This window comes from Monodelphis domestica, chromosome 1 (assembly GCF_027887165.1).
Source record: "Monodelphis domestica isolate mMonDom1 chromosome 1, mMonDom1.pri, whole genome shotgun sequence".
Classification (NCBI taxonomy): domain Eukaryota; kingdom Metazoa; phylum Chordata; class Mammalia; order Didelphimorphia; family Didelphidae; genus Monodelphis; species Monodelphis domestica.
This window is the reverse complement of record NC_077227.1, coordinates 275,447,219-275,519,307: the sequence shown is the minus strand read 5'-3', so window position 1 is coordinate 275,519,307 and position 72,089 is coordinate 275,447,219. Positions and strand designations below refer to the sequence as shown.

Genomic DNA, 72,089 nt, shown 5'->3' with positions numbered 1-72,089 from the left:
ATTTGGGGATAAAAGCTAGAGAATGGGAAGCTGGAGATTCCCAACCATTTCTCTCCCTTTACAGAATAAGGGCAATCCCAAGGAATAGAGTACTATGAGAAGAGTAGGATAGGTCTTCTAAAAGGGGCCCTGCTTGCTAATAGCTGCACAGTCTTCTTAGATTAAGAGGACAGGGATGGAAAGCCCTTTAGTGAATGATAGCTAGAGTATTAGTAATTATAACTTCTAGGGTTAGAATACATGGGGTACAAATTCATTTTGAAGTAAGAGATTCTGATTCTATAAATTGAGTTTACTGATCCTTGGTCAGGGATAAACCATAGTCTTGGTCTTGATGATTATTCCTTTCTCTTAGATCCTGTTCTTACTATTTCCAATCCATTTTCTTTCAATCATAACTAAGACTTTTTTTAAACTGGGGCAAAAACTGTTGGGGGATCAGAGTATGGTGTTTTCATAGATGGCTGATCACAGGTACAGTCAAGGCCAAGAGAGGGCATGGCCCATCTCCCAGATGCTTTCTTTCTCAAGGTAGACTTTAGGAAAAGGGTCCTATGAAGAGATTCTGGGAGTGGCAGTTTGGATATGGTTGATCTATACCAGGAGAGAACTGTAAGAAATGTAAGAGGGGTGATCATTGTGGTAAGGAATTATTTCCCATCCCCAATGTTGATTCCTAGAGGCAAATCTTTGATTACCACCCCCACTCCCCACCCGCATATATACATATATAATTATAATTAGTAATTATGGCTTTTTTTTTTGCTTTAAACCACCAAAGTTTGAACAGAGACTTATAATTCCTTCATTAACATTTACTAAAACACTTCTTCCCCATGGATAAAATGGGGTGCAGCCAATTCATTCCATTTTGTGATATAATGGTTTCTTATATTAGCTATATTCCTTCACTCCAGTGTACTGAACCTGAGTGAGCAAAAGTCAGGAACTACAAGCTACTAATATACTTTTTGAAAGACTATAATCTACATAGTCATATGACAAATTGGTCATTTTGCTTTGGGATGGCTCAGTTGTAGATTTTTTTTTGTTCCTTTTCTTTCTACTTTTCTCATTCTTCTGACCACTATATTTATTTCTCTCTCTGTTCCTGCCTGGCTATACAAAACATTCCCATGTCAAATACAAGGTGCTTAATTCTGTTTTCCTGACTATTAATGCATTTGAATATTTAATATGTGTGTGTGTATAAAAGGATCAGAATCAAATGAGTCAATAAATTATCCCCTTCATTCTAGAATTAGGATGCTATGACCTGATACCTTTGTCTGGTAAGGAAAAACAAATCATTAATTCATTTAAAGGAATGGACAGGGTAGAGACATCAACCAATCAATCACAGACTTTAGTCTAAGTGCAGAAAAATCTTTGATCAATTTAGATGTCCTTGAAAGCCATGACATGAATTGGAATGATGTTACACAGGAATCGTGTTCAGATTGGTTGAGGAAATTTGACCACTTCTTGTTGGTTTTGTATAAATAGCAGAACACTTTGGAACCTAGGACTTTGAGTAACTAGCAGCTTGGTGGTAGAAGATTCTAGCTACGTTCCTGAGAAGGAATTTCTTGAGGTGGAGGGGAAAATGGGGAGGAGAGCAGAAGAGTCTTGATCTTGGACCCTGACTCTTCCCCTGCCCCTTGCCAGGAGAGAATACCTCACCTCATGAATTTCAGAGGGCTGGAGAATTTAAACTTTTTTCATTGACTTATTAAGAGAGGAGAGGATACCCAACATACTGAGGAAAGGCAGTTTCAAGATTCTACAAGGAGTCCAGCAGAAATCTACCACCATATCTAAGAAAAATGTGTTGAGGACTCGTATGAAAAGACCTCCAGGATCTGTGAGTTGTAACATTTGCACATGGAGCACACATGTTCCATGCTCTACTCCATTTTCCTTAGACTCTATAAATATCCTAATAGGAGAATATGATATAGACATGGGGGGGTATTTCTTTTTACCAATTATACCTCCATAATAAATATCCCATTCTAAAAACTAATTATGTCTAGGTGATTGATATCATGGATAATCATGGAAAACATATCAGTCAAGTCTTATGACATAGCATTAGAAAACTATTTTGAAACCTCCAGGGCTATGCCTAGATCCTGAAGGGAAATGTAGCAGTTGAGCCAGCTTTCAGGGTTGGATTAGTAACTCCAGAGTCACCCCCTTTTTGTGCATGTATATTAATATGTATATACACACCCATATATGCATATGTGTGTACACTTGTGTATATATAACCAATGCTATATGCATTCTATTCTTTGAATGATGATAACAATAATGATGATGGCAGCGTTCCCCACCTGGAGTCCTCTTTTGAAGATGATGAGAGAACAAGTGACAATTTGGGTGCCGAAGATTGGCTTCCCCAATTCATTAGAAGTTCCCAATAAGGAGAAACAGATTGGTGCAAAAAGAAGGAAGTTGTGGGACTTGGGCAATGGCCAAGTCCCATTATACAGTATCCTAGAATTCCTCTAGTTTCTTTTCTTTGACTTTGGGTCTGCTGCTGCTTTGGGGATAAGGACTCCAAAGAGATGCTGCCTACTTTTTTGCTGGTTTGCTTTTACAATGAAAACCTACAGAAAGCAGGTGGGTGATGGCCACTGATGGCTGTCACTGTGAAGCTATGGAGAAGCCGAGGTCAGACTGGGGATTCACAGCAGCCAGTCAAGGACAAGAATGTGAACATAATGGAGAGGTAAGTCTAGACCAGGTGGTAGGCTGGGACTGCTTCCACAATCCTCAGTAAATGGTGAGGTCAGAAAACTGATCTGACCCTGAAAATTCCCTCTGATTTTCCCCTTAACTTCACTGTTCCAGTCCATAACCTAGAGTCGTATCCTAGGCACCAGCATCAATCCCCTTCTTCTCTTTCCACAATCTATGAGAAGAATCTGATAGAAGATCAGACAAAGGGTCCCGATAGGAACACAGGCTACTTGTTTTTCATTTTCTTCTGTTAAATAAACTAGGTATCTAAAGAAAGCTGAGTGCCTATGTACCAGCCAGAGGCTCACACCTAGCTCAAATTAAGCTAGCAAATTTCCCAGATGTGAAGATGAGGGCTCTAGAGCTACAGATACTCCTATCATTTTTTATCTCAAGTAATATTTTATATCAGCCCACAGGCTAGAATTGATAACACTGTCAATGAGAGTTTCTTTCTTTCCTGTCCACTTAAACCTGTTTGATCTGTTTAGGGTAGAAGGCTTCTGAATACATACTGGAAGGCATCTCTTGTACATACATGTCCAGTCAAATCACCTGACATTTATTAAGCTCCTACTATGTGAAGAAAGACAAAAAACCTAACACAAAACCCAGTCCTTGCTCTCAAGGAATTCACAGTCTAGCAGGAGAGACAACATTCAGACAATGATTCATATACAAGGCATAAATATGAAAGGCAGCTAGGTAGCAGAGTAAGGAGAGTGATAGGCTTTGAGACAGGAAGTTCTGGATTCTAATCTGCCCTCAGACACTTCCTAGCTGTGTGACCCTGAGCAAGTCACTTAACCTCTATTGTCTAGCCCTTACCCCTCTTGTGCTTTGGAATAGATATTTAGTATCAATTGTAAGAGAGAAGATAAGGTTTTAATTTTTTTTAAGACATATAATTCACTTTGGTGACAGTAGTAATATGTCTTTCCAGAAGTTCTTCACTACAAGGTGTGGATCTCTAGGCTTCCTGCCTTGGAAATCATGCAGAAGACAACAGGGAATTGTGAAGAATTTCCCCCAAAATAACTCCTCCAAACCCCACTAGTTCACAGACTTCTCTTCTTGTAAAAATAATACAAAACACACTGTTCTGGAAGTGGCCAGGTTTGGCTCTAAGGTGAAGAAGAAATAAGTGGGCAAGACAGACACTATTGTGGAAATGCTCCACCATGATCTTCATAGGCATCATGGGCTACAGATGCACTTTAGAGTCTCCATACATTCAAAACCATTCTTCCTAGCAGTGATTAGTTTGGAAGTGGTGGATGTACAAGAATTAGCACAAATTCTTCACCAGATACTGTAAGAAATGGCAGGACAGGGGCAGCAAGATGGACTTGGATTCAAATCTGGTTTCATACCTTCTAGCTGTGTGACCCTGGGAAAGTCACTTAACCCCAATTGCCTAGTTCTTACTACTCTTCTGCCTTTGAATAGATACTTCTATCGATTCTAAGACGGATTTTTTTTTTAAATGTTAGCATATTGATAGCAAGAAACAGCTAGACAAAAACTTCAGGTTGCCAAGTTATTCCCTGTACTCAGAGGTGCCTCCTCCCCCTCAAGGAAGAATTCTTACTTAATGAAAATCCAGGTAAATGGTTGACAACATGGCAGAGAAACCGAAGCATCAAGTACAAGTATTTTTTTTGGGCAGGATGAAATGATTGATGTCACCGGGGTGACCAAGCACAAGGGTAACAAAGTCATCACCAGCTGCTGGCACACCAAGAGACTGCTCCATTAAACCCACCCAGTCCTGCAAAAAATGGCTTGGATTTGGAGTTTGGTACCTGCCTATGTGGTATCCTTTGTGGACTGTGTTGGTCAGAAGTATCTTTACCACACTGACATCAACAAGATCTACAGGATTGGCCAAGGCTAATATTGGGGATGGTAAACCGATTAAAAAAAATAATAAGGCACCTACCAAATCTATTCTTTCTGATAAGAGCATTGATTCTCTGGGAAAATTTGTTCACTATGATAAAGAGACTTTATCATGCTGAAAGGCCTGGGGTCAAGAAGTTTGTTCTCATCTAATAGAAATTCCTGCTAATACAGAAAAAATGTCATGCCCTAGAGATGTTCATTTTTTTTTTAGTTACATATAGAAATAATTTTTGACAACTTTTTTCCTGACATTAAATGATTCAGATTTTCTCCCTCCCTTCCTCTGCCTCCCTGAGGTGGTAAATAGTCTGATAAAGGTTATACTGGTTGTTGTTGGTTGTCTCTCGAACTGAGGAAGACAGTTGTCTTTGTGCGTTTTTGTGCACAAAGACACTTGTGCTTGAAGATTTAAGTGGAAAAGTCGATGCACAGAGACAGTCCCACTCTCTCGGTGTTGGAAGCCTGGGTCCAGTGGCACAAAAAGTCGTTACACCTGGAGAATTCCTCAGCTGCACTGGATGGCCGTGTTGTCCTTTGTGCTCCAACACGCCCTAAGCACTCCACAGTGCTTTGCTGCATCGCCATCTCAGCCGTTGAACCTTCTTGTTGGTTTCTTCTGCCTGTTCAGCCGAAGCAGTCTTCACATCCTGGGTGAGCAAAGCCCTGGTTCACCAGGGGTCCACGACGACCCGATGGCTACCCTCACAAGGTTTAGCGGGCCTGTTGTAGCCGTTGCCCGGGGTGTGGCCGCTGCCGCATGCTAGCAGCTACTGGGAGCCACAAGTGAGAGCTGGGTGTCAGGTGAGGGTCAGAAGTTGGAGAGCTGCCCTAGGAGGGCACAACAAGCCCTCCCTACCAGAGATATACTGGTACTTTCATGCAATACATATTAGTGTATTGCTCATGTTGTGATACAAGACACATATTATACATACAATAAAAATCTCATGAAGGAAATAAAGTGGGGGATGCATGCCCTAGAGATTTGACTTGAAGTGCATTGATACCACTTCCAAATTTGGCCATGGCTGCTTACATATCATAGTGAAGAGGGAAGAATTAATGGGACTATTCAAGGACTGAGCTGTTTGTTTCCAGGCTAACTTGGAGCTAGTGAACTCTCAATAAAATTTGAATTTTTTTCTTTAAAGGAAGAGAAAAAGGGTACTGGAGGTTAAGTGATTTGCCCATGATTACACAGCTACCATGTATTAGAGGTTTAATTTTACAGCTGAGGAAACTTTCCAAGAGAGTTCACCTCTCTGTGCTTTGCTCAAGGGCATACAACCAATTTAATGCCATTTCTCCTAACATCCATTTTCATGGAATCAATTAACTTTGTGAAGGGGAGTATCCTTGCATATTTTATTGTATGCTTTGATTTATTCAAGAACAATTTGAGGACATTTTGGAACTTATAGGATATTTTGATGATTTATAAGGACCATGGGGTAGAATATTTGACATTGGAAGTTATACTGCTTTTCCACTTAAAAGTGACAGAGAAGGGGGCAGCTGGATAGCTCAGTGGATTGAGAGCCAGGCCTAGAGATGGGAGGTCCTATGTTCAAATCTGGCCTCAGACACTTCCCAGCTGTGTGACCCTGGGCAAGTCACTTGACCCCCATTGCCTAGCCCTTACCACTCTTCTGCCTTGGAACCAATACACAGTACTGATTCCAAGATGGAAGGTAAGGGTTTTAAATTTTAAAAAAAGTGATAGAGTAGCTTAGTAGATAGAGTGTGGAGCTAAAAAGATCTAAGTTCTATTCCAGCCTCAGACACCTGGCAAGCTGAATGACCTTGGGCAAGTCACTTAACCTCTTTTTGTATCAGTTTCCTCAACAGTGAAGATAATAATAATGGCTGCATCCCAGGATTGGCATGAGTATCAAATGAGATAATATTTGTAAAGTGGTTAATAAATACTTATTTCCTTTCCTTCTAAAGTCTAAGTCCAACATCTAATACCACACAGAGCCCCCTTGATTCCTAAAGGCTCTGACAGCTGTACATTAGGTCTGGTGAATAACCAAACTAGAAAGGCTCAGTGATCTAGATATGAATGGACAAAGCCCGTAGATTTGTGAACTTTGGAGCCTCAGAAATTCTCGGTTATAAAATGGTCTCATTTTGCATTGGCTAAGGGAGTACCAATTCAGTGGTAATAGCTGATCTTGGCAGTAAAGCAGGTTTCTGGTGAATATCACTACGCTGTGATGGGCTCTCCATGAATGTCCTTGGAAATCGTGGTGCCCGGCTAAGACAGGTAGGAGCCAGCGCTTCTGCAGTGCCCTCCCTTTCATCCCTCCTTCTTCCCCATTCGACCTCAGGGGCTCTGGTTTCCCAAGGCAGGGCAGAACCTGAATTATTCACGTAGACCGAGAGATAACAAATCCACCCAGGCCAGGTTGCCAAGCAGGGCGGGGTGGGGCAGGTGCTTTGTTTAGAGGCTATAAATAGCTGGCACTTACTCAGATTACTCCTACAGGTATAAGATTATTTGTGCTAAGTCATTCTGAGAACATTCGGAACCTCAAACCGACCGACTCTCCCTTTTTTCTTGCTCCTCCTCCTCTCCTGCCTTTCTTTCCTCCCAAGCCTCCCCAGGCCCTTAAGTAGGCTCCACACCCACCCCGGAGCCATTCTGCTCGCTCACCATGGCTCACATCGCCAAATCTTTCTATGACCTCAGTGCTACCAGCCTGGAAGGGGAGAGGATTGATTTCAACACTTTCCGGGGTCGGGCAGTGCTTATCGAGAATGTGGCATCCCTCTGAGGCACGACCACCCGGGACTACACGCAGCTCAATGAGTTGCAGTGCCGCTTCCCGAGGCGCCTGGTGATACTCGGCTTCCCCTGCAACCAGTTTGGGCATCAGGTGAGGGCTACCTGGCAGGATGCCGCCCACGAAGCGGGACTCGCCTCCTGCTCGCTTTCTCCAGGGAGATGATATGGGGGTGGCTGGGGAGGGGGTCAGGCAGCTTGGGGCGGGAGGATTGAGATGAATTAGTGACTGGCGAGGCACGCGTCTGGGTATCTGGGTGAGCGTACCACAAAGGCAAGTTTAGGGAGTCATTGGCTATGCCTTCAATGACTACTCAATGGATGACTGAAGATGGGAAGAAAACGGAATGGGACTGATCGGTTTCTGGAATTTTACGTTAGATTTACCTTTATCTAGCTGTGTGACATTGAACGCGGTCACAAGCTTTTTGAGCCTCCATTTCTTCATCTAGAAAACGGGAAATAATAACAATAACACCGGAGTTTTTATGATAATGTCTGTGAACTCAGTTTGAAAACTATCAAGTACTATCCAAAAGCCAGTTACTATCATTCATTCTGAATGCTTGTCAGTGGCCAAGTCTACAGTGGGTAGTGTACAAACTCATCTAAGGACCATTGCATTCTAGGTCTCTGTTTGCAAGTGAGCCAGCTGGAGATCTGGCCTCAGGGTTCTGGCTGTCCTTGAAGAGTTTCTAGTCTTTTTATGCTTGTTTCTCAGACGGAGAGCCGCCAAGGTCTTCAGCAATTCCAGATGTAGTGATGTAAAGGCAGGGAAGCCAGGGGGGCAAGTCCAAGAGGATTGGCTCAGGCCAACAGCCAACATCAATGCCATGTTAACAACTGTAGCTTTCCTCTTCAGACTGACCACTGCAGTAGGAATAAGCCAGAGCTAAATGCTGCTGCTTCCTTCAGTGCCTCTCCATCATTTCTCTGGAGTGAGCAGCTAGAAGGAGCCCATGACCAGTTAGCAATTAATTAGACATTAACATAAGAGATAAGAGGTCTCCTGATAATTAACTTGGGATAAATGATGGGGATATGGTTCTGATCTGGCTTACTAATTGGCTCTAGTGGGGCAGAGAGAAGGGCTTTTTCTAGTAGCTTGGCTCCTAGGCTAATGGGAAGGAGAAACAAGATGTTTATGTTTTGATGGGAAGAATACATCCTAAGGTTCCATAGCATCATTGACTCAGGGTTTCATAAAATTGGCTGAGGAGGGAGGATGATGTCTGTGAGGGCATAGGCATGCCAAGATACATCTGCAGCTAAACTCAGGGGTGATGAACCCTACCTAGCTGGCTGCTATTCTCTAAAGCCGGGGACAGAGCCAACATTTAATCAGAAAGGTCATACAATATCCCTATTATTTCATTTCCTATTTTCTCTCTCCACCCAACACACATTTAGCACCTTCTGTTCCATTTAACCCATCCTATCTCTCTCTCTCTCTCTTTTAAACCCTTACCTTCCATCTTGGAATCAATTGGTTCCAAGGCAGAAGAGTAGTAAGGGCTAGGCAATGGGGGTTAAGTGACTTGCCAAGGGTCACACAGCTAGGGAGTGTCTGAGGCCAGATTTGAACCTAGGTCTGGCTCTCAATCCACTGAGCTACCCAGCTGTTCCCCCCCACCCACCCACCTCTATCCCATCTCTTGTGGGAAATAAATGAATCAATTTAGAGGTGACTCATTCATTCCCTTTGACCTGCTGTTAGTTTGTTGAGAGTAAGACATGAGAAAAGTCCTTTCAAGTAAGATTTTCCTCCATCAGAGTTTTCTCTTCTCAGTTCAGTTTTAGGTCAGAAGATTGGAGCAAGAAACTAGAAATCCCATTTCTTGAAAATCCTTTTCCTGTCAGCATGTGGAGATTATTGGGGTACAGGAAGAGCCTACATTCAATGATTACAAATGAAAGGCCACAGTAGTAGGAGGGGATGGGGAAGGCAGTATCAAGATCTTTTGAGTAGTTCCTGAGTCACAGACTGATCTGAGCCCTCCTTTCCCTCTTCTCCCCTCTTTCTCTTCAGCATAAAGTCCCAGCAGCTGCTCAGGGTAGGCTATACACCCAGGAATAGCTAAAGAGTTGCCTCATTCCGTGAAGGGTCAATCAAGGCAGAAATTGTAAAAGTTCAAACGATTAAAAAAAAAAATGGATTTAAGGAAAGGCATAAGACAGACAGGGAGCCAAGAGGAAGTATAATGTGAGGCAAAAATCCCAAATTAAAGGTAGGAAGAAGGGAGAAGATAGGGAGGATGAAAATACAAAGGGAGGGGCAAAGACGAGAGAAGGAAGGGAGGTCAAAGGAGAAGAGAGAATATGGTTGGTGAGAACAAGATTTGAAATGTTGACATGGTCTATTTCCTCCATTCCTACTTTCCATTTCCACCTTTTTCTTTTTCCTTCCCCTAGGAAAATTGTCAGAATGAAGAGATCCTGAACAGTCTCAAGTATGTCCGTCCTGGGGCTGGCTTCCAGCCCAACTTTGTCCTTGTCCAGAAGTGTGAGGTGAATGGACAAAATGAGCATCCTGTCTTTGCCTACCTGAAGGATAAACTCCCCTACCCTGATGATGACCCATTCTCCCTCATGACAGACCCCAAGCACATCATATGGAGTCCTGTGCGGCGCTCAGATATCGCCTGGAACTTTGAGAAGTTCCTCGTGGGCCCAGAGGGTGAACCCTTTCGCCGATATAGCCGATCTTTCCAAACCATCAATATCGAACCCGACATCAAACGTCTCCTCAAAGTTGCCATATAGATGAGCTTTCCAGTAGGCACCCCCAGGTCCCAGTTATTCCGGTCTTAGGAGTTCCTTTTTTTCCAGGGTCTAGTGCAACCTACCCAAGATCTGCTAGACTCAGGAGATGCCCAAGATCAATACCATTCATTGAACATTCTTTTCTTATCCACCTGTCCCCTTATGACTCCCCAACACTCCTGGTGCTGATGTGAGTCAGGACTCCAAAATCTGGGTTGGCTCTTCACAGGATGATAGCATCTTCTTAAACCCTTGAGGGGGAATGAGATGCTTGAGAGTCGTGAAGAGCTTAATTCTAGCCTTTGTGAATCCAATAAAGGTCAGGTGTGAAAAATGTTGATTTCCTGTCTTTTTCCTTAATAGCAAGGAAAAGCCATAGGGAAATTGCAAGTAAGGTAGAAAACCTAGTGGTCCTGATAAGGACTTTTCCTTGAAGTACAACCCTCTGGTTTAAGAGGTGAGCACTGGTTATGGGTTTGATTTGATACTGGAGGAATGCCAACAGCTTAATCACTTTACAACTCTTCCTCAGAACTGGGAAGGAGGAAACAAAGGGACAAAGAGAAGATACCTTTGAGTCACTAGGCCAAGGTCACCAGAGCTATATAGTCAGGAACACATCTTTATAGTAACAATTAGCTACTCTTAATCTCCAGAGACATACCTAGGAAGTAATTCAAGTTAACTATTACTAATTTTTTTTAAAGTAGCAGGGAGGACAAGGTGTCTGAGAAAACAAAAAGCCTTTTATCCTCTTAATCGCCTGAGAGAAAAGCTGGTGGCTGTCTCTTTGCCAGGCTTCTCCTTAGAATACTAAATTCACATTCCAGCCTCAAACTCATGATAATCTAGTAGTTTTAAGTTTGAATGACCTACTAGTTTTCAGTTTGAATGACTACGCCATCATTTCTTCCATTAGGGTGGAAGAGGGAGGTTCCCATGATTAGGATCATCTGTATAAGGCTTGCCAACTAAATGGTTTATCCTATGAGCTAGAGCAAGTCAGACTCCTCTTTAAGTCTCATTTGGGAAATTCCACACAGCATCAAAGTCACAGCCCCATTACACTGTGGGCTAGATGGTTAGAGTTCGATGCTACAAGGCACCATTTTGTTTTTCTCTCTATTGATTACTCACTTTTAATGTACTAATTCCCTTTTTTTACCAAGTTAGTTTCTGGCAAACTACATTTTCATTCTTTCCTAATTGGGAAGTCGATATCTTTCCCAGTGTAGTTATCACCATTTGAATGGACATAATAACTTAGACTTCTGTGTTATAAAGTCAAGTCCATGCCTTCTACATTTTCTAGTAGTATGGGGCTAGTAATAGTACTATTTTTACCCTTTTAATGTGAAGATTAAAGGAAACATTTGTAAAATGCTTTGATGCAGGGTATATAAATATTAGTTACTTCCATCAGTGATAATTGATCTGGAGTAAGTAAAGCTGAGGAAGTAAACACCCACCTCAGCCTTATGGGGTGGGAAAATGAAGCCCAAAGATTATGCCTAGAGCTTGAAAACCCTCAGCTTCAAGAACATTACCCTCCTTGAGATATGATCCTCCTGATTGCTGGTGCTTTTTCCAGCCTCCTCAAATAGTCATGTATCCTGTATCATACTTATCTGTTTACATGTAGTAGTATCTAGCTCTTCTCCTATACCTCTTTTGTCTCTGTATCTTCTGAGACTAGTAGCGTTGTGCAAGTAGTAAGCGCTTAATAAATGTTTGTTGGCCTAGAACCAGTCTCATCTGCCCATCTACAAGAGAGACCCATGATAAGATCTAAGTTCCAGCTTTCACTAAAACATCTACTATGATGTATAATTCAGGAGGACATTCAATTTCTGGGCAGTCCGGGGTCCAAAGGCGTCAGGGATAGAAGAAAGATCACCATGCCAATCTGTAAAACCCCAAATGGTTCAGATAGTCCTGCTTGAGTGTAAGTTGATTATCCCTCTTTTGCCTCACACCCTCTTCTTCCAACAGCTTTCTGACAACTGGCATGACTCCGGTTTGGAGCTCTCAGCTAATAAAAATGAATTCTATGCACACTCTATGCAACAAATCTCCAAGCTAAGTGTCTAGAACAGCCACAGCTAGAATGGTGTGCTCTATGCCAGTTTAGAGTAGCTATTAGTTGCTTGAACAGGAAAAGGCCACTTAGAAGGCAATGCCTGCTCCTTAACCTCAAAACCCCCTTAACTACCTAATCAGAGTATGACCAGCAGTAAAACCCCAAAGATTCTTTCCCATATCAATTACCTACTAACTCTCCAAGAGTCTCTCCTTCCCTTACCTTCAACTAGTATGAATTAGTGCCAGTCTCCAGGTCTAATCTTTGGTCTTGCCTGATAAAAACCTTCTAAAAACCCAAGAGGCTTCACTCCTTGGGAGAGAGGTATTCCATTCCCTTTAGGGTCTCAGAAAGATGCACAGCTTTATCCAGGATCCTAGCAGATGTGGCCTGTTTCCATCATTCTCCTTGACTGCCCTTTGTTTTGCAAGTATCAGTAAAACTAGTTCATTTTGCTGTCTTGTTGGGAGCTCCAGGTTTCCTTGTATGAGGCTTTGGTATTCTGATCCTAAAGAATTCTGTATTAAGGCAAGCTCTCCATACAGTGCCAGTACTTAGTGATTAGATTATGAAAACAATATCTGTCTTCTGAAGAATACCAAGGAGAGTTTGGAATTCAATAGAATTGTCATTGGGGTCTCCTAACATTCTAGTTCAGAATTCTCAGAGATTCTCTTCCTTCACTCTTTCCCTAAGGTTTGAGATCCTTTGTTTTTCCCCCAGTAGCACCTGAGGCTCAAATCCAAAGGTGCTTCAAAAACTTGTGCACATTGTTTGGGCCCATGGGACACCATGAAATGCTGCCCTTCCTCAATCTCTAACTAAGAATGAGTACTCTAACTTTACTCAGTAGTGCAGAATGCTGTGGTGTGAGCATGTTTGCAAAGGGTTAGAGGGTAACAACTGTTTCCTCCATTTTTGCCTTTCTCTGACCCACTAACCAATCACAAAGTAACAATGGAAAACCTGCCTTTAGCCTTCCTCAGCAAAAGACTGAATAACCATACTTGAATTCTTAGCTTCCACTTCTGATCAAAGTCTACCCACCTGAAAATTTTTTATGCTCAGGGACCTAAATTATATCAAATGAACCAAGAAAGCATTATTCTCTTCTTGGGTGGAAAAACCCCCAACTAAAAATATTTTGGACATCTCAAAATAGGTAAAAAAAAAGATTAGAAAATAGAAGAGTATATAGCACAGTAGATAGAGGGCTAGATTTGGGAGTTAGAAAGACTTAGGTCTAAATATTGCATCTTGGACTAATTATCTGACTCAATTTCTTAGCCTCTCAGTTTCTTCAATAGTTGAAAGGTTAAGAGAACTTTTCCTCATTGGGTTGTTTTTAGATTCAGAGGTGATATACTTAAAATGATTTTCAAACTTACATATAAAGGTTAGCTATGATGATAATAGATTGTCACCTCAAATCAATATTGTCTAAACCACGATTCTGGGGAATGGTGCCACTTTCTTAATTACTTTGCTTCCCAAACTCTTTTTCTGAGCTTGATCCAGTTGAGGTAGATAGAGGTGGGTTTGGTCCTTCTGGCCCGTTTCTAAGTCTGTCTCTATAATTACTGTTTCATTTCATAAAGCAGCCTAAGAAATCTAAGCATCCTAAGTTGGAGAGTGAAAGCTCTAGTATCTCTCCCTAGTCCTTTCTGGAAAACTCTGGCTACTTCTGGGTCTACAGTATCTTTTACTCTATTCTTTTTTTTTACACCGTTACCTTCTGCCTTAGAACCAATATTGGTCTGGCTCTCAATCCATTGAGCCACTGTGACAAGGAAATCACTTTAAAAGACTGATATATATTAATTTAAGGTCGCCAAGGAATTCAGCTATGTAATTCCTAAATGAAAACTCAAGTCAGCAGTCAACCTTTTATGGAGTTTAATTACAAACAGGAGGAAGAAAGGTATTAGAGATAGAGAGAGGGAGAGAGAGAGAGAGAGAGAGAGAAAGGGGAGAGAAGGGAATAGGGCTTAAATACCCCTTCTGTTTAGGCTGGGCCAAAAGGCCCAAGCCCTTAGATAGCTGAGGCAAAGAAAGAGATCAGTCCCTATCACTCACGTGACCAAAATGGAGAAACAGTCTCAGGGGCCTCCACCTCCAGCTTCCTTCAGAGCAAACTTCTCAAAGCACCACCTCTCAGAGCAAAAACCTCTCCAACCCACACCCCTCAGTCCTCAGACCCCTCTCTCTTTAAGGAAACCATCCAAGTTGCCTCCCCTCAGTTCTCACATCTACCAATCACTGTCCATGTCTTCCCTGTGCCAATGGTGGCTCTAGCTTAACCCAGGACCGCCCAGAGGTCTGTGGCTTTGCACATGTCTGTTGAAGGTCATATTCTCAAATAATTAAATCTTGATCCTTTGCTGCAGCCCTTCCTAAATCCTGTTAGGACTGAGTGGGGTGGAAATTGTATTTTCCAAGACTTGGTTCTGTCATTCCAAGTATCTCTATTGTATCAATTCTAAAATCAATCATGACTCAAAGAACTTCCTGTTCTATGCTTAAGCATAGGTCAAAGCCCTTTCCATTGTTCAGCAAAAGGTTTCTGTTCTAAAGTAATCTTAAGAAGGGAGGAGGAGGAACCTCCCATGCCAATGGGGTTCACATTCCAATAGCCAAGACCCACTATCAATAGGAAATTTTTCAAGTATAAAATTTCCCAATGGTGAAATTTCCAACATTTATAAGTCTAAGAAATTTTAAGGTTTTCACCACCCAGCTGCCCCTTTACTCTTAATCCCACCAGAGTAGCTTCTCAATACCAATTCCTTTCTTTCTCCCATCCCCAATTCTCTTTTCTTGAAGAACCAAGTCTTAGGATAATTGTTCTTAATGTCAATAGGTAGTTTCCATAGCTTCACCTGAAACCAAATCAGGCCAAGACTGAGGGTCTCATTCTTAATGAAAGGAAATTTAGAATTTAGAAAATTAGATCTGATCTGTTTTTTCATCTCAGTAGTGCTTAGCATGGTGTTAGACCTACCAACAGAGCCAGTAGTACTACCTGATGTTGGCGTTATGCCTCAGGCAGTTTAGTTCTTGGAATGCTAGTACAATGTGGAGGGCCTTTTCCATCAGGCTCAGGCTGAATGAATTATTTAGGGTTTCTCATAAAGAGGAATTATAGCTATAGTGGTCTTTGGTGAGACCTTGCACTTGGGGAGAGGGAAACAAGATTACTATCCTGGGTAGGCAATTGCTACTTGCCTTGACTAGTGACAAAAGTAAATGTTTTCTGAGAATCTTTAACTTTATTAGACTTCTAATGGGTCCACTGCTAAGAAGGAGAAAAGTCCTACCTTTACTTTTTATCTAGTTCACTTCCTTTCTAACCTTGGAAATAGTAACTAATGGATATAAATAAAGCAAGCCCTAACATAACCAGATTTCCCAGAAATCAGAGTTTGATTTAGGGAGGTTTCTTAAGTAAACACAATCATTGAGCCAAATCTACTTAAAGTAAAAGGAAGTAAGGAAGTTTATTCACAGTGTAATTTGTCATCAAAAAATTCCTTCAGGTGTGGTCCATCAATGTTCAACTTAGGGAGGCCCCAGAGATATCAACTTTTTTACAGGCTCCTATTAAAAAAAAAAACCCAAACAAACCTGGTTGGGAAAATGGGAGGTAGAATATCCATGTAGTGCAAGGATCTGCTTTCAAATCCTATCTTAGATGCTTACTACCTGTGAGGCAAGTCTCCTTACTCTAGGGGAAAATAGAGGATCATGGATTTAGAGGCTTGAGGGAAATAGACTACACGGACATGATTTTAGAGAAGACAAGGAAGGCACTTTACTAAGTGCTTTACAAATATATTATCTCATTTGACTTTCACAACCACCATTGCAGTTAGGTGCTTGAGAGGAGAAGGAAGTGGACTGAAATGAACCACTTCCTGTTCCCATAACTCTGGCTCAATAGAAAGAATGTTGGTATTAAAAGTCAGAAAGACCTTGGTCCAGATCTGCCTCTGGCATCTACTAGTTGCATGATCTTGTGCAAATTACTTAATCTTTATAAGCCTCAGTTTCATCTTTTATTGGGAAAATAATATCTATAGTACTCATGTCACAGGGTTGTTGTGAGGCTCACATGAAATAATATGTACAAATCATTTCATAAAGTATAAAGTCTTATATAAAGGCTTAGTTATTATTGTTAAACCCCAATCAGCTTTTTAAAAATGTTTTTTTGATGCCTTTTGCCTTGAGTCACTTTGGAGGGAAAAAATCCTTCCCCTCCTGTTCAAGAGTGACTCCTCCTTTGTAAGCAAGGAAAAAAAAAAGTTAAGCAAAAAAACACTGCCCAACCTTGACAGTGTATTCTGCTCCAACTCTTAATTCTATTATCTTCTCTGTATTTGTTTGCATGGACATTTTCCGGGAGACTGTTCCCAGAGTTCTAGAGCTTGGCTCTGTGTGGTGTATGTTTGACTCTGTGGGGGGGGGGGGGGTCATTTTAACTGTGTGTCTCCCTCGTCCTGACTAAAGACTTGTTCTTTGGATCTATTTTAGTGGTTCTGTGTTTTTCCAGGTTGACAGCATGTTGTCTCCCACATTAGACAGTAAGCACCTTTAGGGCAGGAACTTTCTTCTTTTTTTCTATCCCCAGTGCTTAGCACAGTTCTTGGTTAGTAAGTGCTTAAAAAAGTTTATTGATTTAAGTCTTTCTCTTCTCTATCATAAAAACCATAGGATCATAGATGTAGAGCTGGAATATACTTCAAAGGCCATTCAGTCTAATTCTCTAATTTTATAAGTGAGGAAATTGAGAAACACAGTGGTTAAGTGACTTGTCAAGGTAAATAATGTACTAAGTAGCAGAGGTGAAATTTGAATGCAGGTCCTCTGACTCCAGAGTAAGTGTTCTTTGCTTTCTGCTCTCTAGGACTTAGTTAACTTGGAGTTCAATTTCTTTTTAGTGATCCTTTCATTTACATTGTTGTAGTCAATATGCATATCCTGATCTTTTTGGTCCTAATTATTTAATTTTGCATCCATTCATACAATTCCCATTTTAAGAAAAAAAATTATAGGACTTTATCTCAGATCTCCATTTACAAATAATCTCATTAGTATGAGAAAGAAAGGATAAGTCAGTTATCTTAAAATTCACAAAGTAAGATTGGGAATGGGAGTGAAACTGAAGCCCTAATTGTATATTCTACTTTATGACTACATAAAACTTCACAATAAAGTACATTTGAACCCCCAATGCTATAAATTTGCTACTTTCCCACTTTCTTTTCATTCTTAACCCCCACAAAAGCAAGACAAAACCCAGGGATTTCAGCTCAATTATCCTTCATCTTGGTGGAAGACAAAGCAAATTATAGAATATTGAGAGCTGGGAGTATGAAACACAAGAGATAACAAGATGGTAGACTTCTCTGAAATGGTCCCCTGAAATGGAGTAGAAATGGGAGGAGATAGGTCCACATCCCATCAGCAGGACATGAGGAAGAACAAGATGATAGGTTATTCCTTTAAGAGGCTAACAGGTGAAGTTGATTGGTCAAAACTCATATGGATAATTAGAATAATGAGGCATTCCAATTAGTTGGCTATAGGTTGTAACTCTCTAGTAACTGACCAATGGTGAACAAGGGGAAGGAATGACTCCTGTTAGGGACTAGGATAACAGGAACCTGCATGCTCCCATACTTGTACTTGGCTTGCTGGCTATAACACCAGTAATGCTGGCTTGAAAAATACCCATTCTTGGTAGGATGAAATTAAATAGCGTTTGCCACATTAATGTTGAGTTCAAGGCTCTTTTGAGTAGATGGTCTTCCTCTCAGGAGGAGTTTTAGAAGTCATCTAATGTAATCTCTTCATTTTAAAGAAGAAAGCTGAGCCTCAGAAGATAAGGGACTTGCCCAAGGCCACATAATTTCTAAATGACAAAGCAAAGACATGAATTCAAGTTTCTGGATTTTGAATCCAAAACAAGCTTCTATTAAAAAGGCTTGGTTCAAGTGGCTCAGTGGATAGGGAGCCAGGTCTAGAGATGGGAGATCCTGGGTTCAAATATGGCCTCAAATACATCCCAGTTGTGTGACCCTGGGTAAATCACTTAATCCAAATTGTCTAGACCTTACTGTTCTGTCTGGGAACCAATACTTAATATCAATTTTAAGACAGAAGGAAAGTGTTGTTTTTTTTTAAGTCTTGATTCAACAGACCCACCACATAAAATAATGTTAAATTAATATATTACACACAGACACCTGTTCTTTTTGATAAAAATGCATTTTATACTACTCTAAAAGCATACAAAAGGGAGAATGAAATACTGTATCATGATTGACCTAATGATGGAGAAACATAAAAAGGGGCTAATGCTTCAATTTTTAAAAATACATTATAAAGACAAGGCTGAAATGCAGAACACCTGGAAGTGAAGAACATCTTCCTCCTAAAACCTGAAAGGCTAATTTGGGTACACTAAAAAATCCTAAACATCCAGGATCTACCATCTTTTTTTAAATGCCTTGCTGGGTTTTTAATGGAGAACTTTCTTTACTACCAAAGATGAATGTTACCAAGTAGCTGTAATAATGAGGTCAGATATAGGCATGAAGCAAAGTGCAAATATTTTCCAAAAATAAAACAACAGCTGGTTACTATCTAGTTACAGGATTCCCCTGAGTGATATCACTGATAATTGAAACTTCTTCCTAAACTCACCAGGGATTTAAACTTCATGCTTATAGAGGACGGTTGAAAGGAGATGAACTATTCATGGCAAAATGTGAAGTTTTTTGAAAAGAGTACAAGAGATCATATAATCACAGATTTAGAAAGGATCTCATTTTACAGATGAGGGAAGCAAGACCTAGTGATTGATTAATTTGCCCATGGTCATACAGCAAGTAAAGTAACAAGTGTATTCAGACCCAAGACCCTTGATTTCAAACCCATGATCTGGGCATTGCTTTTACAGTTTTCCACGTTTTATGATATATGTATAATTTCACAACAATTTTCATAGTCCTATAACGTTGGCAGAACAAGAGATATGATTTCTGTTTTACAGATAAGAAAACTTGGATCCAGAGAAATGACTCAAGTTCCCAAAGAACAAAATATATAGGCCTAGAACACATCTGATTTGTAGACCAGCATTTATTTTGCTAAACAAGGAGACACTTAATTCCTCCTCTAAAGATATACTTGTTGGAGCAATTTAAGTCATTCCATTCCTCCGAGACATGCAACTGCTAGTATCATTCTGACTCCAGTGATGTCAACAGCAGGTGCTAGGAGGCTCAACTCTTAGAATTCCTTAGAATATTTTTTTTCCTTTAAGCATAATCAATTACAAACTTTGAAAAGCAAGCAAACCATCTGAACTGAAAACAAAATGTGATGTGATACTATCAGGTTTTCAAGCACTCTAAGGCAACACAGTGACGTAGTCACAGTAAAACTGTGGCAGGATGTTCAGAACAACGGAGCCATTTGACGGGGGTCATCAGGGAGGACACTGATAGAATCTTCTGCTTTGCCACATAACAGACACAGCATGGTGTATTCCTAGAACAAGACAAAGTGCATATTTACCCTTGGGAAACACAGGTTTGCTTTATAGCTTTGATTCTGTTTTGTAAAAGCTCTTACCCACAACGTGCTTTCTGTATATTTCCTCCAAAAACATCAGCACTGCCTTAGTTTTTATGCCATACCTTATATCTCCAGAGGCCTTCATATAAAGAAAGCAAACAGTCTGAGGCTCCACTCATCACTGTAAAATACAGGTCTTTATCTTGGACTCACTAAATTATATATAAGTGATTAAGTTTGGGAGGAGTGGGAGGAGTTTGAGTGGAGAATGATAATTTGGATGTAAGTTCAGGTTACTAGGACAAACTCCTATTCTTACCCTCGACAAGCCCTTTCCGTTTTTTAATTCAACCTTTAAAAATGATCATTTACTATATACAAAGAACATGGTGCTAGGGGAGCGATAAAGATGAATAATAAGAGTTCTTGATTTCATGAAATGTGAAGTATGGTAAGAGAAATAAAACATATACATAAAACTAGAATACAAAATAGAAATGGTCGAATATGACAAATGTTTAAGAAGGGATGTAAAGCAAAGTCAAATTAAGAAGAATTTATTAAGTACTTACTATATGTCAAGCACTGTGCTAAGTGCTGGGGATATAAGGAAAAGCAAAAACAGCCCCTGCCTAGAAGGAGCTCACAGTCTAATAAGGGAAACAAATATAATTATGCACAGAAATAAGCTATGTATAGGAAAGATTAAGAGTAATCTTGGAAGGCAGGCACTAGCATTAAAGAGGGGACAGGAAAGATTTTTTTGCAGAAGGTAGACTTTTAATTGAGAATTAAAGGAAGTCAGGAAAGCAAGAAAGTAGTTGCTTGTTGATTAACATGAGGTCAGAGTAAGGGAAATACTTTCTGAGTGAGAGGGCAGAGAACAAAAAACACTTTATAGAGGATGTAATATTTTAGCTGAATCTCAAAGGATATCTTAAATGATCTTAAAGGGATTTCAAAAGGCAGAGATAGGAACAGTTAAGGCATTCTATATGTTACAAAGAACAAGATAAACAAAGACATGAAGGCAAAAAGCATGACACATATATGCAAAATACTGAGTAGTCTAGATTGGCTAAAGCATGTAGAAGAAAAGCTGGAAAGGGAGATTGGATTGTGAAGGGCCTTTAATTCAAAGCTTTCTTTAGGAATGATCCATTGTAGGGTTTTGAGCACAAGATGGATAGTATCACAGTTTATATACACGTCTACCTACCTTCCTATCTATCTATCTATCTATCTATCTATCTATCTATCTATCTATCTATCTATCTATCTATCTATCTACAAGAATGATCAATCTGGTAGTGGTATAAAGAAGAGATCAGAGAAAGGTGAAACTGAAAGTGGGTAATTGGTCAGAAAGTTACTAGGCAAGAGATCCTTAAATAAGGTGATGTCGGAGAGAACAGAAACAAAGGTGCTGATGTGAGATATATTATAGAAGCAGAATCAATAGGACTTGGGATTTGATCGGATACAGGAGTTGGGAAAGCAGGGGTCACTGAAAGAAAAATGGAAGTCGAGAAGTTGCTGTTCCTTTGGAGTTTGACTGAGCTTGTGGAAATAACTGGAGTTATATTCAACCAATTAATCAAACCAAGGGTACATATGTACTAAGCATGAGTGGTGCTGGGAGTAATATAAAATGAAAAAACAATGTAAATACACAAGAAATAACTTGAGAATAAATTATGTGATACTGATAGTGCTATAGAACTTTGGGGAATAAAATTCCAATGATGGACTGGAATTCAGAGCAAAAATTCTGGGGCTTGATTTGGGTCTAATAATTAGATAAATATGAGCCCTTCCATTAGTAAGTTGGCTTTACATGCTGCCAAAAAACTGCCAAAATCAAATTTCTATAAATCAGTATATGAAATGGAAGCTATAGGAGCTTAATTTCTTTTTTTTTTTTTTTTTTAAATATATTTTATTTGGTCATTTCCAAGCATTATTCGTTAAAGACATAGATCATTTTCTTTTCCTCCCCCCCCCCCCAGCCCCCTATAGCCGACGCGTAAGTCCACTGGGCATTAGATGTTTTCTTGATTTGAACCCATTGCTTTGTTGATAGTATTTGCATTAGAGTGTTCATTTAGAGTCCATCCTCTGTCATGTCCCCTCAACCTCTGTATTCAGGCAGTTGCTTTTTCTCGGTGTTTCCACTCCCATAGTTTATCCTTTGCTTATGAATGGTGTTTTTTTTCTCCTGGATCCCTGAAAGTTGTTCAGGGACATTACACCGCCCCTAATGGAGAAGTCCATTACATTCGATGATACCACAGTGTGTTTGTCTCTGTGTACAATGTTCTCCTGGTTCTGCTCCTCTCGCTCTGCATCACTTCCTGGAGGTTGTTCCAGTCTCCATGGAACTTCTCCACTTTATTATTCCTTTTAGCACAATAGTACTCCATCACCAACATATACCACAGTTTGTTCAGCCATTCCCCAATTGATGGGCATCCCCTCATTTTCCAGTTTTGGGCCACCACAAAGAGCGCAGCTATGAATATTTTTGTACAAGTCTTTGTGTCCATTATCTCTTTGGGGTACAGACCCAGCAGTGCTATGGCTGGGTCAAAGGGTAGATATTCTTTTGTCGCCCTTTGGGCATAGTTCCAAATTGCCCTCCAGAATGGTTGGATCAGTTCACAGCTCCACCAGCAATGAATTAATGTCCCTACTTTGCCACATCCCCTCCAGCATTCATTACTTTCCTTTGCTGTTATGTTAGCCAATCTGCTAGGTGTGAGGTGATACCTCAGAGTTGTTTTGATTTGCATCTCTCTGATTATAAGAGATGTAGAACACTTCTTCATGTGCTTGTTAATAGTTTTGATTTCTTTATCTGAGAACTGCCTATCCATTTCCCTTGCCCATTTATCAATTGGAGAATGGCTTGATTTTGTGTACAATTGATTTAGCTCTTTATAAATATGAGTAATTAAACCTTTGTCAGAGGTTTCTATGAAGATTTTTTCCCAATTTGTTGTTTCCCTTCTGATTTTAGTTATATTGGTTTTGTTTGTACAAAAGCTTTTTAGTTTGATGTAGTCAAAATTATTTATTTTACATTTTGTGATTCTTTCTATATCTTGCTTGGTTTTAAAGCCTTTCCCCTCCCAAAGGTCTGACATGTATACTATTCTGTGTTTACCCAATTTACTTATGGTTTCCTTCTTTATGTTTAAGTCACTCACCCATTTTGAATTTATCTTGGTGTAGGGTGTGAGGTGTTGATCTATTCCTAGTCTCTCCCACACTGTCTTCCAATTTTCCCAGCAGTTTTTATGAAATAGTGGATTTTTGTCCCAAAAGCTGGGATCTTTGGGTTTATCGTATACTGTCTTGCTGAGGTCGCTTTCCCCCAGTCTATTCCACTGATCTTCCTTTCTATTTCTTAGCCAGTACCAAATTGTTTTGATGACTGCTGCTTTGTAATATAGTTTTAGGTCAGGGACTGCAAGGCCCCCATCATATGTGTTTTTTTTCATTATTTCCCTGGATATCCTTGATCTTTTGTTCTTCCAAATGAACTTTGTTATGGTTTTTTCTAAATCAGTGAAGAAGTATTTTGGTAGTTCAATGGGTATGGCACTAAATAGATAAATAAGTTTGGGTAGGATGGTCATTTTTATTATATTGGCTCGTCCTATCCATGAGCAGTTAATGTTTTTCCATTTGTTCAAGTCTAGTTTTAGTTGTGTGGCGAGTGTTTTGTAGTTGTGTTCATATAGTTCCTGTGTTTGTCTTGGGAGGTAGATTCCTAGGTATTTTATTTTGTCTAAGGTGATTTTGAATGGGATTTCTCTTTCTAGTTCTTGCTGCTGAGCTGTGTTGGAGATATATAGAAAAGCTGATGATTTATGTGGGTTTATTTTGTATCCTGCAACTTTGCTAAAGTTGTTGATTATTTCAATTAGCTTTTTGGTTGAATCTCTAGGATTCTTTAAGTAGACCATCATGTCATCCGCAAAGAGTGATAACTTGGTCTCCTCCTTGCCTATTTTGATGCCTTCAATTCCTTTATCTTCTCTAATTGCTACTGCTAGTGTTTCTAGTACAATGTCAAATAGTAGAGGTGATAATGGGCATCCTTGTTTCACTCCTGATCTTATTGGGAATGCATCTAGTTTATCCCCATTGCAGATGATATTAGCTGTTGGTTTTAGATATATACTGTTTATTATTTTTAGGAATGACCCTTCTATTCCTATGCTTTCTAGTGTTTTTAATAGGAATGGGTGTTGTATTTTATCAAAGGCTTTTTCTGCATCTATTGAAATAATCATGTGATTCTTGCTAGTTTGCTTGTTGATGTGGTCAATTATGTGGATGGTTTTCCTAATGTTGAACCAGCCCTGCATCCCTGGTATGAATCCTACTTGATCATGGTGAATGATCCTTCTGATCACTTGCTGGAGTCTTTTTGCTAGTATCCTATTTAAGATTTTTGCATCTATATTCATTAGGGAGATTGGCCTATAGTTTTCTTTCTCTGTTTTTGACCTGCCTGGTTTTGGAATCAGTACCATGTTTGTGTCGTAAAAGGAGTTTGGTAGAACTCCCTCTTTGCTTATTATGTCAAATAGTTTGTATAGTATTGGGATTAACTGTTCTCTGAATGTTTGATAGAATTCACAGGTGAATCCATCAGGCCCTGGGGACTTTTTCTTAGGAAGTTCTTTGATGGCTTGTTGGATTTCAATTTCTGATATGGGATTATTTAGGAATTCTATTTCCTCTTCTGTTAGTCTAGGCAGTTTGTATTTTTGTATATATTCATCCATTTCTCCTAAATTGGTGTATTTATTGCCATATAATTGGGCAAAGTAATTTCTAATGATTGCCTTAATTTCCTCCTCATTGGAGGTGCTGTCCCCCTTTTCATCTTTAATGCTGTGAATTTGCTTTTCTTCCTTCCTTTTTTTAACTAGATTGACCAGTACCTTGTCTATTTTGTTTGTTTTTTCAAAGTACCAGCTTCTTGTCTCATTTATTAAATCAATAGTTCTATCACTTTCGATTTTATTAATTTCTCCCTTAATTTTTAGGATTTCTAATTTGGTTTTCTGCTGGGGGTTTTTAATTTGATCGCTTTCCAGTTTTTTCATTTGCATTTCCAATTGATTGATCTCTGCTCTCCCTTGTTTGTTAATATAAGCATTCAGGGATATGAATTTACCTCTGATTACCGCTTTGGCTGCATCCCAAAAGGTTTGGAAGGATGTTTCGCCATTGTCATTTTCCTCGATGAAATTATTAATTGTTTCTATGATTTCTTCTTTAACTAAACGGTTTTGGAGTATCATATTGTTTAATTTCCAATTGGTTTTAGATTTGGTTTTCCATGTACCATTACTAATCATTATTTTTATTGCCCTGTGATCTGAGAAGGCTGCATTCATTATTTCTGCTTTTCTGCATTTGTGTGCTATGTTTCTGTGACCTAATGTATGGTCAATTTTTGTGAATGTGCCATGTGGTGCTGAGAAGAAGGTGTATTCCTTTTTATCCCTATTTATTTTTCTCCATATGTCTATTAATTCTAATTTTTCTAAGATTTCATTCACTTCTTTTACCTCTTTCTTATTTATTTTTTGATTTGATTTATCTAAATTTGATAATGGTTGGTTTAAGTCTCCCACTAGTATGGTTTTATTGTCTATTTCTTCCTTCAATTCTCCTAGTTTCTCCATTAGAAATTTGGGTGCTATATTATTTGGTGCATACATATTGATTAATGATATTTCCTCATTGTCTATAGTCCCTTTTAACAAAATATAATTACCTTCCCTATCCCTTTTGATCAGGTCTATTTTTGCATTGGCTTTATCTGATATCATGATTACCACTCCTGCCTTCTTTCTATCAGTTGAAGCCCAGAAGGTCTTACTCCATCCTTTAATTCTGACCTTGTGGGTGTCAACCCGCCTCATGTGTGTTTCTTGAAGACAACATATGGTAGGGTTTTGGATTCTAATCCATTCTGCTATTCGTCTACGTTTTATGGGTGAGTTCATCCCATTCACGTTCAAAGTTATGATTGTCATTTGTGGACTCCCTGGCATTTTGATTGCCTTCCCTAATTCTAACCTTTTCTTCTTCGGCTCTACCTTTTAGTCCAGTGATTTACTTTGAAACAGTCCCCCTTGTCCCCTCCCTTGATGTTTCCCTTTTTAGTCCCTCCCTTTTTGTTCCCTCCCCCTCCCCCCTCTCTTTCCCTCCCTTTTTGTTCTCCCTCTCCCCCTCCCCCCCTTGGTTTTCCCTTCTCCTTACCCTTGTTGGGTAAGATAGAATTCAAGATCCCAATGGATCTGGAGGTTTTTCCCTCTCAGAGCTGATTTCCCTGAGATTGAGGTTTAAGTAACCCCCCCCCTCTCTTCCTCTCCTTCTTATAGGAGTTTTCTTCCCCTCCCCTTCCCATGTGAATCTTTGTGTGAGAATGATTATTCTATTTGGTCTTTCTTTACCCCCTATTTATACATTACATTTTCCCCACATGTTAGTATACATAGGTTGATACAAATGTAGTCCTTATAGAAGAGAGTTTGAGTAAAAGAAGAAGATAACATTTTCCCCTTTCCTTAATATTTACCTTTTCAGGTATTCCTTGCTCTTTGATTTTCGGTATCAAACTTTCCACAGAGCTCTGGTCTTTTCTTTGCAAAAAGTTGGAAGTCTTCTATTTTGTTGAATGCCCATACTTTCCCTTGGAAGTATATAGTCAGTTTTGCTGGGTAGCTGATTCTTGGTTGGAGACCCAGCTCTCTTGCCTTTCTGAAGATCATGTTCCATGCCTTACGATCATTCAGAGTAGAACTTGCAAGGTCTTGGGTGACCCTGATTGGCATTCCTTTATATCTAAATTGTCTTTTTCTGGCTTCCTGTAGGATTTTTTCTTTTGTTTGATAGCTTTGGAATTTGGCAATTACATTCCTGGGAGTTGTCTTTTGGGGGTTTAGTGTAGAAGGTGTTCTGTGAGCTCTGTCAGTGGCTGTATTGCCCCCTTGTTCTAGAATCTCTGGGCAATTTTCTTTGATTATATCTTGTATCACCATGTCCAGTTTGGTGTTTATTTCTGGCTTATCTGGGAGTCCAATTATTCTTAAATTATCCCTTCTCCCCCTATTTTCCAGATCTATCACCTTGTCGGTGAGATATTTTATGTTCTCTTCTAATTTCTTGGTATTTTGGCTTTGCTTTATTGATTCTTGCTCTTTTACACGATCGTTGTCTTCCAGCTGCCTGATTCTGGCCTTTAAAGCCTGGTTTTCTTTTACAGTTTGGTCAAACTGGTTTTGTAGATGCGTGAATTTCTTTTGCATTATTTCCAACTTTTCCTCCCAGAAGGCTTCCATCTTTTTGGTCATTTCTGATTCAAATTCTTCATAGGTTTGTGGAGAGTTTCCATTTCCTTTGGAAGGTTTTGGAGCATTTTCTTTTATATTATCTTCTGTCTGCTCTGTATTTTGTATTTTGGCTCCATAGAATGTGTCCAAAGTCGCCCCTTTCTTCTTATTTTTCTTGGTATTTTGGGGCTTCTGTGGTTCTGTGGAGTTTGTCATCTCTGAATGTGGAGGATTAGTTTTTCTTGTCTCTTTCTGGTGTTCAGAGGCAGTCCTGGGCAGATAGTTCTATGGGCTTTCCCTGGGTTAAACTGAATATGCCTCACTGGAACTGGAATGGAAGGGTTGGACCACGTGGCCACACTCTCCCCCCGGCTCGCTTTCCGGAAGTTGCCTTCAGAATCGCTGGCCGTGAGGCTGTTTCGCAGGCCTGCGGGGGGATGGGCTGCCGCTTCCCCAAGCTCCGAGAGCACAGACTTTCACTGAGACTTGGATAGCAGGATCCAGCCCGTGAGGCTGTCTTGCCCGCCCTGAGGGTTGCTGTTGTTTTGACCGGCTCTCTGCAGCGGAAGCCCCAGGCAGTAACTTTCACCGGGACTGTAGAAGGCCCTGAGGGTTGTTGTTTCCGAGGACCCTGCTCTCTGAGCCGGCCGGGCTGCGGCTTCCGGGAGCCTTGGACTCTGCGCTCCTACCCCTGAGGTCCGAGTGATCTCGGGTTCTGGCTTTTAAGGGGAGCCGTACCTTTTGAACCGGGTCCAGGTCCAGGAGGAGGGTTCCCAGGGTCTGTGCTGTTGATCGTTTTGAATTTCGGCGCCTTAGGAGCTTATCGTTTGAGATTGGTCGGGAAGGGTTTTCCGGAGATCTGAGCTTTAGCTTTCTCTAAGCCGCCATCTTAACCGGAAGTCAGGAGCTTAATTTCAAAGCTCAAAGAGACCCTAGAGTTCTTCTTTACATATTTTTTAAGATGTTCATTTTATAGATGAGGAAATTGAGGTCCAGAAAAGATTATATGATTTTCCTAAGGTCACAAGTTGTAAGTAGCAGAGATGGTACTTGAACCTAAGTCCTCTGATTCCAAGTCTAACATTCTTTCCATTGATGATATAACTGTCTCCAAATATTTGAAGGGTAGTCACATGGAAGAGAGATTAGCCTTGTTCTTTTTAGCACCATACAATATAAACAAGTGAATAGGTGAAAGTTGCAAAGGGGCAAATTCAGGTTTGATTTCAGGAAAAACTTGCTATGAAATTTAGCTGTTCCAAAGCAGAATGGGCTCCTCAGAAAGTATAAGGTTCCCCATCACTGGAGAGCTTACAGCAGAAGAAGGAAAATCCATTTTCAGATACATGGCAGATACAGGGAATTCTTTTATGAATATGGATGGATCAGACAGGAATTAAGTTTCTAACTCCCAAGTTAATGTAATTCTATAAAGATGATTACAAAGTTATAAGAGCACTACTTAGCTGCCCCCTTTTGTGAATCTGTGCACTTTCTTATAAAGTGAACAATCATAGGTTCATAGGTTTTCACATATAGTTTTCTAAAAACAAGGCAAATTTGCTTTTTCTGGACCTAACCTAAGCCTAAAATTTGTTCCAAAAATAAGACACTGATTTTTGCTTATTTAGGTTGAAATGTCAGGTTATGAAAATGGTTCATTTCCATCTTTAGCTTCTTTATCACCACTTCAGATTTGACATAGAAACAATAATATCTGTGTGCCTGTGCAAATACATTACAATAGTTTTCCATGATAGCCAGACAAATTAAAAAAGGTACATCATAGTCACATAAACAGGCATAACATAATATTCTCCATATATAGCACAAAGATAGCATTCTTCACTCATGAGCTGTAGGACGTGCTCTTTACTTGTTTTTCCAGTGGGAATGGCTTTATATAGATTCATCCATATCCAAGGTTCCCCTATCAACTTATTAAGATGCAGGTAGGAAGAAGAGTCTTTTTTAAAAAAAGTTTATAACAGGGGGCAGTTAAGTGGCAAAATGGATAGAGCACCAGGCCTGGAGTCAGAAAGACCTGGGGTCTCAGACAGTTCCTAGCTGTGTAATCTTGCAAATTACTTAATCCAGATTGCCAAACAAAAAGTAAGGGTTTTTAAAAAAAGTTTCTATCAGGATTGGAAATCTGATGAAGCCTATGTACTTCTGAGAACAATATTGTTAAACTGAAGAGTATCTAGAGAAGTGCGACCAGGACATTGGGAAGAGTAAAAATGAAGTTTTAAAAGGATAAGCTGAAGAGAGAGAAGCCAGTGTTCAGAAGACTCAAAGTAGACCTCATAGTTATTTTCAAGCAACTGAAGGGATACTATATTGGAAAGACACTGGCTGGTTTTGCCTGATCCTAGAAGTCTGAAACAGAATAATGGGTGAGAACTGTGGAAGGCTATTTTAAATGACTAAAAATCAGAGCTATCCAGAAGTATAATGGGCTGCCTCAGGAGGTAATGAATTCTTTAATAGTCTAGGTCTTGAAGTGCAGGCTAGACAATCACTTTTGGGGATTTTAATAGTGGAGATTTCTACTCAGGAATGGGTGGGACTATGTGCTTTCTGAGATCCCCTCCAATTCTGTAATTTTATGAATCTGTTCTTGATTTGAAAGTACCATACCTAGACTTTTGTAGAATACTAAATACTTTTTTCCTCAAAGTCTTATGATATTTACCTGATATTCATCCATGACACTGAAAGTATACTCATGTCTGGCCACTATGTGATGACAATTCTTACATATATCTACAAGACAAATGGGGAAAATGGCATTTTATTTGCCTTAGAATAATAACAGTTTTCTCTTTTACTTTAATAACCTTAAGGCTCTATTTTATGAAACACAAAAAGAAATTTGTTATAATTACCTTTGTTAAAAAACCAGAATATGTACCATTGTATCATATTACAATTAAAGAACTGAAATTGTGGCCTAAGAGTATATACAATTCCCATTCAAAGCCATAAGGCAGTCAAATGACACATAATTTAAGTGTTAATTTCAAACTTATAGTACCTGAACCAATATATAAAAGATATTTTATTTTCAAAAATGAGATGGTAATTATACTTCTATAATAAATTACAAATCAGAAAAGACTGAGTAAATATTATTTACTTTAGAGCTTTAAAGTGAATTTAATGCTTAAAAAAAGTTTAAAAGTATATACAAAGGAAGGAAGAACTTTAAAAAAATTATACTACTTTACCAATCACCTGGGTCTATTTGAAAAGGTTACATTCCTCTCCCATTCCCAAATACTTTATTAAGAGTAATGCTTTCCTTATTCCAATTATCTATTCCCCTAAAAATCTAGGAAAACTCAGAATTTGGAAATAAGTCTCTCCAAAAGGCCTCTCAATAGGAGAAAGAGTTGTCACAAATCCATGCAATAAATTCACACTTGCCTCAAATGAGAGGTGCTATCATCGTCATTTTGGGGCTATTTTTACTTTACAAATAGTCTAGTTTTCTTTAAAAATTTGTTTCTCCAAATACAAAATATTTGTGAGAAACACAACCAGAAGGGAATGATGAGATCCTTTTAGAAGCAGGTCCACTGACAGGTTAGGGAGAAGTGAGGAAAGGAACAGAAAAATTAAGGACTCAGAATAAGAACACAAAAAGCATAGCAATCTGGGGCCATTTAATTATAAGGGCAATCAGTTCTATAATATAACACCATAACTAGCTAATGAGTGCCTGAGGCCAGATATGTTCCCCTTTTCTAAAGGCATAGTGTGCTTGGAACAGTAAATGTATATTTAAATGTTTTCTGCCTTCTCAACTTTGACAGTGGAGACAAATGCCTTATCTGCCTCATCCTTTCAAAGGTTTCAATCATTTAGAAAATTCCTGCATGTAGAATCAATCAAATAATAAGTATTTATTAAAGTGCCTACTATATCCCAGGTGCTGTGCTAGCTGCTGGAGATATAAACATAAAAAAATGAAACAATTCTTATTCTCAAGAAGTTTCCAATCTACTGAATAATAGTAGCTCACATCTATAGTTGTTTTTGTTTTTTTTTTTATCATTCTCAAAGTGCTTTTTTTACAACTCTGGAAGTGCACACATATTTTAGAGATGAGGAACTGAGATCTATGGAAGTTAAATGACTTGTATTTGGTCACAGTCAGAACTCAAATGAAATTCTTATGTCCTGTGTTCTTTCTATTTTATATCCTATTGCTTTTCCCTAACAATTTTTTAAAAATGAGGCGTTAGTAAATTTTCCTCTTAAAGCTAAACAAAGTACTTCATATAATACAAACATTTAAATCTAGTTACATTTGCATAATAAATGAGCTTAATTAAATAAAAATCTATTAATAGCCCCTGATTAAGAAATTAAAGTCAGCTTACGATCATAGGTAACTATTTCTTCTCCATCTTCCTCTTTCGTGGATTTGTTTGCAATCAGCATAAAATCTCGTTTATTACACATTGCACAACCTACATAGTTCAGCAAGAAAGATCCATTTTCCAGGCAGGTGTTACCCTAAAATATCGGAAATTAAAACAAAAATAAGCTCTTTTGTATCTGCAGCATCACAGTATTTAAATATCACAATATTTAAAATAAGTGAGACATTTTTATTTCAAAATTATTTTTAAAATTGATATTAATTTATTATTATTTATTATATATTCTTTTTATTCATTTTATTTCAAATTTTTGGTGAAAAAGTTTCCAACAGCTTTTAGGATAAGGCTTTTAGATAAAATCATCACCCCAAATATGCTCATTTGAAGACTATACCAAACAACATACAAAAAGTGCAAGAACCCTCTATATCTAAATGGAGATCAGAGACTTAGCTTTCCAAACATCTAAAGGCTGCAGGTCTGCATGTGTGAGGCACCCAATTGTACCTTGTCACTCCCAAATATCATAATCATTACCTTTAATAGTATTACCTTTAAGAATATCCCTAAATCTTTCTGAGCCTCAGTTTCTTAATTTGAAAAAATGAGGCTGGCCTATGCTGCAATCTCTTATGGTCTTTTCCAGCCCTGAATGCTTGATCCTATAAGCAATACGTTAAAAAAAGTCACGAAAAGTGGAAAATGTAATTAATACTTAGCACAATTAGAAGATACAATAAGAGATACAATTAGAAGTAGTAATAGCTGCATTTATGTAGTGCTTTAAGATTTGCAGTGTTTTACACACATTGTGAGCTTAAATGCAATTTTTATTCTTTTTAGAATCTTTCTTCCTTAGACTCCCTTTCTTCCTTCAAGACACAGCTGAAATGCCATTCTACACAAAGCCTTTGCTGATTTTTCTAACTGCTAGACTTTGACTTTATTTTGTCTTTATTTTTTATATACTTATATACATTTTCTCTCCCAATAGAAGCCTTAAGAACAGGGACTGTGGATTTTTTTTTGTTGTTGTTGGTCTAGTATATTTTCTGATACATAGAAGGTGATTGATAAGTTTTCACTGAATGATTTTAGAGATGAGGAAACTGAGGCTGATAGAGGTACAATGATTTATCTAGGATTACAAAGTCTGATCTAGATCCAATATATAGTATTCAAAGCCTAGACTCCCTGACTCTCTCAAATGCAAGAGTTTATATGCTCTGCCAAGATGCCTACTTGCTGTTCTCTTAGTTCTTAATAACACAACTTGATTCTTGATTCTTGAACCAAAAAAAAGTTCTCAATTGAAACAGATCTATAATCCATGAGATAGGACACAAATAAAAGAGATTTCATATACTCTCTTTAACACTATTTACAGTAATCCTGCATAAAAATAATTTAGGCATTTGGCTCAAGGGAAGTTTTCCCTAAAGGCTTTTTAATAATTAAAAGTTTATACTTTTCATCACTTCCCAGATAACAACCTCAAGAAACTTTAATCATGCCAACAGCCCTGTGAATTATGTTATATAAACTTTATATTTTATAAAAAAGGGATCACATTCAATCATAGGCCTATTGAGTTGTTGCTTTGGAGCAAAGGACACACTTTCAGTTGATAATAACGCATGTACTATAAGTTTGACCCAAGTTTTATACTGTAATAAAACAGGGAAGGAAAAACCAGATTGAAAATGCCCACTTGTGAATCAATGAAAGAATGAATGGGAATGGGATAGTGAGCAGTTACCTCTCTAGGTTTGAGAAGCAACATGGTGTAATGGAAAGAACACTTAACTCCTAAGTGGAACTGGGTTCCTAATCCCAGCTTTACCATTACCTGTATAATGTCAAGCAAATCAAATTCTCTTCTGGACTTGTTTACACAGCTATAAAATTAGGATTGGTAGAGCGAATAATATCTAAGGTCCTTTCTACTTCTGGGTCTCTAAAAATATCAAAAACCATATACAAGTTGATAACTATAAGAATACTATCTTATATTGGTAAGAACTAAGATTCAACTCTCATGACTCCTTAGTTGTGTTCAGTAAGAATGCTCCAGTGGAACCCAAATACTAGCAAGTCCTGTGGGCTAACCTATAGCCAGATTTGGAGAGGCTTATCACCAGGTTGGTCACCAGGTGTGTTTTTTTTTTTCTTTTGATGACAAGAACTTTTTAAAAAATTTTATTCTACTTATTTTTTATTTTTTCATGTATATAAATCATGGTTACATGATTTATATTCTTTCCCTCCCCTCTTACTACCCCCCCTCCCATAGCCAACATGCAATTCTACTGGGTTTTACATGTCACTGATCAAGACCTAGTCTACATCCCCAATCATATCCCTATCAATACATAAGATCAAGCAGTTGTTTTTCTTCTGGATTTCTACTCCCACAGTTCTTTCTCTGGATGTGGATAGTGTTCTTTCTCATAAGTCCCTCAGGATTGTCCTGGATCATTGCATTGCTGCTAGTAGAGAAGTCCATTACATTTGACCGTGCCACGGTGGATCAGTCTCTGTGTACAATGTTCTCCTGGTTCCGCTCCTTTCACTCTGCATCAATTCCGGGAGGTCGTTCCAGTCTCCATGGAATTCCTCCACTTAATTATTCCTTTGAGCACAATAGTATTCCATCACCAACATATACCACAATTTGTTCAGCCATTCCCCAATTGGAGGGCATCCCCTCATTTTCCAATTTTTTGCCACCACAAAGAGCATGGCTTTGAATATTTTTGTACAAGTCTTTTTAAACCTAGCAGTGGTATTGCTGGATCAAAGGGCAGACAGGGTGACAAGAACTTATAAAGAAAAATCTGTTAAGGAATGGGAGAGCTGTTTTCCACATAAGTAGAACCAATAAAATCATAAATTTTTTGAAGTATATTTATACAGTGGTTTGTAGTTTCATGTATATTATTTTGTTTGAACCTCAAAACAGCCCTGGGAAGGAGGTAAGAATAATTATCTTGATTTAACAGATAAAGTTAAAGAACATGGTCATATGATTTTAAGTGAGCACACCAGTCCTCCAACCAAGGTCTTCTTATTCCTAGTTCAATGCTATTTCCAACACATGGTTCTCCTCACAGTGCAGTGTAGTAACATATGTATCTCTGATCTTATCACAACATGTGATCTATTTATAAAATGCAAACTGGGATAGCTGAATAAGGGATATACAACATAACTTTTGTGTTATAAAGAAATGAGTGCTTAGAATAGCTGAATATAAATGTACCATACAGATTCCATGTCACTGAAAGCAGTGAAGATAAACTACAAGGGACCTTTGTTAATGAGTCTTCCATATGAGGAATAGTTGCAATCACCAAACTTGTGAGAATGTGAATTTAAGCATTAAATATTACAGAGTTTATTTGTAATGGGAGGAAATAAAGAATACACTCCACAATCCCAGGATAATATAGCCTACTACAACAACAGTTTAAAAAATTACCACAAACAAGTGAATATGGTTTAAAAATAAGTTTCAACATGTTAATAAGTGCCCATGGGAAATATAGTTCAGTTATGACTGAACATTTGAAAATATATACTTAGGTATACTTAGGTATTTGCTCTGAGGAATGTCTGCCCCTCACTCTTGACCCAGAAAGAATGCTGTGATAAGAAGTGATCCCAATTCACAATACATTAGGCCAGCTAGAAGGCTCAGTGGATAAAGTCAGGCCCGGAGACAGGAGATCCTGGGTTCAAATCTGGCCACACACACTTTCAATTGTGTGACCTTAGGCAAATCACTTAATCCCAATTGCCTAGCCCTTACTGATCTTTTTGCCTTATAATCAACACTTAGTATCAGTTTTAAGATAAGAAGATAAGGGTTTTTAAAAATTCACAATATATTACAGCAAAGTTAATTTCAGGAATTTGGGAGTAATTCTGAAAGGATTTGCACTGAATTTACTTGATTGAGCAAATGTTTCTGCATATATAATGCAAATTACAACACAGTAAAAAAGAATGTTTAAAATATTTAAGAAAATAAACTTTTAAAAAGCATACAAAGATCCTATATTGTACTCATTGTTTACTGACTGTCAAAAAGTAGTTGAATAAAATGTCACCTTATAAATTCTCTCTTCTATATATTATAATCACTCAGTATTCCTTTAAAGATGTAACACTAGAAATAATTCTGTTTAGTAATCCTTTGATAATAAACTTGAAGCAAAACATTTGAGTATTTAAATACTGAGTCATTTAGGTATTTAGCCTATGGTTTGAATGAGGAAGCAGTTTGCCTAATGTAATTTAATGTATATGGAGAATATGAAAGTAATAAAACTACTTAAAATATTTTTTATCTGCAAAGTTACTTTTCATTAACTAAGGCCTAGTTAGTTAAAATTAATAAGATTTTGGTGAATGCTATTTTATCTTGATTGTAAAATCCTTGTGTTGAAAAAGGAGAATGTCCCCAGTGGCTCTTTGTCAAAGTACTTATCAATCATTTTTTAATATGTTAAGAAATACCCAAAGGTAGTAAAACTCTCAATGAAATGTATATCTTTGGGCCCTTGTGCATTCTGATGAGACAATCCTGAAATGTCTGGATATTATATATGGAATGATTCATTGGGGAGACCAACATGTTAATCTCCCAAAGAATCAGAGCGGGGATTGTGTAAATTTAATATAAATTGTACTACCTCTTCCATTTTAGAAAGGTCAAATCTGAAAATCCATTTCAGTCCCAGTTCTCAGTTCCACCCTTTGATTAGATTTGATTAGATACTATGGGAAACCTCATGGCTCCCTGGAGCCCAGAGAATGTTTGCCTCTTGTCCCAGGTGACCAGCCTCTGATCTGGACTGAGGTCAAGTTTGTCCAACCAGGAATACCCAGAAGGAGTGGTGCCACTGAGGTTATAAGTTAGGGATGGGAGAGGAAGTGGCAAGTCTCTTGGTTTGAGAACTTGCCTGGTGGGGTAGATCATGTTTGGTCTTTTGCTAGGAAGCATTACACTGGTCATTTGATTTATCCTGATGTGGCCTCTCTTGGCTAACTAACAGAGAAAGGAGGGGAGCAGCAAACTCAGATTATCTATGCCTAGACATGTGATAATGTGTCTTTCTCTCCAATTTTCACTACCTAATAATTATAAATGTATATAGCCTCCAGGGAATTTTAATCCTAACACACTAAATGGTTCAGATCAAAGATTGGGCATGATTGATATGCTGGTTTAAATTCTGGGTTATTTTGGAAAATATTTTGTAATCTCAAATTATGTGCCAACAACAGTTGTAGAAAATAGCACAGATTCAGTTCTTTTTTGAACTAGTTCACTAGGCAATTTCTGGAGGAAGAAAGGTTTGTTTTTGAGTTCACATTTTTAAGAATTGGGTTCAGTCAATTAATTCTGCCCATTTTCATGTTTGGTTCATAGTTCTGTTCAAGAACTCATTGTAAATACATCACATCACCATCTGCATTGAACACAGGCCTATTTGTTGCTTATCTGTGAAATGCACCCACTACAATCCTCCACACATCTGTACATATCCAAAAGAGAAACATCTAAATATTGTACATGATGACAATCTGAACCAGTTACTACCTACGCATTGCAAATTTAGAACTCACCATTAGACTAACCCATTATCTCCCTTGCTAATATTTTCAATCTCTTCCTATTGATTCCTTCCCCTCAGCTTTTACATCACCGCGAAGTCTTTTTTTATCCTAATAGCATTTTCCCTTGATACAACTCCCCATTCCCATCATCGAGACTTTCCTTTATCTCCTCTTTCTTTCCTCTAAATATATGAATAATTGCCTCTATTTTTCTTAATATGCTGGCCTTCTTTAACCTCCTTCAATTTGGCTTTATTAATCTTCTCAAACTATGCTATTGAAAGTTTTGTACAACCATTTCTAGCTATGGAGATATGATTCTTTGAAACTCACTCACCACAGCCTCCAATCTTTCTCCCTCTTGACTCTGACATTGTGGGGCAAGGCAACACACCCTTCTGACAAGAATAACTTCTATATAGAGATCAGTGGCTATGTCTAACCTGAACCAGTGCCAAGTATCTTTTTTCTGCTATTATTAGGTAAGCATTTTTTTTTTTTGGTTAGGTGTTAGAATGTCTACAAGTATCTTATTTTGTTCCAGACCGTACCTTAGTATAGTGCTTGGCACATAGGTTTTTAATGTTTACTGATTGACTGATGAAATCCTGATCCTGAACCATCAGATCTCCTTGAGGCAATTCTAGCACAAAACAGTTATCAATTTACTGTTAACCATAATTTGCTCTGTCCTTTCCAATCCCAAAATCATTTTCCTTGGAAGAGAAAATTATCCCTGCTTTTATGGGACACAATCTAGTAGGGAGCTATGATACATACATAAATAACTAGAGTACAAAATAATACATGGTAAGTACACAAGAGAAGCATTCTAAGTGCTTTGTGAGATCTGAAAGATTATTATCAACAGAGGATTAAATAATGCTTCATGGAGGAAGTAGTTAGCATTTGAGAAGAACATTAAAGTGTAGCTAGGATTTCTAGGATTTCAACACGTAAGTGCTGACAGGGACCTTCTGATCATAGACATGAGCAAAGTCACAAGTGAAGAAAGCCCAGGGTAGATACACAATAAGAATATGTATATTTTTCTTTAACCCATTCTTTCTGTCTTAGTAACGATTCTAAGACAGTAGGGCAAAGGCTATGCAAATGAGGTTAAGTGACATGACCTGGGTCACATGGCTAGAAGTGTCTGAGGCCATATTTGAACCCAGGTCCTCCTGACTCCAGGCCTGATGCTCTATCCAACATGTCACCTAGCTACTCCAAAAGTACTTTCCCTGGAGCATGAAGAAAGAACTTTATGAACCTCAATGCACTCATAAATTGCTATAGTAATTAAGAGATAGAAGACATAAAGTTAGAAAAATAGTATCACAGCCAGGGGCAGCTAGGTAATTCACTGGATAAGGAGCCAGACCTCGAGGCTGGAGGTCCTAAGTTCAAATATGGCCTCTGACATTTTTTAGCTTGCCCAGGGTCACACAACTAAGAAATGTCAGAAGCCAGAGTTGAACCTAGGACAAAGGGAAACAACCTTCAAAAAAAGAAAAACCCAAAAGGTAGACAAGGATCATTTGGGGAACTAAGGTGAAAAGGGAATGGAGCTAGCAGGAGGCAAAGCAACCAGTGATGAACAAACCACATACCCCACCACCCCACACATCTGCTCTCACAGGTTCCTGAACTTAAGCCCAAGATAAATCAGACCCTGAGAGCCTGCTGGGCAATTAGTGGCCCAAGCCAACTAATATTCCTTGGAATTGCAAACCTGTGGAGAACTCCAAGGCAATCTGGGCTGAAGGGGACCAATCTGTGAGGGCCCAAAGCAAAGCCAGGAACCACAGTCTGGGCTTGGGGGTGAGGACATAATCCATGATTTGGGGGGAGGACACAGTTCTCAAGGGAAGCCTCCCTGGGACTTTTTTGCCAAAAACTAGGGGTGGAGCTACAGGACAGGGCAATCAAGAGTGTGCCTGACTGCATCAAGAACACCTTGAGACTAAACAACTTGAGCCCAAGCCTGGGGCTAGAATCTAATCAACACCTGACCTGATCAAGTTCAGACTGAAATCAAAAGCTTACACTCAAGCCTGAGGAAAGTCTTCAAGCTATCAGCATCTCAATTGAATCAGCAGGGAGAGGGTACTTTCAGAGCTCTCAGCCCTCAGACCATCAGGTAAACTAGTAACAACCCAGAAAATGAGGTGAAAATAACAAAGGAAGGACTAGAGTTTAAGAGGGTACCCCACCTCCCCAGAAAACAGAACCTACCTATAATTAGATAGGAAAAATGAGCAAACAATCAAAAAAGCACCTAACTAAAGATTTTTTTATGGAGACAAAAAGCAAGGTGCAGACACAGAAGGGAACAGCAAAAGCAAAGGAAACACACTCAGAGTCCAAAAGAAAAATATGGATTGGAAACAGATTCTGGAAGAGCTCAAAAACAACTTCAAACACCAATTATTAGAGGTAGAGGAAAAGTGGGGGAAAGAAATGAAAGTGACACAAAAAGAAAAGAAAGTGGTGCAAGGAGAAATGAAAAGTGATGCAAGAAGAAATGGGCCAACCGAAAAAGGAGAACCAAAAACTGACAGAGGGAAACCAGGTCTTAAAAATCAGAACTGACCATCTAAAAACTATTGATTTCGTGAGAAATCAGGAAACAATAAAGCAGAATTAAAGGAATGAACAAAATAGAGGAAAACATCAAATATCTTAATGAAAAAACAACTGACCTAGAAAACAGGTCTAGGAGAGACAATCTGAGCATTATTGGATTACCTGAAAGCCATGATGAAGAAAAAAACCTTGCACATCACATTACAAGAAATTATCACAGAAAACTGCCCAGAGATTCTTGAACAAGAAAATAAAATTGAAATCAAAAGAATTCAGATTGCCTCCAGAAAGAAATCCTCAATTGACAATTTGCAGGAATGTAATAGCCAAATTCAAGAGCCACCAAACCACGAAAAAATTCTTGAGTCAGCCAGAAAGAAACCATTCAAATACCATGGAGCTATAATCATGATCACTCAGGACCTAGCAACTTCTACATTAAAGTATCAGAAGGCATGGAATATGATATTCAGAAAGGTGACAGATTTGGGCTTACAACCCAGAGTCACCTATCTAGCAAAACTGAGTATACTCTTCAGAGGAAAAAATGGTCATTCAATAAGAGAGAAGATTTCCAAGCATTCCTGAGGAATAAGCCAGACCTAACCAAAAAATATGAAGGCTAAATACAAGACACAAGAGAAGCCCAGAAAGGTTAATAAGAAAGAGAAAATTTAAGGGACTCATTAAGGTAAAAATGTTTACATATCTATATGGAAAAAGTATTTCTATAATTCTCAAAAATTACTCTCAGTAGTAGAGAAGATAGAAGGAATTTACTCAGAAAGAGGTTGGAAAAGTAATCTGCTTATGATAATACGATGATAGTGATATATATGTAAATGTGATGTTATAGAATGATATGCATGTATGATATATGCAAAGGAATTACATGTTAAAAATCAATCAAGGGCTGAAAGGGAGGGTGGCACTGAGAGAAAAGGGAAGGGAGACATAGAGTGGGTTAAGTTATATAACATAAAGAGACAAGAAAAATCAATACAGAGAGGGGAGGATAAGGGTAGTGATGGGCAATGCTTAAACTTTCCTCTCTTTGTAACTGACTCAGAGAGGGAAAAACGAGTATACTCAGTAGAGCATAGAATTCTATCTTACCCTACAGAGAAGTAGAAGGAGAACAAGTCAAGGGAAGTGGGGGATAAAACTGGGAGGGCGATGAAAAGCAAAATACTGGTGAGAAGGAATAGAGTGAAAGGGAATAGAGCAGGATCTAAAGGGGATAATAAGATGGAGGGCAATACATAGTTAGTAATCATAACACTTAATGTGAATGGGATCAACTTACCCATTAAATGGAAATGGATAGCAGAGTGGATTAAAAACCAGAATCCTACTATATGTTGTTTACAAGAAACACATCTGAGGCAGGGTGACACACACAGATTCAAGGTAAAAGGCTAGAGCAGAATATATTATGCATCATCTAAAGTAAAAAGAGTAGGAGTAGTAATCATATCAGACAAAGCCAAAATAGAAATTGATTTGATTGAAAGAGATAAGGAAGGAAATTACATTTTGTTAAAAGAAGTAATATCATTACTAAACGTCTATGTAACAAATGGTATAGCATCTAGATTTCTAAAGGAAAAAATTGAAGGAGCTCAAGGAAGAAATAGATAGTAAGATCATACTAGCGGAGGATCTTCACCTTCCCCTCTCAGAACTAGATAAATCAAACCAAAAAATAAGTAAGAAAGAAGTAAGGGAAGTAAATGAAATGCTAGAAAAAAAGAGTTAATAGATACCTGGAGAAAATTGAAGAGGGATAAAAACGAATATACCTTCTTCTCAGGAGTACATAGAACATATACAAAAACCAACCATGTACTAGGACATAGAAATGTTGCAAACAAATGCAGAAAAGCAGAAATAATAAATGCCACATTTCTAGATCATAATGCAGTAAAAAGTATAATTAACAAGGGTCTATGGAAAGGCAAATTTAAAATTAACTGGAAACTAATCTAATTCTTCAAAACAGGTGGGTCAAAGAAGAAATCATAGAAACAGTTACAGACTTTATTAAAGAGAATGACAATGAGGAGACATCATATCAAAACCTATGGGATACAGCAAAAGAAGTACTCAGGGGAAAATGTATATCCCTGAGTGCCTATACCAACAAAATAGAGAGGGAAGAAATCAATGAATTGGGTTTGCAACTTAAAAAATTAGAAAAAGAACAAACTTTAAATCCCAAGATTAAAACTAAATTGGAAATCCTAAGAATTAAAGGAGAAATTAATCAAATTGAAAGTAAAAACTATTGAACTAAAAAATAAGACTAGAAACTGGTACTTTGAAAAAACAAATAAAATAGATAAGGTACAAGTCAATCTAATAAAAAAAAGAAAGAAGAAAATCAAATTAACAGGATTAAAGATAAAAGGAACAATCTCGCCTCTAATGAAGAGGAAACTAAGGCAAGTATTAAGAACTGCTTTGCTCAATTATATGGCAATAACTATGACAATCTAGGTAAAATGGGTGAATATTTACAAAAATATAAATTGGCCAGATTAACAAAAGAGGAAATAGAATTCTTAAACAATCCCATCTCAGAAAAAAGAAATTGAATAAGCTATCAAGGAACTTCCTAAGAAAAAATCCCCAGGTCCAGATGGATTCACAAGTGAATTCTATCAAACATTTACAGAACTAATCCCAATATTATACAAATTATTTGACAAAATAAGCAAAGAAGGAGTTTTATCAAATTCCTTTTATGACACAAATATGGTAGTAATTCCAAAGCCAGGCAGATAAAAAACTGAGAAAGAAAACTACAGAACAAGCTCCTTAATGAATATAGATGCAAAAAATCTTAAATAGAATAATAGTAAAAAGACTCCAGCAAGTGATCATGAATTTCACAAGATTTTTACTATAATCAGGTGGGATTTATATCAGAAATATAAGGATGGTTTAATATTAGAAAAACTATTCACATAATTGACCATATCAATAATCAAACCAACAGAAATCACATGATTATCTCAACAGATGCAGAAAAACCCTTTGACAAAATACAACATCCATTCCTATTGAAAACACTAGAAGGTATAGGATAGAAAGGTCATTCCTCAAAATAATAAATAGTATATATTTAAAAACCATCAGCAAACATCATCTGTAATGGGGATAAACTAGATGCATTCCCAATAAGAACAGGAGTGAAGCAAGGATGCTCATTATCACCTCTTTTATTCAATATTGCACTAGAAATGCTAGCAGAAGCAATTAGAGAAGAAAAATAAATTGAAGGAATTAAAGGAGGCAGTGAGAAGACTAAACTATCACTCTTTGCAGATGATATGATGGTATACTTAAAGAATCCCAGAAAATCAACTAAAAGGCTAGTGAAAATAGCAACTTTAGTAAAGTTGCAGGGTACAAAATAAACCCACATAAATCATCAGCATTTCTATATATTTCCAGCAAAACTCAGCAGTAGGAGTTAGAAAGACAAATTCCATTTAAAATCACCCTATACAATATAAAATATTTGAATCTATCTGCCAAAACAAACACAGGAATTGTATGAACACAACTACAAAACACTTTTCACACAATTAAAATTAGATCTAAACAATTGGAAAAACATTAATTGCTCCTGGATAGGACAAGCTAATATAATAAAAATGACAATCCTGCCAAAAGTAATCTACTTATTCAGTGCCATATCTATGAAACTACCAAAAACCTTTTTTTATAGAATTAGAAAAAATTCCAACAAAGTTCATCTGGAAGAACAAAAGATCAAGAATATCAAGGGAATGAAAAAAAATGTGAAGGATGGAGGCCTAGTAGTACTAGATCTTAAACTGTACTATAAAGCAATGGTCATCAAAGCAATATGGTACTGGCTAAGAGGCAGAACAGTGGATCAATGAAATAGATTAGGGGCAAATGACCTCAGTAAGCTAGTGTTCAAAAAAACCGCAAAACCCTAGCTTTTGGGACAAGAACTCATTATTTGACAAAAACTGCTGGAAAAATTGGAAAACGGTATGGAAAAATTAGGTTTAGATCAACATCTTACACCCTCTACCAATATAAATTCAAAATGGGCAAAAGACTTAAATATAAGGGTGAAATCATAAATAAATTCGGTGAACATAGATTAGTACACCTGTCAGATCTGTGGGAAAGGAAGGAATTTAAGATCAAGCAAGAGAGAGAGAGAACAGTGCAAAATGTAAAATGAATGACTTTGATTATATAAAATTAAAAGGGTTTTGTACAAACAAGGCCAATGCAACCAAAATTAGAAGGAAAACAACAAATTGGGAGAACATTTTTATAACAAAACTCTCTGACAAAGGTTTAATTTCCCAAATATATAAGGAACTAAGTCAAATCTACAAAAAATCAAGCCATTTCTCAATCGGCAAATGGTCAAGGGACAGGAATAGGCAGTTTTCACAGGATGATATCAAAACCATCAATAAGCACATGAAAATGTGTTCTAAATCTCTCCTGATTAGAGAAATACAAATTAAAATAACTCTGAGGTACCACCTCACACCTAGTAGATTGGCCAATATGGCAGCAAAGGAAAGTGACAAATGTTGGAGGGGATGTGGCAAAATTGGGACACTAAAACACTGCTTGTGGAGTTGTGAATTGCTCCAACCATTCTGGAGGTCAATTTGGAATTATGCACAATGGGCTTTAAATGAATGCCTGCTCTTTGATCTAGTCATACCACTGCTGGGTTTATGCTCCAAAAAGATAATAAAGAAAAAGACCTGTATAAAAATATTCAAAGCCATGCTCTTCATGGTGGCAAAAAATTGGAAAATGAGGGGGTGTCCATCAATTGAGGAATGGCTGAATAAACTGTTGTATATGTTGGTGATGGAATATTATTGTGCTTAAAAGAATAAAGAAAATAGAGGAATTCCATGTGAATTTGAATGACCTCCAGGAATTGATGCAGAGCAAAAGGAGCAGAACCAAGAGAACATTGTATAGAGACTGATACAATATGGCACAATCGAATATAATGGACTTTTCTACCAGTAGCAATGCAATGACCCAGGACAATCCAGAGGAACTTATGAGAAAGAACACTATCCACATCCAGAGAAAGAACTGTGGAACCAGAAATGCATTAGAAAAATATATGATCAACCATGTTGTTTGATAGGGATGCAATTAGGGTTTTAATGTTAAAGAATCACTCTACTGCAAATATGAATAACATGGAAATAGGTTTTGAACAATGATACACTTATAACCCAGTGGAACTGCTTGCTGGCTTTGGGAGGAGGGAGGAGAAAGCGGGGGTGGGGGTGGTAAAGGGGAAAATCATGAATCATGTAACCATGGAAAATATTCTAAATAAAAAATTTTAAAAAGAGAGAAAAGTGGGTAGTAAGGAAGTTGAAGTATTTGGGCATGACTATCTTTTTCAAGAAGTTCCACATTGGAAAGAAGTGGGGGGAAATAATCTAGGAATATAGACAGATGAGGATGTGCCACTGATTAAAGATGCATAAGAGAAAAGGGATGACTGCTGATGCAAGGTTATGGAAGAGAGAGAAGGGAATGGGAGTGTGGATGTAGGTAAAATTACTCTAAATGAGTATTAGGCAAATTTCTTTGTGATCAGATGGAGAGATGAAGAAAAAGAATGAATTAATTAATAAAGTACTGATTAAGCACTTTGTGTAAAACACTCTCTTTAGGAATAAAAGGGGATCTGAAGAGAAGAAAATGTAGTTCATACACTATAAACCAGTGAGCTTGGCTTTAATTCCAGGCAAATTTCTAGGGCATATTATTAAAAGGATACTTAGTGAATATCTCCAAAAAAGGAAACAATGAACACAAGGGCCAACATGGCTTTACCAATAATAGGTCATACTAAACTTTTATTTCTTTTTTGACAGGGTGGTACATCAGGAAACTGCTATCGATAGCTTAATAGATTTTAGCAAAGCATTTGATAAAGTCTTTCATATTATTCTTGTGGAAAAGATGAATTATAAGATAATATAATTATCTGGATATGAAACTGGTTGAACAGCTTAACACAATGAGCAGATCAGCTTGGAAAAGTAGAGTATCCCAGAGATGTTGTTCTGTTTTTAAATTGTTAATGACTAACATAATGGTATAACTGAAAGCTAACCTGATGCGTGACAGAGCCAAAATTCAAAGATTTTGACAGAAAATGAATAGAATGAAATCTGTAAAAGAAAAATGTAAATTCTATTTACACTAAGGTTCTAGAAACTAACCTTGTAAGAACAAGATGTGAGAAACATATACAGAAAGGAGCTTATCTGGAAAAAAGATCTGTGGGCTTAATGGACTTCAAGGTTAGTCAATAAAGTGATATGAAGCCAACAAAGCATTTTCAGAATTAAGGTGACAACAGTCCCAATGTACTCTGTCCTAGTCAAATTATATATGGAAATGCATTCAATCTGGATGCCACATTTTAGGAAGGACACTGAGAAGCTAGAAAGTTTCTAGAGAAAAGAAACCCTGCTTTATGAAGGGCCTTGAGTTCATGCCATATGAGGATTGTTTGAAGGAATTGGGAATGTTGAAGCTGGAGAAGACAGGGGAAAACATGATAACTGTTATGTATTTGAATAACTGTAAAATGGAAGAAGGCATAAATAGAAGCAATGGGTTCCCTTCAGAATGAAATATAACTGGCTTTTTAGGCTTTTCACCACTTGGCTCCAATCAGCCTTTCCAACCTTAATATGCATTACTCCTTCTTACATACTATGGCACATTCAAATTGTCCTTGCTGTTGCTTACATACAACACTACCTGAGTACCACCTACTATGTGAAGTCTTTCCCAATCTTCCCAGTGTATTCTATCCTGCAAATTTGCTTTGTGTTTATTTTGCATATACTTATTTTTATTTCTCTAATGGAAGGTAATCCTTGAGGGTAGAGACTTTCATTTTTTTTCTCTGTGTCTCCAGAGTACAGAATTCCTAACACATTCTAGATTTTTTTTTTTGAAAAATTTATTTAGTCAATTTAGAACATTATTCTTTGGTTACAAGAATAATATTCTTCCCCTCTCCCATCCCTTCCCATAGCCAAAGGTCAATTCCACAGGGTTTTACATGTATCCTTGATCAGAACCTATTTCCATATTGTTGATGTTTGTACTAGGATGATCATTTAGAGTCTACATCCCAAATCATATCCCCCTCAACCCATGTAATCAAGCAGTTGTTTTTCTTCTGTGTTTCTACTCCCAGTTTTTCCTCTGAATGTGAATAGTGTTCTTTCTCATAAATCCCTATGAATTGTTCAGGATCACTGCATTGCCATTAATGGAGAAGTCCATTACATTCAATTGTACCAGGGTATCAGTCTCTGTGTACAATGTTCTCCTGGTTCTGCTCCTCTCACTCTGCATCAATTCCTGGAGGTCATTCTAGTTCACATGGAATGCCTCCAGTTCATTGTTCCTTTGAGCTCATCAACATATACCACAATTTGTTCAGCCGTTCCCCAATTGGAGGGCATCCCCTCATTTTCCAATTTTTTGCCACTACAAAGAGAGCAGATATGAATATTCTTGTACAGGTCTTTTTCCTTGTGATCTCTTTGGGGTATAAACCCAGCAATGCTATGGCTGGATCAAAGGGAAGACAGTCTTCTATCGCCTTTTGGGCATAGTTCCAAATTGCCCTCCAGACTAAGGCAGGCTTTTAACACAGGTCTTCCTGTTTTAAATTCTAGCATTCCAAACATTGCACTACCTGACTGCTAAACATCCCTGTTTTTTTCATCCAACCTATTAAAAGGTCTGACATGTATACTATTCTGGGTTCATCTAATTTACTTATAGATTCCTTCTTTATGTTCAAGTCATTCACCCATTCTGAGTTTATCTTGGTGTAGGGTGTGAGGTGTTGATCCAAACATAATCTCTCCCACACTGTCTGGGGTCTTTGGGTTTGTCATAGACTGTCTTGCTGAGGTCACTTACCCCAAGTCTATTCCACTGATCCTTGGCCTCGTATTTTATGTTGCCTGTGGGCATCAACTTGCTGCCTCTGTCATGTAAAAAATAGACTCGAATACAGGACTACAATCCCCACAAGCCTTTGCTCCACTTCCCCAAAATGCTTTGTAATCTCATGGGAATTCTGAGGTGGGCCAAGATCAAGGAAGGATTTAAGCTGGTGGCAAAGGTTTTGGGGTCTCTTTTCTCTCTTTTGGACTTCCGTTTTGGAGCAGACACGTCTCTTCCGTGACGTGAGGTTATCTTGCCTAGGTCTCTGGCCTAGGCACGTGTTTTTTCTTATTCTGTATTTTCTTTAATCTTTAACGTTTAATAAACCTCTAAAAAATATAATACTCCTTGCAGAGAGAAACTGACTTCACCTGCCTCATTCTCCCCTAAATTTTAACTGTTACAGTCAGAAGCAGCTGGCGAACCCACATTAACCATGCCGCCACCACCTTTGAAGATGAACATCGACCTCTTGCTGCTGTGCGTGAACGCCGACACCAGGCCACAACTGTACCTCCCGTAACAACTGGAGTCCTATGCCCCATATGCCACAAACTTTGTGCCTCAGTCTTTGGACTTCAAAGCCACATGAGGGTACATCAATAGATGATAATGCACAAAGACAATTGTCATTCTCGGTCACCAAGAGACTACCACTACTACTATTTTGAGATCTGGTACTGCTAGGCCCCCTTCTTTCACATTTTTTTTTCATTATTTCTCTTGATATCCTTGATCTTTTAGTTCTTCCAAAATGAACTTTGTTATGGTTTTTCTAATTCAGTAAAAAAGGTTTTTGTTAGTTTGATGGGTATGGCACTAAATAAGTAAATAAGTTTAGCTTGTCCTACCCATGAGCAGTTAATGTTTTTCCAATTGTTTAGATCTAGTTTTAATTGTGTGGAAAGTGTTTTGTAGTTGTGTTCATATAGTTCCTGTGTTTGTCACGGCAGATAGATTCCTAAGTATTTTATATTGTCTAGGGCAGTTGTTCTCAAACTTTCTAATGCCGTGTCCCTGCAATAGAGTTCCTCATGTTGTGGTGACCCCAAACCAAAAAATTATTTTGGTGGCTACTTCAAAACTGTAATTTTGCTACAGTTATGATTTGGAATGTAAATACCTGATATGCATTATATATTCTCATTGCTACAAATTGAAAGGTTGAGAACCACTGGTCCTTGGAAATCTTCTATTTCCTTGAATGCCCAAATTTTCCCCTGGAAGTATATAGTCAGTTTTGATGGATAGGTGATTCTTGGTTGAAGACCCAATTCTCTTGCCCTTCTGAATATTATATTCCAAGGCTTGCAGTCCTTTAGTGTAGATGCTGCCAGATCTTGTGTAATCCTGATTGGTGCTCCTTGATATCTGAATTTTATCTTTTTGGTTTCTTGTAAAATTTTCTCCTTAGCTTGGAAGCTTTGGCGATTACATTCCTGAGAGCTGTCTTTTGAGGATTTAGGATATAGAATGTTCTATGAACTCTTTCAATGTCTATTTTTCCCCCTTGTTCAAGAACATCAGGGCAGTTTTCTTGGATAATTTCTTGTAGTATAATGTCAAGATTTCTGTTTATTTCTGGGTTTTCAGGTAGACCAATGATTCTCAAATTGTCTCTTCGTGATCTGTTTTCCTGACCTGTCATCTTGTCAGTGAAATATTTTATGTTTTCTTCTATTTTGTCAGTCTTCTGACTTTTCTTTATTAATTCTTGCTGTTTTGCAAGACCATTTGCTTCCAATTGCCTAATTCTGGTCTTTAAGGACTGGTTTTCCAGTATAATCTGGAATATAATCTGGAATAATAATTCGGTTTAGGCTATCTTGCTTTTTTATGGCTTCCAGATGTTTCTCCAGTTAGGAGTTCTTGTCCTTTAAATTGTTATTTTCTTTTTGAATTATCTTCCACTTTTCTTGCCAGAAGGCTTCCACCTTTTTGATAAACTCCAATTTAAATTCTTCAAGAGTTTGTGGCCAATTTCCATTATTTTGGAAAGATTTTGGCGCATTTATTTGTATTTCCTCTTCTGCTATTTCCTCTGTCGTCTGGATTTTTCCTCCATAAAAATTATCCAGGGTCAACCCCTTCTTCTTGTTTTTCTTGGTATTGGAAAGTTGTTCCTGGGCACTGTCTGCCATCACTATGGTGGTTTTTCCTTCCCTTTCCAGTCAGAAATCTGAGTGAGGAGGGCAGGCTTTCTATGTATGGAGCTAAGAAGCTAGGTTTTTGCCTGAGGTCACCTCTCGATTCTCTGTAGCTTCTACTGTTTGCTGCCCTTCTCTGTGGGATCTCCCTATGGGCACCCACAGTCTGTACTCTTTAGCCTGCTGGGGTTTCAGGTCTATCTGCTCTCAGGAGTTGGTCTTTGGTGGTCTTAGTCAGCTGCCAAGGACCTAGAGGTTTCCCCTCACTCACTCTAGAGGTGCCCCTCGCTCACTCACTGATTTTAGTGTGCACTAGCTCTGACTCTGGCTTCATAGGTGGTGTGGGGGAGGGTAGATCAGCTCACGTTTTGGTAGAAGCTTTTTCACCCCCTTATAGTGTGGAGATGCCCAAATCCCACATACCTTCAATGCTGCCCTACTGTAGAGCCCTTTGTTCATATGAATTTGGTTTTTTTGGTCTTTTGAGGTAATCTATATCAGTAGGTGGTAAGGAGAGGAAGAGTCCTGCATCTAGACTGCCACCGTGTTTACCATAAGTCCCATATCGTAGATTCTTAATAAATTCCTGTTGGTTTTCTAAGTTGCAAAGAAGCATACTTTGGATCAGTATGAGGAAAAATGTTGAAACAGTTAAAACTTTCCAAAAGTGAAATGGGCTGCCAAAGAAGGAAATGGGCTCTCCTTTAGTGGAGCTCTTCAAAATAAAGGCTGGATGAATTTGTCAGATATGTTGGAGAGAAGATACTTTTTCAGGTATGAGTTGGACTAGATGGTGGGTATTGAGGTTCCTTCCAAATCTGAAATTCCTTGTCCCATCTAAATTTTATATCTCCCCTAAAACCTAACAGTGCTCTGCACATATTATTTGCTTAATAATTATTGAAATGAATGATTCAATTTAATAAGTATTTGTTAAATACTTTCTGTGATTAAGGTACTTTGCTAGATACCAGTGATACAAAGTAGCTGGGAGGGAGTCAGAATTAGGAAAGGCTTTGAAGGATGGCACACAAGCTGAATCTTGGAAGCAATTAATGATCCCAAGGCATAGGAGGAAGTAGGGCATTTTAAGCATGGAGGACAGCAGATGTGAAGAATGGAATATATCATGTATAAGGCACAGCACACAGACCAGTTTGGCTAGGACAAAGAATATCTGAGAAAGTAACATGAAATGTCTTTGCCCATCTTCTTGATGTTTCATGTTTCATAAGGTCATAGAATAATTTATTTAAAGCTAGAAGAATCTTTCTGGGGCAGCTTGGTAGTGCAGCAGAAAGAGTGCTGGGTCTGGAGTCAGGAAGACCCAACTTTAAATTTTCCCTCAGATACTAGTGCTGTTACTCTGGCCAAGTCACTTAACACTGTTTACCTCAGTTTCCTCATCTGTAAAATGAGCTGGAGAAGGAAATGACAAATCATTCTAGTATCTTTGCCAAAACAAACAAACAAACAAATAGATTAATGAAGAGCTAGCACAATTTTAAAAAAATGACTAAACAATAAGGATCGTTGAGGTAAATCATTACATATTACAGATCAGGAAAGTAAAGCAGTGACAGAGCCAAGATATGAACCCATTTCCTATAGCTCCAAACTCAGCACATTTTCCACTATCATGTTGCTTCGTGTCCTCTTTGTACTTTTCTCTTTCAACTCTCTAAAAATCCTATAAGATCAAGCTTAAATGTCATCTTTTCCAAAAGACAACAAGGGGAAGGTGTACACATAGCTCCCTTTCTAAACTTCTAAGGCATATGTTAACTGTGGCTGTATAAGGCCATAGTACTGTTTTCTGGCATAATCTTATATTGCCTTAGGCCAACAGTAAGTTGTTTTTAATATGTCTGTTTCCCAGGAGTGCAAATCCTCATTTTATAATAACAGAAACTGAAGCCTAGGGAAGTTTGTATTCCTGTTGTATAAATTTCTCATTTTTAGTTTAGAAGGGATTTTCCTATACATTATTCCATCTTATTCTCATAATGAAACAGCTGTTAGGCAGACTACATATTATCCCATTGTATATGTTCAAAAATTGAGACTTGGGCAGATTTGGCTGAATTCACATGTACTAAAAGCAGAGATGGGCCTGGAATACAGGTCTTGGGAATCCTTATTTGATATCTGCACTAAGGCCACAAGGGTCTTACATATCTTTTGTTCAACCTTTAAGAAAGTGTTGTACTGTTCTAAGGAGTATTCCTCAAAACAGGGAATAATTTCAAAATTAAATCTATTTAAACAGAAAAAATAATTAAAAAAAAATAATGTGATTTAAAAAAAAATCACACAAAATTGCTACATAAGGATCTTTTGGGGGCAGCTAGGTGGTACAGTGGAGAGAGTGCTGGGCTGGAGTCAGGAAGACCCAAGTTCAAATCCGCTCTCAAACTCTGGCCTAAGTCACTTAACACTGTTTACCTTATTTACATGATAATACGTTTAAGGACATATAAGTGAGGGTCTTAAAAACATTTTTCAATTCAAATAAAGTGCTTAAAATTTTTGTTTTCCACCACTATCTTTAAGAACTAATACTTCTACAATGCTTTAATGTTTAGAAAGCACTTTCCCTTCAATTAACCTGTGGTAAAACAATGAAACTATTACAATGGTTAATATTACTATGGCTATTTTCCATCATAAAGGGAAAGGAAAGGAATAAACATTTGTATACTGCCTATTGTATGCCAGGCACATATGTCTCAATCTGGAATCCAGAGGTCTTATGATCAAACATGCTATCCATACCTTGACAGATAGGTAATGAGCTCTGAATGCAGATTGGAACATATGTTTTTGGACCTTACCAATGAAGGGGATTTATTTGCTTGCCTATACATGTTTGTAACAGAGGTTTTAATTTTTTTCTTTCTCAAAAAAAGTTGGGAGGAGGTGGATTTTCGCTGACTGAAAAGAGAAATTAAGGAGAACGTGCTGAAAATCTGTTTTATTCTTTCAATAAAATAAATGAGAGAGGAGGAAAAAAGCCTGTATGAATGAGTTCTCTAAACTGCCTGGTTAGAAGGGGGCAATTACCCTACTTGTTTAAGGGAAATGGAGATTTACAGGGACAAGAGAAGCACACAGGAACTTTATCCTATCCTACTTCGGCTCCAGGAGCCGGGCTGCGCCAGCTGGCCACGGCCTGGGTAAAGGGCCTGGGCTCAAAGATACAGACACCAGCTTGCCAAAGGCTTGGCCCAGGGCCGTCAGTAGGAAAAATTGCATCTGCCAGGAAATAGAGCCATACATATTTTCCTTCCTCCCAGAGGCTGGAGCGAGTCTGTTTCTGCGCTCGTACCTCAAGAAGCCCTTCCTTCCCCATCTACCGAGTCGCAGGTATAGGGGCTCCAAACAAGAGGAAACCCCAAACACCCTGTAGCTCACCCGGTTCGGGTATTCTTTCTCCACACAGTCCCCACACATAGCGATGTCTGCAGCGTCCCTCAGTCACAGCTACTTCCGGGACGACGTAACCTCGCGAGACCTGGGCAAGGTCGGCCGTAGGAGCCTCTAAGTGCTTGTTCCTCCAGACCCGTAACAGGGAGAGGAGGAATATCCCGCCCCCTAGCGATTGTCTCTAGGGTAGAGCCTGAGAATAGAAAGTTATGTGCCTTGAGGTCTCTGGGAAATGGTGGGGGCCAGGGAAGGGTGTAGGCCAGGGACTCCCTGTAGACAGACAGGCGGATGGATGGATGGATGGATGGATGGATGGATGGATGGATGGATGGATGGATGGATGGATGGATGGATGGATGGATGGATGGATGGATGGATGGATGGGCAGAGGGATGGAAAACTAGATCAATGGAAGGATAAATCTAGATTATAAATGACAGACTGATAATGGTTACATATTTGAATAGATCATAAGTAGATAAACATTAGATATATAGAAAGACGATAAATGGATGGATAATAGATGACAGATGGATGAAGCAGATAAATTGAGCAGGCAGTGTGCTCAACACCAAAGATAAAAATACAATAAAACTAGACAATCCCTTCTTTCAAAGAGCTCCTACCCTTAAAAAAACTTATGTTCTAATGAAGGAAGATGACCCTTAGGACAAGGCTGCTAGTGAATTGGTAAAGTTCAAAGCTCATGGGGTAAGTGGATCTGGGAGTAAAGGAAGTATGTCCTGGGCCCCTTTTGAATAATATTCGGTGATAGGGATTCTTCAATCAGGAGAATAGGGCCTTAGGATAAAGGCATCTTTATGCAGCACTGAAAATGACTGACCTGGACACCAGCTCAGACTCCTGGCCTAGGCCTGATAAATCACTTTACCATACAAGAGAAGGGCAAATAATTCCTTTTTACCTCAGTTTTTGCTATTTGTAAAGGGGAATAAAGATTATTATCCTATAAACATCACAATATCTTAGATATAGAGCTGGGAGGGACCTTTGAGTCAATCTAGTTCAATTACCTATTTACAGATGAGGAAACCAAGGTCTAGGAAGGTTAAATGAGTTGCCCAGATCAATGAAGTAATAAATCTCAAATATGATTTGAATCCCTTGCTCTTAAGAGGCATCTCATAGAACAGTGATAAGTTTAATAAGGGACCAGATTTTTCTCAGCAAATGAATAAAAAGTACTTTATATGTTTGGAGTACTTGTATGTTCTAAAAAATACCTTATATCATAGGACCTATGGGAATCACTAGCTCAAGGCTCAGGTCAGGTTCTACCTCTTCCCAAACAAGTCTTTTGCTGACCTTGGTTGTGGTGTTCTTTTTTCACCAAATTACTTTCTGTATATTTTTTATTTATCCATCTGTGCACATGGCATATCACCAACAGTATACAAGTTTCTGGAGGAATGGAACTTTAATGGGGGGTTTTTTTGGTTTGTTTTGGTGAAGACACAGTATTTTGCAAACAGGTGTTTTTCAAAAGCTCTTAAAGTTATGATATTATTCCTGATCAACTGATTTCCTCCAGCTCAGGCTGCAATCACAAATAATGAGATGGTAAAGGAAGATATAAATATAAAGAAAAGTAAAATCTCAGGGGAAAAAAGGGGTTGGTAGAACATATGTTTTATAGTGGAGCTACTTATCTAGTAGGAAAAACTGTATGTGTCAGGAAGCAGAGGCATACACATTTTCTGGACAAATATGGACAGAGAGAGAGTGGAGTTGAGCAACTTGAGGCCAGTGACACTTAAGAGAAAACAGAACTGAATACTGACCCAATAAAAAGCTAGCTCTGGCTATCAAGAGTCAAGCTCTTGACTCTGGGAGTCCAGCTGAGTGATCTGCCCAGGAAAGTTATTGTGCTTTTGGTGAAGCAACATTAGGATTCTGTGAGGAAAGAAAGGACATCAAGGCTCTACAAAACCTGGAACATGAATTACCTTGAGGTAATGAGGTAATGCCTCATTACCATTGCATTCTGTTTGTGTCCACTCTTCTTATAGATACTGTGTCTATTTGTGTAAGAGTACTCCGTGAATTTATGAGGAGAATGTTTTGTAGCTATCTATTGTGCCATCTTAGAAAATGTCTTTGCTTTGAGCTAATTGTGCCTACTACCTAATTGTTAGTGGGAAGCAAGTTTGGAGAGGTGCTTGCCCCTAGGGCACCCAAGACTTGACAGTAGTGGCTAGACTCTGGGGATCCATCCCAAGAGAGCAAAGTATAAAAGGAAATTTCTTTATCTTAACTTAATAAAATACTTTGGAGTGCTCCACCCTTTTAACTCAATCAGTCAGGAATTGTGAATCTTTTTGATAAGAGTTTATACCCTCAGAGGACAGGAGGTAGATCCCACAGACACTGACCTCTGGGCAGTGCAAGGCAATTTGGAAGCTGTGATTGGTTCCCATAAAATGGGAGAGAGACAGGAAGTGATGTGGAAAAAGGACTATAAAAGGCGAGACTGAGGAGAAGAGTCATTCATTCATTCCTTGGCTCTTTGAAGATGAAACTCTCTTGGGTAAGGAGGATTCTACATGATTGATTCTGTGCTGGAGGCTTTCTGGGTGGATGACTGGAACTGAAGGAAGAGGCTTACACAGCTGAGACCCATATTGAAAAGGTTATCAGATTTCCATGTGGAGATTGGGACCTGAGGGAGCTTTTGTTGGAGTTGAGCTGAATTTCTTCAGATCGGCAATTATAGAGTATTTAGCTAGGAAATATTTTCTACTTCACTCTTACATTTCTCTCTTTTGCTGTATTTATATTATATTAAATTAAGAGCTACTAAAAGATTTTTTTTTACTTAAGAAGTTAATTGTTTTTATAAATGGCGATCACAACAACTCTTTTTTAAATTCTTATATTTGTCAAACTGAATTTTAAATATTACAAAAGTCAAGAAAGAGGAGGACCTCAGAAAAGTGCTACTTTAGATCATAGATTATAGTTCAATCCATTTCTTTTATAGTTGATAAAATAAATTCAGCTAGGGGAAGTAATTTATCTCAGGTTACATAAATAACTTGCTCTTCCTATTCCATATTCTGTGCCCTTTTTAACTGTACCAGATTAACAAATAACCTTCCTCAAACAGTAATTTAAACTCAAGGAAAATGTTCTGTTAATTGCATTATAGATATTGTGAAGATTGGATTTGGCTCTCCCCTGATTGTAACAATGAAGATATTTAGCTCTTCCTTGATTGTGAAGATTAAATTGTAATCCCCTGTCTATTTTTAGATTTTAATTCCCAAAGTGTAAAGCATAGTAGTTAAAGGTGAGTATGGAGATCTACCCATTTTGGATTTTAAACACAAAATGGTGTGAACACCCATTTCATACATTGAGTGGGAAGTCTGTGACCCATGTGTGAAAGAGTGGGCAGTCCTGGAGAGGAGTGTCAGCTGTGATTGGTAGACATAAAAATTTAGGGGAAGTGACACAAGAGAAAAAGGTCTTTAAAAGTGGAAACAAAGACACACAGACACATTTGAAGAGAGACACTCAGAGTGAACAGACACACTTAGAGTTTGAGACTGATAAAATAATCTGCTGATTGAACTGACAACATGGTGAGTGTAAAGGCTGACTTCCTTCCTTGCCCTTTCTGGAGGCTTGAGCCTCCAGGAAAGGGCCATTGTCTTGAGACTCCTTTCCCCTGGCTGGGGCCTTTGAATGTCTATCTGGCTCAGAGGAAGCCAGAGCTCTCCTCTCTCTCTCTCTCTCACTCACTCTCTCCCCCTTTTCTCTCTTAATATCTTTCCTCTATTGTAAAATAAACTACCATAAATTCCATTTTACTTTAGTAATTCATTTTTGGGATTTGGAAATTAAATCCCTGGCAGCCAATTAAATATTCAGTCCAACCATAAATTTAACAATTCCATGCTTCCATAGCACCTCAGTCCTATACTGTAAATAATTATGATGTCAAGATAGATCGATTACACTTAGCCTTAAATCCTTTGGTGGCTCTCAAAACCAATAGACTGGGTTAGAAAGAATATAGAATTTGGAAGACCTGGAATTAAGCCTTGATTCTATTAATGTATTTAAGCTGTGATTTACTAATCTGTAAATGAAAAGAGTTAGCTGGATGATTTCTTTCTCTTTTTCTTTTAATAATATTTTTTTTTCCCTGATTACCAGTAAAAACAAATTTTAATATTCTTTTTTTTTTTTATTTTGAGTTCCTGGGGCAGCTGCGTAGCTCAGTGGATTGAGAGCCAGACCTAGAGATGGGAGGTCCTAGGTTCAAATCTGGCCCCAGACACTTCCTAGATGTGTGACCCTGGGCAAGTCACTTAACCCCCATTGCCTAGCCCTTACCACTCTTCTGCTTTGGAACCAAAACTGAGTATTGATTCTAAGATGGAAGATAAGAATTTAAAAATATTTTTTTGAGTTCTAAATTTTCTCCTTCCTCCTCCTCCTCCTCCTTTCCTCTCATCCTTCCCCCCTCCCTGAGATGGTAAGCAATTTGATATAGATTTTACATGTGCAATTACTTAAAACTATTTTTCCATATTAGTCATTTTGTGGAAGAGATCTCAAATGAAAAAAGGAAAAAAATTGAGGAAAGAAAGTGAAATACAGTATGTTTCAGTCTGTATTCAGACTCCATTAGTTCTTTCTCTGAAGGCAGATGGCATTTTTCTTTTCTTTCTTTTTAAAAAAATCTTTATCTTCTGCCTTAGAATCAATTCAATGATTGGTTCCAAGGCAGAAGAGAAGTAAGGTCTAGGCAGTGTGTGTTAAGTGACTTGCCAAGGGTCACACAGCTAGGAAATGTCTGGGGCCAGATTTGAACCTAAGACTTCCTATCTCTAGGCCTAGCTCTCAATCCAGTGACCTACTCAGCTGTCCCCTATAGATGTCATTTTTCATCATAAATCTTTGGGATTGTTTTGGATCACTGAATTGCTGAGAATAACTAGATCACTCCTAATTGTTCATAAAAAAGTTGCTGTTACTATGTAAAATATTCTAGTTCTGCCCACTTCACTTTGCATCAGTTCACATAAATCTTTCTAGGCTTTTCTGAAGTCATCTTGCTTATCATTTCTGATAGCACAATAGTATTCCATTCCAATCATATACCATGACTTGCTCAGCCATGCTCCAGTTAATAGTCAACAATTTCCAATTCTTTGCCAACAGAAAAGAATTGCAATTAATATTCTTATACAAATAGGCTCCTTCAAAAAATATTTTTAGGTTATAGACCTAATAGTAGTATGGATCAATGGGTATGTGCAGTTTTAGAGTCCTTTAAGTATGAACTAGATGATTACCAAGGGTCTTTCTGGTCTAACTTGTATGATTTGCCTTTCTTCCTTTCTTTATTTCTGACAGCCTTATCTTTATTACATATGAGTCATTAAAATAGATATTAAAAGAGGACACAGAAGCCTCCTTTAGGTCTTTTTTCACAGTCATAATGTGAATAAAGAGGGATTGAAGAGCAAATGAGACTCAACTTGAAATTAAAAGCCATAATAACCTATCCTGAAACACGGCTGTTTAATTGGGTTTGCTAAAAATAGAGTACTGTGTACCAACAGGAGCATTAAAGTTGTAACATTTTGTATTTAGCCTCTTATGTAGAGTTGCAGCTGTTATAAAGTCACATGTACATGCCAATGACACCATAGGTTACAATACTTTTTTGTTAGATGAATAGGTTTATCATACAAATGTTTATATGGCACATTTAACTTTTAAAAATACTTGCATTCTGGTTTCTCATTTAATCTTCCAAGAAATCCTGGAAGGTATTATTATGTCAAGTTTTTGTGAAAAGGAAATTGAGGCACATGTAAGCCTCATCTAAGATTCAATTAAAGCACAGTTTACGTAGGGTCAGTACTAGAACCCAATATTTTTCCTCTTAGTTTTTTCTTTTAGAATTTATACTTTTCTGTTAAATGGAACATCTGCCTATATTCTTTTGGAACATGTCTTCAAATGCTGCTACTCTTTCTGCATCTTCTCTTTTCTATTTCTTTAATAATTACCTCCATTAAAAGTAATGTGAAACACAGACAGCAATAACAACCAGAAGGGGGAAATATATAGTTTCTAGCATCTACCTGTGTCAGGAAGAGTAGAATGTCAAAGAAAATGGAGCAGGTATTAGAGATCACACAAAGAGAATGCTTTTGGGAGTTAAGTTCTTTTAGATTCTGAAGGATGAAAGTTGATCTCGTTAAGAGGAGCTGTTATGTCTTTCTAAAGAGATAGAGTAGGAAGATTGTTCAAATGAGCATATGAACAAGAATGTGGCCATAATCTTATTCATAATCATTGACTTTACACAAAGTTACCCAAACCATTAGCCAACTAAACTTTCTCCTGAGCTTTTTTTTTAAGAGAAGGAATCAGCAAAAATTTGGAAAATGAGGGGTTGTCCCTCGATTGGGGGGAGTAGCTGAACAAATTGCAATATATGATGGTGATAGAACATTATTGTGCTGTAAATGTAAGAAAATATTCAATTTTTCTTTCCACAATTGTCCCCCTTTTTTGTTGTGACCTTCCTAAGGTCACTTATAGTTGTTATACTTACCAAGCTACTAAATCTACTTTCTAACTACTCCCCCCCCCCCCCCCGCCCCAAATAATAAACTTCCCTCAATTACTTTATCTTTATTCTATGCTAATATTATCTAATCTAAGGAATTATATGCAGGAAAGTTTTGGTTAAGGTTAGTTTTGGGGTTTTACAATAAATTCAGTACAATACATGTTTGAACAAAACCATTATAAAGAAATTTGAATCTTGATGCTAATACTACTTACTCTTGCTAAGTTAAACTAATACAAGCATTTTCCTATTTTATTTATTTATAATTATTTGCAAACTATTTTATCTATATATATTTCCATTAAACACAAATTCAGCATCAGCTTTACAATAAACAAAAGTTTACTTTCCATCTGCAAATGCAGTTTAAGTCTATTCCTAAGTATAACTGTCTCTGGTATGCTTAATTTACTCCTAATCTATTCCTTACTTATTATAACTATTCTTTAAATCCCTAGTCTAATCTATAACCAACCTAATCTTATGTACAACATATATACATGCTATGTTACATATTTACAGACCCCATCACTATGTTACTAACCTAATTATAGTATATACATTATTTACAGAGATTATTTACATATACTACAATAATATACATTGTTCCTACATCCTGATGTTAGTCAAATAGAAACTTCCCTGACACCTCCAACTGCCTTCTTCTTCCCAAATTTTTGGTAAAATAGGCTGGAAAACCTAGATGGTTTTGCCAAAACTATAAGAAAAATATTCTTCTTACAGATAATATGCCAGGGTTAAAGGGGGGAGAGGCACAGATGGGCACCTCAAGATTTGGGGTACTTGAGGTTACAGAGAATCTTCTCCCCTAAAAAAACCTTACTCCCTTCAGGGTCCCCTCACCCTTACAAAGATATCTGACTGCATTATTTAACTAAAGAAGAATTTAATAACACGCTTGGATTGGGAAGGTATCAGGGTAGAGGGAATAGGGATTTCCCTATACTTTGCCACAGATTGGATTTGAGTCTCTCTCAGCTTTTGAGCTGAGGCCAGACCTCACAGGCTGGTGGAGGGTTACTTTTATTCCTGTCTATGCTAATCTATGCTAACTTTCTTAAGTTCAAAGTCTTTAGTAGTAGACAGCAAGAGGAAGAAAAGATTCCAACCTTCAGATCTGGTTGGGCATGTTTCTTCAGGCTAGTGTCCTAAAGACCAGCCTTAAGTTCAAACGGCTCCCCTTAAATCCCTTTGATGACACGATTCACAGGAGTCCAGGTAGAGCACACAGTTGGGAAAAATCCAGGAATAGAGGTACTTCTATCCAGAGACAGAGAGAAAGAGTGTGCCTTCCTTTCCGAAGGTCAGTAAAGAGTAACCACACGTGAGCAACTGTCACTCTCCAAGTGTCCCCTCCCCCCACCAACTAGCTGTTAATATCTTCACTCCAACATTTCAACTGCTGTCTGCTCCACCTCAGTGGCAGAAATGCCAAAGCTTGATTCAGTTTTCCTTTCCACAAAAGAAATGACAAACTACTTGATTTCTATAAAAACTGGGAAGACCCTCATGAAATGATGTGGAGTGAAATGAGCAGAACCAGGAGAACATTGTATACAGTAATTGAAGCATTATGGGATGATCAAATGTAATAGACTTTACTATTAATAGCTTTGCCATGATTCTGGACAACCCCAAGGGACTTATAAGAAAGAATGCTAGCCACATTGAGAGAAAGAACTGTGGGAGTAGAGATGCAGAAATAAAACATATGACTTATTACTGTTTATATGGGTATATGATTTGGAGTTTTGGTTTTAAAAGATTATAACAAACATGAATAATATGGAAATAGGATTTGAGTGGTAATACTTGCTTGTCAGTGCTAGGAGGGAGGAGGGAAGAGGAGAGGGAGAGAACATGAATCATATAACCATGGAAAAATACTTTTAAAATTAATTAAAAAAAATTTTTTTTTAAAGAAGAGGGGGAAGCTGGGTAGCTCAGTGGATTCAGAGCCAGACCTAGAGATGGGAGGTCCTAGGTTCAAATCTGGCCTTAGACATTTCCCAGCTGTATGATTCTGGGCAAGTCACTTAACCCCCATTGCCTAGCCCTTACCACTCTTCTACCTTGGAACCAATACACAGTCTTGATTCCAAGACGGAAGGTAAGGGATTTTATAATAAATAAATAAAAGTAAAAAAAAATTTTTATAGAGAAGAAACAGATGTTTACTTTTGAAAATTATGTATACACATATAATGATATAAAATAAATAAATAATTTCTTCTCCCTTTCTCTTCTCCTATAGATGTTCATATTTTAAAACTAAGTTTCTGATGGATGGTAACAAGGTTTTATATTAGAATTGTCCTCAAATAGTGCTTTGTCCAGGGAAGGACAATACTCACACGAATGATTCCAAGACAGTATTTGATAATGATGCTATAGACGACATAGAGATATATGAAGGGGTCTATTTGTGAGCATGAGAGAAGAAAGGTGTTTCTTTTGATCAGCACTTTCCCCACCCCCCAGCCTCACCATTAACCCGATAAGATTTTTTTATCATAAGTTCAAAGATGATTATTTTAGAGCTAGCCATCTAGTTGTCATCCAGTCCACATTAATCAACAAGAATTTATTAAGTACCTTTTGCATGCCAGAGACACTTTGTTAAGCTCTTGATACAAACAGTCCATGCTCTTAAAACAGTAACATGGAGGAGAGGGGGCAGGGAGGAGCAATGAAGAAAATATTAAAACAACCACCAGGTGTCACTGTTTCACCATATACATATATAACACTAAATGCTGTGGAGCTGGGGGGGTTGGGGGAGGGGTGGGGAACGAGAGTCTGTGTTCTTTGTTTTTACCCTTCTAACAAAAAAGGTGTAGAAACAAAATCCTCACAGACCATGCTTACTGGGCCATCTTGGAGCTAAGATTTTCTCTTCTAGTTCTAGTTCCCTTTCCCCCCAAACCAACTTAAGGGACAAAGTTTTGACTCCCAGACCTTCATATCAAGGGTCACCATGGCTCCAATGTCTCATATTCCAGGGGAAATCTATGTAAGCCACTAGTTCAAGTGGGAGAGTTCTTCCTGGTAGAATGGTAGGTTCATTCAAAGAATTAAACTATAAGTCTCTCTCTATTGTTCTCCATTGAGGTCTTTTAACTTCCCATACCAGATTTTAGTGCAGATTATCTATGAAATACAAAATCCTTTCAAAGCTGCACCCCACCCCAAACTCCAGACTCAAGCAATGAAAGGCCCCAAGATAATTGATACAAATTCACAGGAAAAAGAGAATCAGGATGTGGAAGGATAGAAAAATGAGAAAGCACTGGGTTTGTTTGTTTTTAGTGGTGCCTAAATAGAGGGAGAAAGGGGGTGGGAACATAAGGGGAAAAGATCTCCTTCAATCACTTGGCTTTGTTGTGGGAGAAATACACCCAAATTTATAGCAAGGACTCATCCCAAGAAGAGGAGACTCACACTCCATTCAATCCAGAAGAAAAATTTTATTTGAAGAAGAATAAAGTGGTATAATAGCCTAATAGCTGGTGGTATAGCCTAGTGGTTAATGAGACAGCCTTGGGACTAATGGGTTAGCCTGGGAGCTAATAGAGTAGCCTAATGGGTGATGGAGTAGCAGTTCCAGGTGTGGAGTAGCTCCACAGCCCTGAGCTAATGGATTATTCACTGAGCTGGTGGAGTAGCAGCTCTGGAGTTGATGGAATAGCAATTCCATAGCCTTGGGTTGGTGGTGCACCAGCTAATGGAGTAACAGCTCTCATTTGGGGCTCATAGATTAGTCCAAAAGGTAATGGATTAGCAGCCCCGGGTATGGAGTTACAACTGAGGAGTGGATCAGGATTTGCATATTTATTAGAGTCTGGGGGCTAGTCTTCTCCCATTCCAGGGAAGTCTCCATCTTTCCCCAAAACCCTAGGAAAATGGGCATGGCCAAATTCAGATGGAGGTGTATTGGGGGGCACACATCACCAAAGAGGGAATAAGGAGCATATATAGGTTTGGAGGATCCTTCTGGAATGCCAGAGTCCTTAGTGCGTTTGTCCCACTTTGTCTACCTTGTTAACATTTGTCAGTGTGGGAGAGTTCTTGATACCTTTCTGGAACTGGAACATGGGGGTGGGAATAACAGTACAGTCCTAGCAGTTCAGAACTAAGGTAAATTAAAGAACAATATGAGTAATTAAAAAAATAGAGCTTCACAAAGATGATACCCAGTAGAGAATATTACAGATCATTACATTACAGGTATTTAATGATCAACAATACAAATTCCGCCATTCATGCTTAACTAAAACTGATTTTGCAGTTGTTATTTAACTAGGGCTAACTGGTAAGAAATATAAGATTTCAGAGTATGAGGGTCCTCATTGCCCACTGCCAGACTATCAGCTTCACAGTCAAAGGAGTTAAAGTGGGTAAATTTGCCTCATCTCAGCATTTTCCTTGAGTTACATAGGCACATTCAGGCAAACAGCAAATTATATAAAGACATATCACACCTTAAAAAGATCACCAAGCTAGACGAGATTCCAACTTCTTATAATTATAGTCAGTTTTTTTTTTTTTATAAAACCCTCACCTTCCATCTTGGAATCAATACTATATATTGGCTCCAAGGCAGAAGAGTGGTAAGGGCTAGGCAATGGGGATTAAGTGACTTGCCCAGGATCACACAGCTGGGAAGTGTCTGAGGCCATATTTGAACCCAGGACCTCCCATCTCTGGGCCTGGCTCTCAATCCACTGAGCTACCCAGCTGCCCCCTATTATAGTCAGTTTTATGGTCCATCAATGGTAATGGTAGTAGCACATTTCAGTTGCCATTGGCTCTGACTTCTAATATGTGTCCTTACTGTCTTTCTTCTCCCCGCATAGTTCCAGCCTCTCGGTCTTTCTGTCACCTTTCAGAAAGGAAAACTACATTTCCCAGCAGCCTCTACTACCAATATGGGGTTATAAACTGAAGGCAATATGAGGCTCTTCTTTTTCCCTATCTGGTACAAGAGAGGAGCCACTCTTCCAAACATTGTCTACCTCCTTCCTGAGGTTGCCTGGGTCCCAACAATGAGTCACATACCCAGGTTACATCATCAGTGAAAGTTAAGCTCTTCTTCTAAGGAGGTGAATGGTGCTGAGTCCCCCCCTCCCCCTTTAAAGTTCTGATTTTAGAAGCTTATCGTATTATAAGGGAATACAGAATAAATGATTCATAAATTATGCCCTCAATGAGAGAGAGAGGGAGAGAGAGAAATTGAGAAAGACTCACCAATAGGATAATCTCTGCATTAGAAAGAATATTTCCACGTCAATTTCTTGAAATGCTAGTATTGACCTACTTTTCACTCTTACTCTATCTAATCCAGTAGACTGAAGAAAATACATAATTTGGGCTAAACCACTTTTATAGGAAGAAAGAGGAAAAATCAGCATAAAAGAAACAGTTCCAACATGAAATCGAATTGCTACCCAATGCTTGTTAATGAACAAGCAATTAAAGAAGGAAAGGGAATTGGATAGGGACAGTCCAGTTCTTTTACATTACCTGCAATAGACCTACCCTGACTAGAAGTACAACCACAGAAGTGAGTTGAGATAGTGTAAAACAGCATTGGCAAAGACGTGGCATGGGTGCAGGAAGCTGCTCCGTTCCCCCTCTTCCCAGTGCCTGAGGACATTTTTTGCATGCCTCACCCTTCTGTTCAGCTGCCCAAAGCAAGCACTTTCTTCTTCAACTCTCTCTGGTAATCCCAGGGCTCACAAACAGCTTGGATTTGCCCTCTGGACACTCAAACTCGGAAAAGGTTTCAGCAACAAGGGTATAAAACACCCTTTGTACCTTTCCATCCGTTTTCTGTCTTCCCTTCTTTTTCCTATTGCCTTTGAAAGGAAGCAGCCTCTTAAGTGCTGTTGTAAAAATGATCTCTATCTGCCTCATGTTCCAAGTGACCACTGAACGCCACAACCACCTGGAAACCACCTGTTCTGCTTTTCTATGGTCAGTTTATCTCTCCACCCTTTTCAGTCCACATTGCTCTGGGCAATTGTTCCATCGAGAACCCAAACCACATATCCCAGGGGGCTGTTGCATTTAAGTGTTGGAATTTTGGCCTAGCCCACAGAAGTCTTCCAGGTGCTAGGCGTACAAACATAACAATAAATAACTGTTTTCCGGCTCAGGGTGCTGGGACACTGTATCTTCTCCCTCTCCACTAAGAGGTGTCTCAGTCTCTAAATACATACATGCAAAACATGTTCATACATGGGGAGACTCTAACCTCCAAAGAAAAGGTTCAAACTCATAATTTTTTTCTTTTTATGATCCTATCCTAGAGTTCTGGGGGAAATGACTTAAAAGTTTTGCACAAATCAAATTTCTTGCCAGCTCTGGGATGGGGAGAAAAGGGGGAAAGGGAGAAAATTTGAATAATATAACTTTGGAAAACATACTTGGAAATTTGTTATTACATGTAGTTGGTAAAATAAAATACATTTATAATAAAAATAAAAACCCATTAAACACAAAAAAATTTAGGTTTTGGTTCATATCTAGAATCTACCTAAAAAAGTGGCAAATAGAAAAGTATTTAATGAACACTGTAGAAAGGTAAGAGGACAGCTATTTATTTTCTCTATACAAAAGAAATGTTTAATATAATGCCAAGACTCACAAGGTTGAATTTTCAGGAAAGGTAAATTAAATAAGTAGCAGTAAATAAGCAATAATAATGATTGTTTACACTTCTGGTAGACTGATATGTAAGACATTAAGATATCAAGTTTTCAGGATTGTTATGGGTGTTTTACATGTCATCTTAGCTCTATATTCCCCATAGAATTCCCTTTAGGTGGGTGTCTTCTGGTTTGCCTGGCAAGGGACTGGGCTCCTCTTCCTTCTATTGACCCTTTTCCCTTCAAATAAATGCATACTATACTGGGCATAGAGCAGATACCTCCTACACTCACTGAGGACCTAGATCTCTTAGCTTCCCATTTACAAGTGTTAGAAATTAATTTAGGTTTTATGTTAAATTTGAAAATTTTATAGTAATATTGTGGTCACTGATTTAAAGATATTATAACTTAAGTAAAAAATGACTTTTAGTAGCTTTATTTACAGAGGTTGAAAGAGTGAAAGTGGAAACAGTAATTAGACAGGTTTTAACAAACCTACTAGTTCTTCTCTGGTGAAATAAGACTCAGCTCTGCAGGGGCTTCCCCACATCTGATGGTGTCTTCAGCTAGAGTTCCACCAATGCAGCCTCCTCCAAAGTCACAGCAGGGATCTCTAGAACCAATCTCTCCAGAAGCCAGTAAAGGAAAATCAGCTACTCACCTGCCCAAGAGGAACTCCAAAGGAGAAGGCTGAAGGCCAAGTCCCAAGGTGAAATCCTCCAACACCAAATTCCATAGGAGAAGATCCAGGAGCAGTCCTCCAAGAAGCAGTACCAGAGCCAAAGTCCCAGGTCCAAAGTCCCCTCCATAGGAAGTTCAGGACTTTTTATAGTCCTCTTTCCACATCACTTTCTGTCCCTTCCTCCTCTTTATGGGAATGAATTTCAGTCTTTCAATTTGCCTAGCACTGCCAAGGGGCAGGGCAGTGGCTTCTGGAGTTGTCACCCACTTTAGTAAGTGACCTGTGAACTCTCTTACTTAGTGTTAAGTAGAAGTGTTTAAGTTTTTTACTGATTAATTTTAAAATTGCTGATTGATAGACAAAGAAAATTTGATTCACTCTTCACATAAACTAGGGCACATACATCTTTGTATTCATTAGTTACCTATGCTCAAGGAAATAATACAAAAGAGGCAGCCAGAGATTTGATATCCAATCTCAGGTTTGTCTAGGCAAAACAGATGCTCAAAGCTACCATGAATCCAGGATGTGGGGAAATTGCCATCCCCTTGCTCTATTCCTCTAGGACAGTGATGGTGAACCTTTTAGAGACTGAGCCCAGTGTCCTACCCCTCACTTCCCATCAAGTGCTAGGTGTGCCCCATTCCTTGCCCCTCCCATTATTCCACACAGAAGAGGGAGAAAGCGTTCTCATTGGGCTGCTGGGCAAAGGGGAAGATGACGTGAAAAAATGTTGTTAGCCAAGGGGGAGAGGAGAAAGGGAGCAGCTCTGCCCAAGTCCCTCTAGAAGAACTCTGGAGGGGATGGGTAATGGAAGCACATGCCCATAGAGAATGTTCTACATGCCATATTTAGCACCCATGCCATAGATTCACCATCACTGCTCTAGGGAGAGGCTCAAATAGTAGTAACACAATTTGCAGAATGGAAGAGAAGAAAGTGGCCAAAGAGCATTTGAGTCATCAACTCTTCTCAATGGCCAAAAAAAGAATTGCATTCTTATCTCAAAGCCAAAGTCCTTCCATGCCAAGTCCCAAGTATCACCAGAAGTTGTCAGAAGAGCTCCAGTGCATACTCCATGGTGTAAGGGTTAAAAAAATTAAAATGTAAGAGAAATGTGGTTGCTGAAATTATTACTCAAGTCAAATGACTTTTTAGCAGCTTTATTTATAAAATAGAGGGAAAGAATGAAAGTAGAGAAATGAGAGAGAGGGTAGAAAAGGTATCTATCCTATCACACTAGATAATTAACTCTCCACTGGAGGACCATGTATCAGAGGGGTTGGTGGTGAATAAAGCAAGAGTTCCAGCCACGAGGTCTCCTCTAAGACAGGGGACCTCCCCAGAAGCTAGTCCTTTCAGGAGCCAGGAAAGGAGTAGACCCTTCTTTGCATCACTTCTGTGCCTTATCCACTTTTTGTGGACCAATCACAGTTTTAGAATTTTCTTAGGACTGCCTAGTACTGAGTTGCAGACCTCCCCTCATTTAAGGAAATGTGGAGGTCTATACACTTCTGGTGATTAAATCTAAAAGTGGGCAAGGGGAGAGTTAATGCCATCTTCACAATGGGAAGGCACCTGCTCCATATAAGTACACATACATATTACACTTATTTAAGTATATAACTAGAATACATACAAAATGAATTTAAAGTCATTTTGGGAGAGAAGGCACATATAACTGGAAAATAAGGAAAAGCTTTGCTTATAAGGTGAGTTTTGAAGGAAATCAAAGATTCCATCCTTTCTCTCATTTCTTCTACCTCATCAGTGTTGATTACAAATCATTGTTGTTGATTTGTAATACCAAAAGTAAAAATACAGTGATGATCAAAGTATATCCTTCTTAAGCTTTTGTATAAAGAGATTAGGAAGAATCTTGGAACTTTATAGTGTAATTATAATTTTAATTACATATTTCAATCAATAACCATTTGTAAGTATCTACTATGTTCCCATATTATATTAAGTGCTGGGGATACAGAGACAAAAGTAAAAGAATTCTTGCCCCCAAGGCTACATTCTAACAAGGGAGACATCAGGAAATGTAGAGCATATTTAAAAGGTATATACAAGCATATAACAAGGGCCATCCCATGGAGCATACTCAGAGTTGCTCTTTTTGGTTTTAGCCAACTGCAAGTGCTGGTTCAGCACTTGGGCCTTTTGGGCTGCTTCTGGCCTTGTGGTGTCTTATTGATGAAAGGATTTATCACTTTGGTATAACACAGAACATCAAGAGTGATCCCTTAGTTCTCAAATCAAGACAGGAGGTGTGGAAAGAGTATTTTCTCAGCTTAAGGAGACAGACTCTTACTTTTTTTTACCCTCCAGGTGACATCATGTAACTCCAACATTTCCAGTGAGGATTGGGGTGGTAGTGGCAAGAAACAGGTTAGCGCTTCTCCATGCTGGCCCTTCCCATGTGGAAATCCTAATTAGATAAGCTCTTGCCTAGGTTCCAGCTACCTTTTCTACTTTGCATCTCCTTTCCTGAGCGAGTGACTGATCATCCATCTCAAAATGTATATATATCCAGGTTTAGGAGCAACTTTGTGGGTTTGAGAGGTGCAGAGGTACATCAGGGCCAGTTGATTGATGCCAAGGGGGATTTCTTTGTCAGAGAAACTGACCACTAACAGGAAGATGATAGGGAATTGTTTGGACAGTGTAGGGCCATGTGATATGAGACCATGCCTATTTAGTGTTATTGCAAACTACTTGATATTCTAATGAGATTTATAAACCTCCAAGGAGAGGCTATAATAGTAGTTATAAATTTATATAGTGAATCTCATTTTATGTTTCTCTTTCAATGTGCACTACAAGTCTTGGCATTTTTTATGTGTAAGAAATAAATAACTGTACTATACTGATTTATATTATGCATTAAAATATTTTTCCTCCTCTCCTCTTATGGGGATAACTAGACAAGAGGCAAAACCTAATCTTCAAATAATTTGTCCTTGAGTTGTTTGAGTGAAGGTTTAAATAAGCTACAAAGTATGAGAAAAAGGATTAACACTGCTCTCCCTAGAAGCCATATTTCTAAGATTGAACCTGATCTGGACTTTTGTCTCAATTTAGAGTTGAAAGGGTCCCCTTAATGGAGAAAGGTACATATGTAGTTCAATAACCTGCTGGGGGCTTGATGTTACTCCTCCCACTCTCAGAAATGCTTAATATTAGACAAGAGTTTAAAAAAATGGATTCAACATAGTTTTAGAAGGGAAAGCACTAACAGCTGGGGGTGCAGAGACACCAAAAAATGCCTTCTGCAGAAAGTATTGTTTAACCTGTCTCGAAGACAACTAGGGACTACAATAGGTGGCAGTTAGGAGAGAAAATATTCTAAGCACAGGGGACAGTTAGTGCAAAAACATGGAGATGGGAGATGGAGTGTTGTGAGGAAGAGCCTACTTGGCCACTTTCATATAGTGGGAAACTGGGGGTTGAAAGGAAGAATAATGCATAGTAAGGTTGGAAATGAATGAAAGGGCCATGTTGTAAAGAGTTTGAAAGGCTGAAGAGAGAAAATTATATTTGATCCTATGATAATAGGGAGCCACTGGATTTTGTTGAGAGAATGTGTTTGTGTGTATACACATATGTGTGAGAGATGATCAGACCCTATGCTTTAGGAAAATCACTTTCATACTATGTAGTGAAATATTGATCCTAGAAGGGATGGTGTTGATGATGTTGAGATACCAAGGTGGACCAGTTCACTCTTCAGGCTCCCAGTCAAGTTTGTAAAAACAGGACAGGGATTTATTTTGAACACAAGTTATATGAAGGGAAGGATTAAGGAATAGGATTTCCTCTTTCTAATGAAGTTCTCACTAACCTCCCACCTCCTAAAATCTCCACACAGAGATTTCTTCTTTTTCTTCCACACTCCCTAGGCCCTGACCTGTCTGTCTAAATTCCCAGGACTGACTGGCTAACCTGTCTCTACTTAATCCTCCCAGATTACTTTGTAGGATGAAACAGGTCCTCTAGTATTTGGGGGGTGAACCCTTTATGGCAGAGTTCAACCCTAGTTGGGTCAGGCCGGAGTTGGCTTCTGACCTTCCCAACATAGACAGTTTTGACAGGCTAGCTGGTCACAGATCTTCTGAGTAGACAGGTACTTTCAGCATGCAGGAACACTTATGATTTCAAAACAAGGAAGGGTTTCTCCAGTCAGGAACAACAGAGGTAAAGATATTCAGCTCCTCAGCTTCAGAGAGAGGAAGTTCCAGCTCCAGACAGCCCAAGAGACAAGAAGTCCAAGAGCCCCAGAAGAACCATTGTTGTTCCAGAATCCAGCATCATCAGTTCCTGGCATGCAGCCAGGTCCAGCAAACCTCTCTCTTATCATTTCTTTTCATCCCTCCTTATAGTAGAGAGATTTGAGTCAGGGAAACTGATTAGGAGATTCTTGAAACAGTTCAGGAAGATAGAGGAAAGTTTATTGAAGCTACTTGTTGTGTGTGTGTGTGTGTGTGTGTGTGTGTGTGTGTGTGTGTGTGTGTGTGTGTGTGTGAGGACAATAATGATGGGGCTAACTGAAAAAATAAATCACTCACCCTACTTAAATCATTAACAAGATGCCATACCCTGATGTCTTTACCAGGAGAGGAGATACCATCTCTGTTGAAGCAATCACTCAGTCAAAGGCATGAAAACTGGGTGTAAAA

General features: G+C 38.4%; 2 protein-coding genes across 2 annotated transcripts; one reads left to right on the top strand and one right to left on the bottom strand.

The window, feature by feature from the left end:
* The first annotated feature begins 3,691 nt into the window (after positions 1–3,691).
* GPX2 (glutathione peroxidase 2) lies at positions 3,692–10,542 on the top strand. Its single transcript, XM_007473041.3, has 3 exons — positions 3,692–5,304; positions 7,255–7,535; positions 9,854–10,542. Exons 2-3 carry the CDS (start codon positions 7,314–7,316, stop codon positions 10,202–10,204), a joined length of 573 nt encoding a protein of 190 aa, XP_007473103.2. The 5' UTR covers positions 3,692–5,304; positions 7,255–7,313; the 3' UTR covers positions 10,205–10,542.
* Positions 10,543–19,412: 8,870 nt separating this feature from the next.
* CHURC1 (churchill domain containing 1) lies at positions 19,413–53,565 on the bottom strand. The gene is made up of 4 exons (XM_007473039.3): positions 53,421–53,565; positions 31,618–31,753; positions 29,925–29,995; positions 19,413–19,841 (listed from the first exon to the last, which is right to left on the bottom strand). The coding sequence occupies exons 1-4, from the start codon at positions 53,457–53,459 to the stop codon at positions 19,749–19,751; spliced, it is 339 nt and encodes a 112-aa protein (XP_007473101.1). The 5' UTR covers positions 53,460–53,565; the 3' UTR covers positions 19,413–19,748.
* Between the last annotated feature and the right edge of the window lie 18,524 nt (positions 53,566–72,089).

What these genes read in the sequence shown, in the direction of transcription:
- CHURC1 (XM_007473039.3), bottom strand. Translation starts at nt 53,459, where the DNA reads ATGTGTGGGGACTGTGTGGAGAAAGAATACCCGAACCGG. An exon ending in AGAAATAGTTACCTATGATC is followed by an intron (nt 29,996 to 31,617) that starts GTAAGCTGACTT and finishes TTTGTCTTGTAG; the next exon opens with ATATATGTAAGAATTGTCAT. An exon ending in GTGTCATGGATGAATATCAG is followed by an intron (nt 19,842 to 29,924) that starts GTAAATATCATA and finishes GTCTTGTTCTAG; the next exon opens with GAATACACCATGCTGTGTCT.